Source organism: Panicum virgatum, chromosome 9N, assembly GCF_016808335.1.
Source record: "Panicum virgatum strain AP13 chromosome 9N, P.virgatum_v5, whole genome shotgun sequence".
NCBI lineage: Eukaryota > Viridiplantae > Streptophyta > Magnoliopsida > Poales > Poaceae > Panicum > Panicum virgatum.
Window position 1 is genome coordinate 2,323,655 of NC_053153.1, and position 68,226 is coordinate 2,391,880.

Genomic DNA, 68,226 nt, shown 5'->3' on the forward strand with positions numbered 1-68,226 from the left:
CTTGGAATCAAATGGAAATGATGGATTGGGGATTTAGGGCTTTGGGGAAGGGGAGAGCTCGGGAGGGGCGATCTGAGCACGATAGAGGCGAGTGAGTTGGTGAGGGAGAGAGAGAGTGATTTAAATGCTGTGGGCCCCAACAAAACGGTTGTCTTAGCCCCAACCGGTCGGACCGGTTGCCCAGACCGGTCAGACCGGTTTGGCCCAGCTGACAGGAAGAGTTTTTGATTAGCGATTTGTCGCGGGAGTTAGAACTAATGACCGTAATAAACTTTTAATTACAGGTGATGAATACCTGAAGTGTTACAATCCTACCCCCTAAAAGAAATCTCGTCCCGAGATTTAACAGAGTGCTAAATTGAAAAGATAGGAATTGGTGAGTCCGTTGATAGGCGTGCAGCAATTCAGGACATTTTGACTGGACAAAGTCCTCGGTTTCCCAAGTAGCTTCCCGCTCGGAGCGGTTACTCCATTGCACCTTATAGAAGTTGCTAATGTGATTTCGAGTGACCCGGGTCTTGAAATCAACAATTTTCACTGGGTGCTCGGGATATACAAGATCGGGCTCCAATTGTAGCCCCTCTATATCCAAAATCTTGGTGGGAACACGGAGGCATTTCTGAGCTGAGAGACATGGAATATATTATGAACCGCGGATAAGTGGGCAGGAAGTTCCAGGCGGTATGCCACTGGCCCACATCGCTCAATAATAGGAAAAGGCCCAACATAGCGAGGTGCAAGTTTTCCTTTTACGACGAATCGCTGAACCCCTTTCATGGGAGACACCCGCAAATAGACATGATCTCCCACTTGAAACAGGACGGATCGACGTTTCTTATCCGCGTAACTCTTTTGTCAGAATTTTGCAATCTTTAAATTTTCCTGAATAACCCGGACTTGTTCTTCAGCTTCGCAAACAATATCGGATCCGAAAAAGTTCCTTTCTCCGGCTTCTGACCAGTTCAATGGGGTCCTACTCCTTCGCCCATATAATGCCTCAAAAGGAGCCATTCTGATGCTCTCCTGATAACTATTGTTATAAGCAAACTCGGCTAAGGGTAGACATTCATCCCATTTCTGGCTATAGGTGAGCGTACACGCTCTGAGCATATCCTCCAGAATCTGATTTATTCTCTCGGTCTGGCCATTTGTCTGAGGATGATAGGCTGAACTGCGGATCAGTTGTGTACCAAGAGCGGCGTGAAAGTGTTCCCAGAACCGGGCAATGAATTGAGTACCCCGGTCCGAAATGATTGTCTTTGGAACCCCGTGGAGACTCACAATACGGTCCATATATAATTGGGCATATTGTTTTGATGTATGTGTTGTCTTTACCGGCAGAAAATGCGCCGACTTGGTGAGATGATCCACAATAACCCATATTGAATCATAACCCTTGAAAGTTTTGGGTAAGCCGACAATAAAATCCATACTACTATTCTCCCACTTCCAGGATGGAATACTCAAGGGTTGTAAAAGGCCGACTGATCTCAAATGGCTCGCTTTGACCCTCTGACAAGTGTCGCACTCCGACACATATCTGGCGATTTTCCGCTTCATCCTTATCCACCAGAAGCGCTGCTTCAAATCTTGCTACATTTTATCACTGCCTGGGTGGATTGAATACATCGAGATATGAGCTTCATCAAGAATTCGCTTCCGTAGCTCTAAATCTTTAGGTATGACCAGGCGATTATCAAACCACAAAACACCCTCACTGTCCTGGTGAAAACATGCAGCCCTAGGGTCATTTTCCATAAGCCTTTGTCTGATCTTCTCCATGCCCGCATTATTTTTTTGTGCATCAACAATCTGATCTCGTAGCGTAGGTGTGAGGGTGATATTGGCAAATGTGTCTTCAGGTACAATAGCTAGATTTAATTTCTCCATTTCTTGATATAAAGTTGCACACACTATTGTGGCTGAGATGCAACTGCAACTGGCTTTGCGACTTAAGGCATCGGCTACAACATTAGCCTTGCCCGGGTGATAATGAATTTCCAGATCATAATCCTTAATCAACTCTAACCACCGTCTCTGGCGCAAATTGAGCTCGCTCTGGGTAAAAATATACTTGAGACTCATGTGGTCTGAGTATACATGAACAGGATTGCCCAGAAGGTAATGACGCCAGATTTTCAATGCATGTACCACTGCTGCCAGTTTCAAATCATGAGTGGCATAATTCTCCTCATGTCTCCTGAGGGCTCTGGAAACATAAGCAATCGCCCTCTGATCTTGCATGAGTACACAGTCGAGGCCCGTACCTGATGCATCACAATACACATCAAAAGGCCGGGTAATATCTGGCTGAGCGAGGACAGGGGCAGACGTCAGAAGCTTTCTCAAAGTCTGAAAAGCCTGTTCACATTTGTCGTCCCAAACAAACTTTACCCCTTTCTTAAGCAATTCCGTCATGGGCCTAGCAATTTTAGAGAACTCCGGTACAAACCGGCGATAATAGCCTACTAGCCCAAGGAAACTCCGAATCTCTGAAACAGACTCTAGAGTCTTCCAATTCAATACATCTTGAATTTTGCTGGGGTCCACAGAGATACCCGCCTCAGAGATAATATGGCCCAAGAACTGAACCTCCTTAAGCCAGAAATCACATTTACTGAATTTAGCATATAACTTATGCTCTCTGAGACGCTGGAGAACAATGCGAAGATGCTCAGCATGTTCTTCTTCATTCTTGGAATATATAAGAATGTCGTCAATGAAAACCACGACAAACTTATCCAGTTCAGGCATGAATACCGACTTCATGAGGTACATGAAGTGAGCAGGGGCATTCGTCAGCCCAAATGACATAACCAGATATTCATAGAGCCCGTATCTGGTGGAGAAGACCGTCTTGGGAATATCCTCAGCTCTAATCTTTATCTGATGATAACCAGAGCGGAGGTCGATTTTTGAAAATACCTTGGCCCCAAATAGCTGATCAAACAGAATATCAATTATGGGAAGGGGATATTTGTTCTTGATTGTGACAGCATTCAAAAGCCTATAGTCCACACACAACCTGAGGCTTTGATCTTTCTTCTTAACAAAGAGCGCCGGACAGCCCCAAGGTGAAGTGCTAGGACGAATATATCTCTTATCAAGCAATTCTTGCAATTGCTTCTTTAACTCAGCCAGCTCATTCGGTGGCATCCGATAAGGTCTTCGGGAAATTGGTGCTGTTCCCGGTTGCAATTCAATGGCAAACTCCACCTCACGATCAGGTGGCATCCCAGGCAAATCATCTGGAAAAACATCCAGATATTCACATACCACTGATATGTCCTCTAGTTTCTTGTCCTCGACAAGATTCACCGTATGGGTCAATGGTGTGGGGCTCATAAGACACAATGTCATAGAACCATGAATGGGAGAATTTACGTGCACCGCACGTGATGAGGTGTCCAGAGTAATCCCGTGAAATTTCATCCAATTCATACCGAGGATGATATCCACTTTCTGGGTTGACAACATGATCAAATGGGTCATAAAAAATTTTCCCTGAAGCCGTAGAGGCACTTGCTTGGTAGTCTGATTGGTTATCAATTGACCCCCGAGTGAATGAATATGATACGGCTTCGACATGTTTTCTACACCCAGCCCAAGTCTAGTAACACACTATTTACTGATAAAGGTGTGAGATGCACCCGAGTCGAACAACACAGTAACGAGTTGATCATTTATGGAAAACATACCCGTCATCACTGGAGCTCCCTCAGGAATACCCTCAAGGGTGGTGTAGTGCACTTGTCATGGTTTGAAATGAGCCACTTGCTGCTTCTAACTCTGCTGACCGGACTGCTGGCCCTGCTTCGGTGGCATCGGGCAGTTGCATGCGAAATGTCCAGGCTGCCCACAGTTGTAGCATGGGAATAAATTGGGGCGCATCCCCGACTGCTGTACCCATACCTTCTGCTCACCCTGCTGAGGAACAGGAGGCCTGACGGTCCCCTGTGACTGTGTGTACTGAGGTGCCCGATAGCTCCACTGCTGCTGTGGCTGGTGCTGAAAAGGGGCTCGCTGTGGGCCCGACTGCACCAGACGGAACCTCTGAGGAGCACTGCTAGAAGATCCCCTGCCGGTGCCTTTCTCTTCTTCTCCGCCTTGTGAGCTAGATGGGCATCCTCCTGAATCATAGCCCCATTGACTAGCTCACTGAAAGTGTCAAACTTGATCATGGCCAGGATGGGCATCCTCCTGAATCATAGCCCCATTGACTAGCTCACTGAAAGTGTCAAACTTGATCATGGCCAGGCGATCTTGGAGCTTGCTGCTAAGCCCCTGCCGGAAACACGCCTGTTTCTTTTCATCGATATCCATATGATAACCGGCGTACTGAGACAGTGTGTTGAAGGCCTGGGCATACTGCATCACCCTGTTATTACCCTGCTTCAAGGCTAAGAACTCCGTGAGTTTCCTTCTGATCACCCCTGCAGGGATGTGATGCGCCTTGAATGCTTCTCTAAATTGTGCCCAGGTGAACCGGGTACCTTCAGGGAACATGACCACGTGATTGTCCCACCATTTACGTGCGGGACCCCTGAGCTGCTGGGCTACAAATCCTGCCTTGTCCCCATCATTGTACGGGTGCAAAGTGAACTTGGACTCAATGGTCCGGAACCAGCTATCTGCTTCCAGCGGCTCATCTGCTTTGTGGAACAGTGGCGGTTGAGTGCTCAGAAACTGCTCATATCCGGGGACAGCGGGCTGTTGGTGATGTTCATGCTGCTGCGCTCTGCCCTGCTCCACAATCTCCCGAAGGAGTGCCGTCTGCTCGTCTCGTCCAGTGAGCATGGCCGCAATGGCCTGGGCCAAATCAGGAGGGTTCGGTGGGCCCGCCATTCTGCATTCAACCATGATTGGATTAGTTACATGATTCTTGATTACAAGATAATCCACCATGGAAGAATGCAGAAAGCATAAATTAAACCAAAAGGCCGGAAGTTTTGCAGAGCCAAATCCGGAATGTCCGGATTTTTATCCGAAATATCCGGACACAAGTCCCGGACTATCCGGAACTATATCCGGAGTATCCGGATATTCATGTCGTGTTCACAACGCCCCCACCCTTAAGAAACAGAATTTTTTTAAAACAATAAATGACATGAAACAATGAATGACATGATGCATGATCGTCCTACGCTACCTTCTTACACAAAAACTACAAATAAAAAGATAACTTAACCAATTACTATATAGGCAATAGCGAATAACTATCCCACCCGATTTATTTTAAGCCAGAAATTCACCGTTAACTTAAGAAATCTTAAAATTAGTCATACTCGTACCACCCCCAGTGCGTTTCGGCTCTGATACCAGCTGTGACGGAACTGCTAAATTATAACTCTAAATTAAGTGTAGTGGCCGTCATTTGAACACATCGGGCGCATTAGCTTAATGATTTAATTTGGCTATCCTTTCTCAACCCACGGCCAGATCGAAACATCACCGGAAGTCCCATGCGAAGGCGGCGCAGATGGTATAAGCACGACAAAATACTTGAAAATATACAAGGATGACAACCGATAACAAGAGTTTTACAAATTTAGTTTAAAACACAAGCTCACATAATTTACATAAATTACATAATTTAAAATTTTTACATAGCGTAGCCAAGCTCAAATGGAAAAAAAACATACAACTACATTACTTCACTGGTTCAGTTCTAACACCACCGGTCAGACCGGTGCTACCTGGCATAACCAACCACGTTCAGACCGGTCCACTGACCGGTCAGACCGGTCGAAACAAAACTGAGAGCTGCACACCTTGCCCTCAAGTGTGCAACCCGCCAAATCCCTAATCTAAGGGTCTCTCTCCACTACTTCCTACCCCTCTGCATCTCTACTGATAAATTTGACGCAGCAGGGATAGAAATCGACGTCTGGGTGCCCTGAAATAAAATATGGTGGCAACAAACCCTAAGCAACAAATACTCAGCAAGACTTATCCGACTCGTGGGTATAACTTAGCCCACATACCTAGACACGCAAGGCTTTTGGCTGGTGGTTATTTTGCAAAAAAACAACTAAAGTAATTCCTTACTTTCATTATTTTAGCCCCAAATTCTATATATAAATTAACTCTAATCTAATATTTGCACGAACCAACTATAACAAACATGGTGGTGCAATCAAAATAATTCAATATGTTCAACACTATATACAGATAGCTCACATTCTAACATTTTGCTACGATGCAGCAAAGAGATCAAGGCCCTCATAACCGTGAGACACGGCGAATCGATTCGATTTATCCTTGCAAGGTAGACCTAACCAACACGGCATGCGTATGCCCCGTCGGACCACACGCACCAACCCTTCCCCTCCCCGCCACGAACTACAGAACCACCCCACCTTCATATAGTCAGCCGAGTTCAACATGAGACCACCAAAAGTAAACATATGCATCCCGTTTCTCCGCGACTACTTGACTCGCCCTAAGGGGTGGTGATGCAGTTCTGTACTTTCGAAGCGAGGCAGTACTAGGCTTACCGGTTTCGACTACCTCCTACTCCCGGCATGCGGTTAGTACAGTTCAATCCCCGATCAGCACTGCCGACAACGACAGGTCCTTAATCGACACAGACGGGGCTAAGGCACCCAGAAACCCTGTCCTGCTGCCATCCCTAAATATCCTCATCATTTCCCCGTCCGGTCTCAATTTCCGTATCAAATTCAATAACTCATGTACTGGAATATAAATATATCTTATATCTCGCGAGTAACCGGAAATTACTCGACTTCTAAACACCCCATATCTCGCGAGTGACAAGAGATCACTCGTCTTTTCTACCGAGAACCATTAAGCATAGCACTCCTATCATCCTATGCATTCTAGTATATCTCAGGGAAAAACCTAGGGATCATGCAACTAGGGTTTCAAACAATTCATAAAGCTAATGCACAAGTAATAGAGACATATATATGTGTTATAAGTTGAAATAATAGGATGTGCACCGGGGATTGCCTTGAGTCTGCTGCTCAGAACTGGGGTGAGCTGGGCCGTGGGCCAACTCCCCACGATCCTCCTGCTGCGGGGCTTGCCCCTGCGGCTCCTGTGGCTCCGCAACCACCTCGTATATCACCTTCTCCGCGGCGGCTGCTACATGTATGCATATGCATATGACATGAGAAAGGCATGCATGATTTATAAAAATTACAAGTAACCATTAACCACATTAATTTCTAACCATTTGCACCAACTAACCCCAATTCAACCCTCTCAGCTCTGCTTGCACCGGTCAGACCGGTCTGGCCTGTGCGCGCCTCGATACCAAAAATCCGTAGTATCCGGATGTATTCTCGGAGTATCCGAACTCCCAAGTCCGGAGAATCCGGACCTAACTCTGGAATGTCTAGATCACCACAAACCCGGAGTATCCGATCCAATGGCCGGACTGTCCGGGCCCCTACCGGTCAGACCGGTTCCTCCGACCGGTCAGACCGATCCAACCCAGACCAAAAGCTGGAATCCTTGGCGCGGCGAAAATCGCCCACAAGTCCTTAAACCCTTCTAGGCACTAGTTCAGGGATACATTTAGATGTTTTTGAACAGAGAAAATCACCTAAGATCATCTAGAAAAGGAGATCGATTCATTCCTAGCTAGAGTACCTTGGATGAGTCCTTTTCACGCGAAGAACTTGAATCCACTGCTCCCCAGGGAGGGAATCGCGAAGAAGAAGCTTCCCCACGCCAATTTGATCCTTCCTAGTCCTTGGAATCAAATGGAAATGATGGATTGGGGATTTAGGGCTTTGGGGGTGGGGAGAGCTCGGGAGGGGCGAGCTGAGCACGATAGAGGCGAGTGAGCTGGTGAGGGAGAGAGAGTGATTTAAATACTACGGGCCCCAACAAAACGGTTGTCTCAGCCCCAACCGGTCTGACCGGCAGACCGGTCTGGCCCAGCTGACAGGAAGAGTTTTTGATTAGCGATTTGTCGCATGAGTTAGAACTAATGACTATAATAAACTTTTAATTACAGGTGATTAATACCTGGAGTGTTACAACTTGCAGCCTACAACGAGTCAATTCTTCGATTTGGGGGAAGCGGGAAGGTGGTTAGGTGCTTCGCTGTGCAGTCCGGCAAGGGAAGGGTACTCGGCAGCTTCTTCCGACGCAGAAGAAGAATTGTAGTGTTCAGGATCTTGTTGTAATTCTAGTTTTACTCAGGGTCCTTTACACAAAAAAAGGTTTGTACTGTGCTTGATCTTTAATACTAGTTACAGTCCTTCTCGCAAAAAAAAATTCTTTTTCAGAAGACCGTTCTTTTTTCGAAAGACCGACCGTGCGTGCTAGTCACTAGCACGATCCAAACTTCTCGCGCCGTCGCGCCTCTTCTACAGCTGACCAGTACAGTGGGTCCAGCAGCTGCCCGCCGCTGCACCACCCGCCAGCTGATCGCAAATTCTGGCCCTGTGGGCCGACAACGTTGCATTTTTTTTTTCCAGGGCACAACTTGGGCCGTGAGGGCCTGCAAACATCTGGCTATGTACAACCGACAATCGGCCTTACAAAGGATACACCGTATTTTGCAACACGAGCTTGTACCAACAGAAAGCTAGGATTTCAAGTTGTTTGTGGTATTTCTAGCACAAACTAATAGCACAGTTTCGATAGAGTTATTCAACGTAGCACCAAGGCTTTGCGGCATCTCACCCCCAAAGGGTCAAACATTGCCAGTATGCCACCAGAACAATTGTCCCAGCTCAAGGTAACTGAGTTGCCCTGGTGTGGAGTCGCGCTTTCCTTCTGAAGCACTCATTTCTATCGCAAACCTTCGCAGATCATGTAGGTCTCCCTCGAGCTAGGTCGGGTCGCTTTGGGTCTCAACAATGATACTTTCTGGAACTTCACTTTGCAAAACTTGCCGAACCCTGCACCAACACAAGAAGCCGGGGTGAATGTCAGATGAAACAATAACACTTAGTCCAAGCTTTAGTGAAAGAGCACAGATGCACTTCTCAAATCAGATTATGGTCGCTCTAAAAAAAAGGTAACAGTCACAAATTATATTAACCTGATACATCCTCGTTCTCAAGAAACTTCAATACTAGGTTGCCTCCACGACGAAGAACGCCATCCTCATCAGGATCAGGTTCAGTGGAGCTCAGATACTTCTCTATTGTATCACTGTAGTCAGATTCTTTTACTTTTATCTTCCCTATTGCCAAAGAGAGAGCACGCATGCCCAATTCGCAAGATATAGCTTCATCTCTAGTTTTGATTCCCGAAATTTTTGGACACATGTCCGACAATATCACAGAGAATCCTCGTTCCTGTAGAAGACAAAATCCATGAATCAAAGTATCAAACTATGAAACTGAAACCCTTGATTCGGTCTCTCTAATCATAAGCATAAACCAAAAAGGGAAAGTTTGGCTTTTCGATTGATGAATTCTCCTAAGAACACTAGCGCAGAGTACAAAGATAGAGGTTTGGGTGTACACCACATATAGGCGGCTGAACAAAAAAATGAAATCAGCTTCACTAAAAAATGATAATGATTTCATTTTAACAACTATCTATCATGCTTTTCATTTCAGGACTAAACACTTACTAAGTACATGGTGCCCTTCAAAGTTTGAAGCATCACAGCAATATTCAGACTATAAATTTCTTGCGTCTCTAGACTCTAGTCCCCAGTCGCAATAGTAAATTGCCTATTTGAGTTCTATTCAAAGTCTAGGAATGCTTGCCTTTCCATCTACGAAACATCATACATCTAATCTAAGTGTTAACTTCACTTCAACAAAGTAAAAAGTAGCCAAGGCAAATGCCAGCTTCAGCCCAATCCAAACTTAACTGAGCAATATGCCACCATTCCTTGTTCCAGAGTTCCAGACTAAGAGAAGCAAACAAATGCAAGCAGAAATATTCAATCACAATTCACATGATCACATCACAAAGGCAACGAGCAATCGAACCTGTGGTGACATCGCCCGAGCCTGTTGCTTCATCATAGTCATGACATCTGCACAGACCGTCCTGACCCGTGAGTCGCAGTGCGCAGAGGGGACCTTCACCTTCTGCTCTGCAACAACCGAGTCATCGAATCAGATTAACAGCCCATCCATCAACAGTCAACAGCATTGACGGACGACGATTTCAACCGCCACTGACCTTAACGTCGACGCCAACGACAACGCCGCCCTTCTCGAGGGGACCCAGGTTCTGACATGCTACCTGCACGCAGCAGCCACCGGGCAGGGCAAGTTAATCGCATCTGGAAATGAGGACTGATCACATGCTGAGAGCTGAGGAGGCAGGGAAGAGTAAACGGATCGTCACCTGAAGCCACGCGCCGGGGACGCAGCCGAGGTCGAGCACGGCGGCGCCCGGGGTGATGAGCCTGTGCTGCTTCTGCGTCTGGATCAGCTGCAGCAGCAACGCGACGGGTCAGCGGCATGAAACGGGAAGAGATAGGAACAGGGAGAGCGCGGGTGCGGACCTTAAGCGCGGAGCGGGCGACATAGCCCAGCCGCTGCGACTCGCGGTAGAAGAAGTCGGCGGTGCCCCCCGCGGCGCTCATGGCGAGTGGCGGCCTCGTCCGACGGCGACGGCGACGGCGGGGATTGCTAGGGTTTTAGCCCGTTCTCTTTCCTTTTTTTTTTCTCTCTCCTTTTGCATAGGATTTGGCCCGTTCTACATGGTTGGGCCGGCCCGTGTTGGGTTGGGCCCTTTGGGCATTCGCATGCGCAGCCTTTCAGCACGAACAGAGAGAGGGGTGACGTGGACGCCCTCCGCGCCGCGCGAGCCACAGGATCGGCACGACCTTCTAGACGGTTCTCAAACCCACCGGCCACTGCGGTTATCGACAGCACCAAACGAGAGGGGAATCCTGCACGAACCGAGTCGCCGCGAGCACGAGGTCATGGCGGATTCGACCGCACCCCGTCCAACCGTTCTCGTCACCGGCGCCGGCGGCCGAACAGGTACCTCTACCTTCCCCGTCAACTCCGTTGGTGCAGCGTTTAGGCCCTCGTAGTCGTCGCGCGCGGTGCCTTGCTGAGAGATGATCTGCCAATTCGCCTGTTGTTCAAGGCTGCTGAGACTCTCTGGTGGGGAATTTTGGTTGCTAGCGTGTTATGGGAATTTCGATCGAAATGGAAATGCCTTCGATTTTGGTTATTCACAATTTGACTGCCGTCTTCATAGATTTGGTAGATGCTAGTGAAGCTGCAGTGGCTCTGTAGCAATTCCCGCGACTCCATTCTTCTTTGTGCTCCCTGACACACTGGCATTACTTATGTTAGGCTTAGGCCATATTGTGTACAACAAGCTGAAAGAGAGATCCGAGCAATTCGTAGCAAGAGGTCTGGTGAGGACAGAGGAGAGCAAACAGAAAATTGGGGGAGCAGATGATGTTTACATCGCTGATATAAGGGATGCAGATCGTCTAGCGCCTGCTGTTCAGGGTGCTGATGCTCTCATAATTCTCACAAGTGCCGTCCCCAAGATGAAACCGGGTTTCGACCCTAGCAAAGGCGGGAGACCTGAATTCTACTACGAAGATGGAATGTACCCTGAGCAGGTTGGTTTAGTGAACCCGTTACAGATCATATGTCAATTGTGTTATTGTACAGGTTAAGCTTTGGTTAAAAAAAATGGTTATGGATGTGTGTAGGTGGATTGGATTGGCCAAAAGAATCAGATTGATGCCGGTAAGCTTGCTGTTCGTTCTGCTCAATGGATCAGTTATTATTTTTTTTGTCGAAAGAGCATACTTCAATGTATAAATATTTGAATTGTATTGCATATATTGACACTTGACAGCCAAAGCTGCTGGGGTGAAGCATATAGTGTTGGTGGGATCCATGGGAGGAACAAATCCTAACCATCCACTGAACAGTCTTGGAAATGGCAACATACTAGTAAGTTGGAGTTTGACTATTCCCCAAGACAACTGTGTTTCACGATGCACCTAGAAATCTAGATCACCTTTGTAAATTTGAGATCAAGAATTTTTGCATATGTTGTTTTAGGTATGGAAGCGCAAGGCAGAACAGTATTTGGCAGACAGTGGAGTTCTGTATACAATAATAAGGTACATACTACACAGAACATGTAGAGCCAAACAAAGTTATTCTGCTTATTTTGATTATGCTGTCTAAGAGACATTTATACGAATTGTGCTAATATTATTTTTTGTACATCTTCAAAAATCTTTACATCGTGTAAAGGCTGAAAATTGCATGAAACTAATACAAAAGAAAGTAGCCAATCTAATACAAAAGAAAGTAGCCAATCTTACTTTCTTCTCTGATATGTAATCCGATGCTCTTTCCTTCTGCCCCTTAAATTTTAGGCCTGGAGGTTTGCAAGACAAAGATGGGGGGGTGAGGGAGTTAATTGTTGGGAAGGATGATGAACTTCTCCAGACTGACACAAAGTCAATTCCTAGAGCTGATGTGGCTGAAGTTTGTGTACAGGTATGCATACTCATCCTGCTAAAATATATGCACTGAACCATCATATGTACAGATATGTCTACAAGAACCAAGTTCAAAATGAGTGTGGCCATGAGCCCATTGAACAGGCATGGTAACGCAGCCACTCTGATTTTGGACCTTTTTTCGTGACAGGCTCTGCAGTATGAAGAGGCAAAGTTCAAGGCATTTGATTTGGCATCAAAGCCTGAAGGTGTGGGCACACCAACAAAGGATTTCAGGGCGCTGTTCGCCCAGATTACTGCTCGGTTTTGAGCTATCACCTAAGAAACCTACGGCATGCCCACATTCTAGGTTTCCATGGTGTTCCATTCCATTGCTTGTGGACTTGTACTGCATATATAAAACTAGTAGCTTGTGAATGATGGAGCTTTAGTTTAGTGTGATTGTTACAAATCGCAATATCAGAACTGCTGAAAGAAACCAGTGTGTTTGGGGCTGAAGACCTGAAGTTAAAGAACACTTTCTGGTTGAAACTTTGAGCACTGTTAAATACCAATCAGCCAACTTACCTGGGCACAACTGGTGACCTGCTTCGGTTATTCAGATGTTACATCATGGTCCGAATGACATATCCTGGTTACCTTAGGCCTTTTAGTTCGCGAAAAATTTTGAATTTTGGTATCGTAGCACTTTCATTGTTATTTGGCAATTAATATCTAATCATGGACTAATTAGGTTTAAAAGATTTATCTCGTCGTTTATAGTTAAACTGTGTAATTAATTATTTTTTAACTACATTTAATGTTTCATACATATGTCCGAAAATTCGATGTGATGGGTACTATAGGAAAAATTTTTGTTGGAACTAAACATGGTCCTAGTGCAGTTTCTTGTCTGCAACTGGGTGCCTATTCTTTTTTCCCGTGAACCATGGTCGTCCTGCTGATTCTTTGAACAAGACATCTATTGATTGATCTTTCTATTTCATTGCTTTCGAGGCCTCATAATCCTGTCCCAGAACTCGGCTTCTTCAGATAATTATTACTCCTTCCATCCCAAATTATTAGTCATTTTAGTTTTTCTAGATACATTGATTTTTACTATGCACTTAGAAATTGCTGTTGACTATCTCATCACTCTTTTTTTTTCCAAGAAGTAACGAGAGCAAACAATAAACATCAAAATTTTATTGGTGATACTGATTATTAGTGACTTCAGTGATATAAGAGATAATCTGGTGCTACCCTATTGCACAAATATGTTGGGCAGGAACCTACAGGCTGCAATTTTCCCTGTAAAAGTTGACTTCAACTTTAAAAGGTAAATCTTAATATATTTGTAAAAGGCACAGCTTAGCCTAAACATTTTTTTTTACTGAAGCGATGATAGTTGTCAATGAATCAAAACAGCAGAAAAAAAAATTGGTGCTACTGATTCAATGAACAATATTAGTGTCTGCAATTCTATGATAGAAGAAACAAAGTAACCGAAACACCTGTTGCTCTATTACACCTAATATGTTTGGGAACTCCTGCAAGCAGGAAGCATATTATATTGCAGACGATTTGAACTTCAAAATTTTGTCACACGCACAAAGGGCTAATTCATAAACATTAAGATCATACAACAAAATGAATTGATAAATAAATGATAAATTCATGAAAGATGTCATAGCTGAGCCTAGCAGTATTAACATGTCTAACTAGTCCATGCAGAAAGAGCAAAGATGACACGGCCCTTCCAACCCTGTAGCATCCACTTGTTATCTTCGTCAACGAGGAAGTCCCTGTGATAGCTCTTGCTCACCTTGTATCTTGCTCTCTTCATTACCTCCTTGTTAAGAGGTAGGGGCCTGAAACCTGCTCTGAGGTTCCTCATGTGCCATTGCTTGTACGTCTCCGGCCTTTCGATCCTCTCCATACCCTCACAGGCAATCACATTCAGAGCTTCCCGTCCAACGTATTCTCTTTCAATAAGCAGCCTATGTTCATCCATCCGTGAGGCATTTGCTTCAAGCATATCAAAATGTGAAGAGAAAAAAAACATAGCCTCCTTGAATCGTGTCACGAAGAAGGGTGCATTGTAAGTACCATTGATAACCCCATGAACAAACAAATGGGGATTTAACTTTCTGATTGTGTTCAAAACCCTTGTCCTCGGGCTGTCATCTGTCACCGTCTCATCCATTATGTTCCTCATTCGGTAAAGGCAATTGACAACAAGAAGCTCATCGCTATTTATGTTGAGATCTTCAACCTGGATGGTATCCCACTTGCCAACAATGGCGTGATATTCAAAGGGGACATTGAACATACGGGCATACTCATGTAGTCGTCGCCCTGTTGCCTCTATACGCTCTGCAGGGCGGAATCCTGGCTGGGGAAAGTCAACACCAGTGATTCGAAGGCTTGGGGATCCACCACATCTCTTTGAGAACCGTTGCATGAGTACGGGATACTGGAAACCATACCGTATCCCGTAATCAATAATGTGCAACCTTGACGCACTCTTAGAAACATTCAAGATGTTCGAATTTGCGAAATAGTGAGATATTGTCATAAATGGGCATGCTTTAGCATACAAACCGAATGCTTTCAGTATATCACCAGTACAAGTTCTCGTTGCAGCAATTTGATGGTAGATGGTGCTACCAGAGCCAGCCAGACGAGCCTCAAGCCCATTAGCAAAGTAGTGAGCCAGCCTCTGGCCTGCACCTCCAGTAGCAGAAGAATGCTTCCTAATCTGTTTCAGCAACTCATTTGAATTCCGGTGATCATCAATAGCTGCAGCCTGAGCACAATGTATAAGTAGGGTCGTGAGATCAACTGCCTCCTCCTCCGGGCCAGCACCAGATCTTCCCTTCCTTCGTCCTCTTCTATTTCCTGATCCTTTCACATATCCACTGCTAATTTGTGCGTCAACTGGCAGTGGTGACCGGAACTCACAATTCTCATCAGTACACAAAAGTACTTCGTCAAACATCTCTCGGACCGTCTCCTCCTCACACAGTGCGGATTGTTTGCTCTTCCGCTCCTCCATCTCCAATCCATCATCATGCGGGTTCTTCCGACCTTTATGAGCAGCACAAACTGAACCCTCCTTCACCATTTCACAAGGTGATTGGCAAGATTTCTGAGTACGTCTGACCACATCATCCAAACCTCCCATTCCTGGAATTTCACAATGACCAGTCATCCAAGATTTCCCTTCATATGCCTGTGCAGGCTTAGCAGACTTAAGGATGTCAATGAAGGGCTTCTCAACGGCGAGGAGGGCCGAATCCTCCACAGATGCACTGGTAACAGGAAAAGACTCATAATCCTCGTCTTCAAGAAGGAACTGATTGATGTATGCAAGGACCGCATCATCTGTGATGGTTTCAGATAAGTCCTCGGAGTTGTCCAGCTCGGTTGTGGTGGTTGATGCTGGACTTGGCGTGATGCCACCAGGCATGACCAGGGATGGAGATGCAGATGGATGTGGTTTGGCAGGAGGATTATGGCTATGGAGTCCATATGAAGGGAAAAATTGAACTTGTGATTGTTGCTGGAGGGAGAAATTAATCATGCCACCGGTGGGTGGATTGGAGTTAGAGAACATATCACCAAAGTCAAGCTCATTACGAGAACCAGGATGCATTGCCATTCGAGCTTGTAATGACAAGATTTATGGTTCTGACTTTCTATGTTGCAATCCCTTACAGGTTCATCAATCGCACCACTCCATACTCCTTCTCGTTCCCAATAACACAATGATTCCGTTCAGAGAACTACAAATGACAAGAAAAGCTGATGGCGGAGCAAGTATTAGCATTCCATGTTTATTGCGGGCAAGTAAATTAACAGGAGAAAGAAGATAAGGTTACCCTTGAATCCAACTGAAGAGCATACGACAACAACTCTGCATCAAGATCTGTGATCCACGCTCCTAGGGAAGACTGAGAGAGGAGGGCAAGCAAACGTCGCTTACGTGCTTAGCTGCGGCTATGAAGCGGCGATACCCCCCACCCGAAGTCCGGACGGCGCCGCCGCCCCTGATGCGAGGAACCTTTGAGAGAGAAAGCAGACCCTGGTGTGAACCGGACGATATGCCGCTGGAGCAGACCCGAGCAGTTGACCACAAACGTAGAACAGACGAAAATCAGCTCGAAGACTTGTTCGTGGGTCGCCACTATCGATCCAAGAATGTGACCTTCTATCACCGGCGGCCCACAAACACATCCCATTGCCCCGAGGCCCGATCCTTGGGCCCACAAACCGAACCGAGCACAGCCCACTCGGCCACTCCGCTCCGTTCGCTTGCTGCGGCGCAAGCGCACCACCTGTCCTCCGAAGCCCGACCTGACGCGGGGGCAGAGCCGGACACCGACGCGTTGCGACGTGTGCGGCAGGCGGCGCTTGCGCTTGTCCAGGCCGGGCAGAGCTCGGGACCCCGCCACCGGCTAGCGACTGGCTCGAGCCGCGTGCTGTGTTGTGGGACCTGTGGCCTGTGGGGGCCCGGCGGCTGGCGCGTGGCCCGTGGCAGCAGCAGCTCATCGGGTCAATGCACACACTCTATGCGATATCCGGGTGTGGTCACGGCGGCGATCCGATCATCATCATTCGTTACCGGTCAATTCCTACGTCCCGCGAGGCCGCGACACGCAGCACAAGGCGATGCCAAAGGCCATGGCCAGGCCCCCCTGCTGGGCGCTGGCCGGCTCCGCCAAGTCCAAGTCCCAACCGAACAAGGGGGTGGCGCCAAATGCCTAGTCCATCCGGCGATTTCGAACTTCTAGGTGTAGTAGGACTCGCCGCTGCGTCCGCCAACTTGCAAGCGGCCAGCTGATCTACTCCTACCGAGAGAGCAATGGGACTCCCTGACGGCGGCAAGCTTTACTGAACTCGGGCGGGGAAACTTGCCGACAGAAAGAAACACAAGGGAAACACAAGTAATCTGACGAAGCCATGTTCTGAAAGCTGAAGTTGTGAACTCGACCTGAAAGTATCTGAAACTATGACTTGAGCGTCAAATGTTCAGATTTGAACTTTGAACCCCATGCGTTTTCATTTCATGTGTTCCAAACCAAGCATGTGCTCTTGAGAAACAAAACGAACCACAAGCATATAACCCTTGTTTTCAGGGGAAAGAAGAAAAGGCGTAAGCATCTAGTACTGCCGAAAAAGAGCGAGGGCGATCAGGTCAAACCCTTATCAACTTGTCCAGACTCCGGTCAGTTGGAACGGTGGCCCAACGCAATCTTCTTAATGGATACAAAAACGACAGGCCCTGACGCGCAACCAACCCGGCGCACCCGCGAACACAGAGAAGAAAATAAAAATAGGAACAGCCAAGGACAAGCACATGGCCACCTGCGCCAAGATCTCAAAGAGAGACAACGCTTCATGCTCCGGCACATGTATGACACTACCTGCATGCAGATCTCAGTGACCGAAGCATTATCCGTTTGCCTTTGGGTTCCACCTCCACACAGACACCAGAACAAGCAAGCTGGATTTATTCAGGCCATAGCCATTCAGCAAAAAATGCTCACAAAACCTTTTTCCAGCAACAGCAGCAATCCATTAATGTGGACTGAATTCTGCATTCAGATGCTGCATGAAGGTTCAGTATGGACTGAACTTAGGAGTAACTGACAGCAAGCAATCAGAAGAGGACACAGCAGCGTGTGAACGTCTGAAAACTTTGGCCACGCTGGGGGCGCATCCAAATAACCAATCCATGTGCCGCTGTACCCGTATGTCAATGTGCTAGCAATGCTGTAGCACAGGCGCGCAACGGATCGGCGCCGTCGGTGAGGCCGCAGTTGTCAACTTCACCTCGCATAGGAATAGTAGTACACAAGCGTGCTAGAATTCCACTACGGGGGTACGGGTACTACTACTAGCAGAGAGTAGCTTGAGGCGCCACGAAAGTCTCGGAAAAGCCGGGGTCTTTTTTTCAGACCCGCCGTGATTGATTGGGGGAATGAGAATTCCCATCGCGGATGGCCACAGCAGACGAGACGAACCGCATCCGCCGAGTGCAGAGAAACGAGAGCATGCAGCTCTTGTGCTCTTTCCCCTTGTCTGAACTCTGAAGATGATCATCTCGCGCCCTTCTGCTTGTGCTCTTGTGTCGCTGTGAGTTTTGGGGGCAGTACAGATACTCTTCTCGATCTGGCCACGGGTGTGTCCAAGTCCAACGGGGCACGGATCCATCCAACACGTACATCCACAACCACCGAGAAGTTAAAAAGATGAGGCGAGCGCCGTGCGCGATCCGGTGCCCAGCGGCTGCCGCGCGTACGGCATGGGGTCGTGCCGCAGCGCTAGGTCCGTAGCGCAGTCCGTAGTAGGAGGAGTAGTTGAGGTGGTACGCCGCCGCCGTACGGCTAGATAGGAGCCTACACCGCCGGCCGCCCCCCAGGTCAGATCGTTACAGCTGCGCAGGGAGGCTCCAAGGTGCTGCGGCGAGCCGTGTGACTCTTGCTTGGCTTCTGCCTGCTGCTAGTGCATGTGCTATGCTAGGCAACGCCGAAATGTCATGTGGCTAAGCTAGTTTAGGCTTGGAGGATAGTACGAGGGGGTTGCAACTGCAACAACCCTGCGGGTAACCAAGAGCGAGCCTGCTAGAGCTGACCAACCGCGCCAATGATTAGGATCCATCGGTAACCTCAGAGTTGACTTGTACCCGTACCGCCAGTGAATGTCTGATGTGTGTGCATGTCAGTGTGTGGACGGGAGCACGCAGCGTTTGACCTCTCACCGCCACCAGCCGGAGACGTGGAACCGAAGATTAGCCACGCTGGAGAGAGAGTTCACGCGCGGCTCGCGCGTCCAAGAAAACCGTTACGCGATGGCGTACGTGCCTGCCGCTGGAACGAGACAGCTAGGCGCACCCACCGCCACCGCAACGTAGTACCGCATCGGGGACCGCGCGCGGCGAGCAAGGCCGTCGCCGTCGTATTCACGACGCCGGGGCACGTACGGCCGCGTCCACCAAACCAGACCAACAAGGAAACCAAGGCCGCTCTAGCGAAGCGAGTTCTCCTCCGGAAAAGCCGGAGGTTCCGTTGGGGCGGGGCACTGGCCTGTGGCCTCTCGCGTCGCGTCGCCCCGCCCGTCTCGCCGGGGGTAGTCTGGGTGTGGTGCCCTGGTGGTGGGCGCCCTCGCCTCGCCGGTGGCCGCGGCGCTTTCGTTTGACCCGTGGCGCCGCGCGCGCCGACCAACAGAGCCTCGCGTTGGCCCCCGGTCATTTTTTGAACTAAACCGTCGTCCTGCAACTGCCGACCGGTAAATCTCTCGTACGTTCGCCGCGCGATCTGACGCCTGACCGACACTGGCTCGGGGCGCGCGTCCGTCCGGCACTAGCTCGTGCGACCATGCACCGGCCCGTGCGTCGCAGGCGCGCGGGCAGCGCAGTGAAGAGGGATGGGGGAGCCTGCTGGAGGAGGCGGCGGCGGCGGCTTCAATTCAATTCCGGCGCCTTGAAGCGCGGGGCGCGGCGGGACCAGCCGACGGCGAGCCCGAGCCCGACCGGAGCGTGTGAACGACGCCAGACGGCGCGTGTGCCGCGCGCGATCAATTCGGTGGTGGCGAGAGGCTCCGAGGCGATCGGCGGCGAGGATGGCCCGTGGGCGGGCGCACGGGGAGTAATGGGGAGGCGCGCCATGGTGGTGGCGTGGCCGTGGCGCGCAGGGATCCGAGGCCTCGTTGTTCGGTGGGGGCGTAGGGCCGGGCCACCCACCGAACATTGGCTCGGGTGACAAAATCCACGCGCGTTCTTCATTGCTGCCGTTGCGAACGAACCGAAACCGGGGTCATGTCGTGTGGGGTCGCTCGCTCGCCCGGCGGCAGAGCCGAAAACGATGCGGATCCGGCCGTACCAGCTGGGACGGAGCCAGGGTTGGGGGCTCGATCCCCCCCCCCCCAACCCAAGGCTGAAGCCCCGTTGATTTCTGCAGTGAGATGCTCTGCTAGAGGTTGAAGAAGACAGTAAATCGAGTAGGTAGGCCTTCAGGATGCATGAAACTGGCCCACAGCACTGGCTAGTTACCTGTTGGGCTTCACTTTATTTCCAGGCTTCGCGCCTGCGTACCAGCACGTCCCGCGGCGTAAAACTGGCGGCACCTACCGGTGAACGTTAAAACCACAGTGGAAACGAAGCCGGTGCTATTGCTATCGCGCGAGCGGGACGGCTGGTGATCGGCGCGTACGTACGTGCGTGCACCCAACAAGCACGTGACGTGTCACGCGCATTAGCATGAAACCGTACGTCGAGTTTAGTTCACGAGCCGGATCGCATCTACCACGAACAAGAACAAGATGGATCGCATCGCAGCTACCACTATTTTTTTACTTTTCTCCATGGCCCGGCTGCATGGTCGAATTTGGTCACACACCAACCCTATGTCCGGGGGACCAGCAGGTCCCCTCTACGTTGCTCAAGGTCGAACGAAGGCATGTGTTGCAATTGCAGTTTGCAGCAGCGCAGGTTCCAACCCCAATCATTTTCGATGGCTATGCATGTAGGACACGGCATCCTAGCAGCGATGCTCCGCAGTGTTCAGCCTCAGCAAAAGCAGTGACAATACTAGCATGATGGAGGCTGATGGTTTTGGCAAACCAGTGGCTCCAGACGGCCATTGCTTCCCTCCCTCCACATTTTCCGGCGCCTTTTGTTCAAACCTGCATGGCATTGGCATCGAAAGTTGGAAACTTTGACACCGTAGCCGCCGCGGGTAGCGCGCGAAGCACAGGAGCGGCCGGGCCGGGCAAAAGCGCCGTCGGCAGACCGCAGGCACAGGAACGAGGGGACCCCACAAGAACAGTGTGGAAAAAGCAACACGGACGTTCCAAAAGCCGATCCGTCCAATTCACTCGCGCCGTCAGAGGCGGTAGCAGCAGCGAGCGAAAGGCCCAGAGGAGAGGGGGTAGGCCACCGGCGCGGAGGGAGAGAGAAAGGGCAGGTCGGGTCGAGGCGAGCGGCACACAACTTGCGATGGACGCAAAGCACGCGCGCGGCGGGGGGGCACGGGCACCCAGCCAAGCAGCCAACCGTCCGCCGCGGCGAGCCAGCGTGTGACGGCGTGCGGGTGATGGAGGATTGAGTTGAGGCGCGGGGCGGGCGGGCGTGCTCGGCGACCGCGTTATCCCAGGGCCGTCCGGTTGCCTCCTCGGCCGGAGCCCGGAATCATGGCGCCACCGCCGTTGGGATCATGGAGCCCGGACCGGAGCACGGCAGCGTGGGAAGGAAAAAAAAAAGGGCACGACCAAATGATTCGCCGAATCATCGCTCGATCGGGGGGCAGCAGCGCAGCGTCGCAGTGAGAGGAGGTCAACTGTCAACAGCTGATACTACTACCCGCAAGGGAAACGTGACGCCACGCCACGTCTTTCTTTTAACCCAAACGACTCCTGATTCTCGCGTAAGTTAAAAGAAGGGATCAAGAAAAGAAAACTCTCCGTCAGTTGACCAGGGTTATCTGCGGGCCCACGCTGATGAATGAGGATGACGCCAACACAATTACTACTGTAACCCGGCGGATTTTGACTGGTGAAATGCAAGCGATCCGCCTATTTGAACAGTGGTGTGTACCATAAGAAGAATCTGAGCAATCAGCCACGTAGTAAATGTTCAGTTAACTCGCCATCAGGCAGGCAGCTCACCTCCCCCGGCATCAGCTGCTAAACCGGGCAATCAATCGCGCCTTCTCCTCCGCGCTCGCTCGTTTCTCCTTTCCTTTCCTTTTCACACCGCTATACCAACAGAGTCACAGTCTCAGGAGAGAGAGAGAGCGCGCCATTACCTGGTCTGCCTTCATAAATACCACCCGCCCTTGGGCCTTGGCAATTTGGCATTGGCCTCCCACCACTTGACCACCCCGCCCGTCCTCTTCTGCGCCGCAAGCGCTTCGGCTGCTGCTGCTGACGGCGGCCGCCGTCCCGTAGCGAGTGCAGACGCCGAGTCGCCAGGAAGGAAAGCAGCAAGGCAGGTGAGGAAGAAGAAGAACAGGAGGGGATGGCGGCAATGCCGGCGGTTCTGCTGCTCCTCCTGGTGGCCGCGCTGGTCGCCCCCGCCGCCGCCCGCATTCCCGGCGTGTACGGCGGCGGCGACTGGCAGAGCGCGCACGCCACGTTCTACGGCGGCAGCGACGCCTCGGGCACCATGGGTACGTTTGCTTGGGTCCGGCTGCCGGTGGTTCTTCTTCTTCTTCTTCTTCTTCGGGGACGCAGCTGGTGATCGACACAACGGCGGTCGGTGTGGGCTTTGCTTTGCAGGCGGCGCGTGCGGGTACGGCAACCTGTACAGCCAGGGGTACGGCGTGAACAACGCGGCGCTGAGCACGGCGCTGTTCAACGAGGGCCTGAGCTGCGGCGCCTGCTTCGAGATCAAGTGCGAGAACCAGCCCGGGTGGCGGTGGTGCCGCCCCGGGAGCCCCTCCATCCTGGTGACGGCCACCAACTTCTGCCCGCCCAACTACGCGCTCCCCTCCGACAACGGCGGCTGGTGCAACCCGCCCCGCCCCCACTTCGACCTCGCCATGCCCATGTTCCTCCACATCGCCGAGTACCGCGCCGGCATCGTCCCCGTCTCATACCGCCGGTAACGCTCATTGCTACTCCTTCAGTCCTTCCTCCAATCCTAAAATCTTACAAGTTTTATTTACTTTTAAGTGCTGCGTTTTAAATATTTCGATAGACGATAACAATGGCCGTAAATTCTGTAAAATAAAAAGGTCACATCAAATATCTGGACATATGCATGGAATACTAAATGAAGTCTATTTATAAATTTTTTTGCATGTATGGGCTGTAAATCGCAAAACAAATCTAATGAGTCTATTTAATTTATGATTTGCAACAGTGATGCTACAATAACCATCTGCTAATTATAGATTAATTATCATTATTAGATTTGTCTCGCGATTTACAACTCATCTGTGTAAAAATTTTTATAAATGAAGTTCATTTAATATTTTAAATTAGTAAAATTTCTTTGCAAAATTTTTACAATTAAACAACTAAACACGGCCAATGTTTTGTGTCTTGGTCCCGTCGTTGGGGACGGCGCAAGTAGGAATAGACATTCGCCTTGGTCCGAGCACCGGGGTTTTTGTTTACTCCATTCGCCTCTGGTCGTCTGCATTCAAGATTCCTCCTTCCTCTCCCTCCCCACACACGTCTTTTGAGGCGGCTCCGGCCTGCACTTTTTTTTTCTGGTGGGGGGAAGAAAAGCCTCCGTTCCGTCGCGGCCGCAGTCACTCACAGGCGTCCGGTGGTAACGCCCACCGGCCGACCCGCGTCCGTTGCTAGCTTTCTGGCTGGCGGCTGCCGTTTCGTCCACCCCGTTTGCCGGTTCCGTTGCACGGACCGGCACGGCATGGCGGTTTGATTCCTGCCCGGGTCGCCGTGATCATCATCACGGCCAGGGCTCGTGGAGGGTAATTACTGCCCCGGCGGGGGCACGGGAATATGCACCGGATCCGGGTGTAAAAGCGGGGGTAGGTACTAAAACTTGGGAGTTGGTGAGCAGCCACATGAGGAAAGGAAATCATCTATCCTGGACCTGGAGTATACTACGTGGTAAAGTTGATTTGGTCCAGAGCTAGAAATGGACGGGAGGGATAACTTCATCCTGCCCTGTGTGAGATAGTGCTCCTCTTTCTGTGATCAAGGAGTTTCCTAGCTCATGCTAGTCCATTTCTCCGTGCAGTTCTTGGCAGCTTTGGTAGGAGTAGATCTGGGATTTGGACATTATTGCCAGTAGTAGTCTAGCAGTAAGCAAAGCTTTGTTGTTACTTGTTACTCCTACTTTTGTTAGCATTCTGACGAGCCACCATTTTGGAAGGCGACTTTCTTGACATTCTGTCCCGGTCTATAAGCAGGCACTTGCTGTGTCCTGTGCCTGGTGTCAGTGGTAATAACACTGGGAGAGAAGACCACCACCGGAGTCGGCTACAGCAAAAGGCCCAGAGAAGCCTCCAAAACAACATGGGCGCTGTAGTGGGAACAGTATACAACACTCCGGCAGGGCACGCCACACCACAGGCTTTGACCTTTTTCACTTTGGCCGGCGGAGGGGGACACGCCCGTGATTCCAGCCTCCGTTCGTTCAGGCCTCGCTGCCTTTCCGGTTGGGTTCTCCCGTCCCACATCTCCATGCCCTGCCGGCGGCCTACCCCCTGAAATAGTGAAATGGCCCGTTTGCCCTTGGTTCCTCCGGACCCCGTGACCTGTAAAGCCCAGGGGCCATCTCGTCCTTCCGTCCTGCAGCTCCGCCATTACGCGTGAACCCGTGGTCCTGCTCTGCTCCGCCTCTGCACCCTCCCGACTGCGCTGCACCTCCTGACCGTGGCCGGTGGTTGGCCCGTCCTTTCTTTTCTACAGCTGCAAGTTCTTGCATTCACAGTTCTGCCCCTGGGGAAGCTTTCAATGTAGCTCTGTAATAGTCTTGCTAATTGTTATTACCTGCTGATCAACAAAAGTTGTTTACTGTTTTTTACTGAACAAGAAGAAATGTGCGCATGATCGTCTTTGCAGGGTGCCGTGCCGGAAGTCCGGCGGCGTGCGGTTCACCATCAACGGCTTCCGCTACTTCAACCTGGTGCTCATCACCAACGTTGCCGGCGCCGGCGACATCGTGCGCGCGAGCGTGAAGAGCTCCAGCACCGGGTGGCTGCCCATGTCCCGGAACTGGGGCCAGAACTGGCAGTCTAACGCCATCCTCGTCGGCGACGCGCTCTCCTTCCGCGTCACCGGCAGCGACCGCCGCACCTCCACCTCCTGGAACGTCGCCCCGCGCAACTGGCAGTTCGGCCAGACCTTCGAGGGCAAGAACTTCAGGGTCTGATGCCCGTGAACATCATCATCTTCCTCCTCGCCGCCGGCGTGTGATTCGGATTCAGCTACAAGTGAGAAAAAAAAGAAGCTAATGTCTTCTCATACGTAATTAGTATAGTCATTAAGCGTGTGTCAGGGTGGGAATGTCCGTTCAAGTTCGCGCCTTCTCGCCTTAATCCGTGGTCCAGGTCCTCTCTGAAAGGAAGCTTTTTCTTCTGAGCAAGGGGGCAAAAGGAGGGTAAAGTCTAGAGTCAGTTAGGGTAAATTTGTCGTCACAAGTCACAACTACTCTACTGCAATAGTGTGCTTGTGACTACCAAGTGTGGTTATGGATCTTGTTTGTGGTTAAGCCTTGCTTTTGGGGTGATTTCTGTCGGAACACTGGCTGAAGTGGCTGCCAAGCTGCAGAGCTCAAAGCTATGTGCGGTGAGTGTAGCCCGCAGCTGCTTGTTCCTCCTCCATCCCGTGTCATCTATCTCCATGACACGACGTGTTGGTATCTCTTATCATGAGCCTGAATTTAAGTAAGGTGATTAGACTGGTAACAAGGTTGCTACTACTGTTTGCTTTTCTTTTTCTTTCTTTGTGATGCTCTTACCTGCTTAAGAAACTGATGTGATCTTGGCATGATGGCGACGGCGATGATTCGTTGCCGGCTCCTTTTGCGTCAATGCTGGCAAGACTCTCGCTTGCGCCGAAATGAAAATGTTTGGCCCTGTTTAGTTTCTAAAAAATTTCCTACAGTACACGTCACATTAAATCTTCAAACACATGTATGAAGCATTAAATGCATTCGAAAAAATAATTAATTACATAGTTCAACTATAAATGACGAGACAAATTTTTTAAGCTTAATTAGTCCATGATTAGATATTAATTATCAAATAACAATAAAAATACTACAATATTCGAATCCAAAAAATTTCACGAACTAAACATGGCCAACATGGCCTCAAAGGGATAAAGAGGAAAGCGAAAGCCAGGGTCTCTCTGCTTTGACTTTGGGGATGGTTGGGCATGGCGTGGCGCGCAGCATGATTAGGCGTGGTAATGGGCTATGGCCCTAGTGACTTCTTCATAGTCCAATAAGGCTCTTAATTTTTTTTAGCTCACAATTTTATAAAATTAAAGCCCGGCCCTTTTCTAATTCAAAATATTGGGCCATTTACCACCTCTAGGCATAGGCATGATGCTACCGGTGTCGAACAGACTTGGGCAAGTTCCTTGGAAAAGATGGGAGGTTGGGAGTTAGGCGTCGACGTCGTTCGTGAGAGCCAAATGCGACTTCCGTAACAGGTGAGGTTGCTGTCGTCAGGTTCTGTGATGATGGGGCCGAAATCAGTGGCACGATCAGCGATCACGAAGGGGGAAGAAACGGGGATCGCAATGGTAGGTGCCAGTGCAATCCCAACGATCTTCTCGCCGGAGATTTCGATCGGCAAAGGGGCCGTCAGCATCATACCATTGAATGTGTCTCGGCGGCAGCACAGCAGTCAACTAAGATCTGACAGAATGATGAACACTGCAGGGTACAGAACCTCAAGAATGATCAATAGCATGCAAAACATTAGCTGATGCCATGAGTTTCGACATAGAAATCCATTCACGGTCAGCTGTAACGGAACAGCTCAGGAGAAGAGAAACGACTTGTAGCCAAACCCCAAAAGCCTGATTACCCTCAATATACAAATCATATTCACAAGCTACAATCTAGCTAAACAACTGGATCAAGCTACCCTTCGCTAACGAGAATGAGCCAATGGTTTTGGATTCGGGCCAACGGTCTCCTTCGTGCCTCCCAAGCTTTTCCGGCGAGGCTTGCGGCTGCTCTTGCTTGCACTCACAGCAGCAGGAGTCTGTTTGGTTCCAGTCTTGGGTTCCTGACGCTTCTCTGCTTCACTGGAGTCCTGAAGCTCTTCTAGAATAGTGACCACAGCATCCATAGACGGCCTCATTTTAGCTTCGTAGGACAGGCATTCAAGAGCAAGGGTGGCAATTGTTTGCGCACCATTGAGAGAGTATTGACCTTCCAGCCTGGCATCAAGGACCCGGAATATCTTGCGCTTATGTGTGAGGTAAGGTCGAGCCCATTCGACGAGATTGTGCTCCCCTTGGGGCCGGTTTTTGTCGATGGCGCGGCGGCCTGACAACATCTCCAGAAGCACTACTCCAAAGCTATAGATGTCACTCTTTGCAGTTAGGTGACCTGAAAGTGTAGCATTGTTCAAAGATCAGGATCCATATCAGATACTGAATGAGATGTTGATTCAAGGTTATCAAAATAAGATGGTGCTCTTGGCCTACAAGACAGCATTGCAATATTTTTGCACTGAAGAGCAAAGTGCAGTGAGATGAATTCAGAAAAAGGCATCTAACATGATTTCAGCAAACTGTTCCTGACATACAAGAAAGCCACAAAAATAAGCACCAACATTAATGAGCTTATGTTATGTTCTCACTCCGCTGCTGCACTGCAAATAAGCGAAGACAGCCAAAACTTCACATAATTTGTCCATTTATAGCACATGCTAGCTGATTTGTTTTTGTCATTCTAAATCAGGAAAGCCAAATCTACAGAAATTTGATGGAATGGAACTACCAAGACCTGCACTTCAAAGGTTACCTGTTGAAAGATATTCGGGAGCTGCATAACCATATGTCCCCATTACTCTTGTGGACACATGGCTCTTCTCACCAACAGGACCATCCTTTGCCAATCCGAAATCAGAAAGTTTTGCAGAATAGTCCTACACATTCATATGATGCATCTTCAGTAGAGCATACAAAAGTTGAAGTGAAGTATACAGCAAAGAAGATTTACTATCACTTACTGTGTCAAGGAGAATATTGGAAGTCTTAAAATCTCGATAAATGACTTTTGCCTCTGCACTGTGAAGGTAAGCTAGTCCCTTGGCAGCTCCAAGTGCAACCTTCATTCTAAGGTTCCATGAAAGAGGTTGAAAGTACGAGCCTCCTACAACAAGGATTCGTACAGCAATTTACAAATCAGAAGACATACTATCAGTACAGCATTATAAATTTATAATATGAACAAAAAATATGAGAACAGTAACACTAGATCCAGAGTAATCTTACTCCTAAAGAGATGATTTTCCAAGCTCCCACGGGGCATGAACTCATACACTAGCAGTCGGTGTTCATCCTCTAAACAGTACCCAATTAGCTTGACAAGGTTGGGATGACAGAACTGACCTAGGTAATTAACTTCCGCCTATGAACGGAATATTAATCCATGTTAGTAATCAAACCCAGCACAGAAAGGCAGGGTACAAGAGGAAACTTCAAACAAATCTGAATCGATCATGAATTCACAGGACAGTAGCATAAAGTTGAGCAGCATTATACTCACCAACCACTCTCGGTGTCCTTGCAAACCCTCCTGATTGAGTCTTTTCACAGCAACAGCAATTCCAGTGCCAGGCCTGCAGGGTGCCAATGTATTTTCATCGACCCATCCTTTATAGACCGATCCAAACCCTCCTTCACCTAGCACACTATCAGGACGGAAGTTCCTTGTGGCTGCTTTGAGATTATTGACGCTGAAGATCTTAACATTCGCAGATTGCAGGATCTCGCATTCAGTCTTTGCATTTGGAGGCATGGAAGCCGAAGATGCTCGACTACTGCAGCCGCTAAGCCTACTCCCATCCTTGCCACCACTCTTTGAGAACATACCTGCAGATCATGTATTTGATAAATATTCTACAAAAGATATAAGAAAGACCAAATTGAAGGCTCATATTCCCACAAAAGTGTGCACTGATATATCCCAGGCATGATCATCACTATCCAGAACGAACAGCCACTTAAAATGGAAACTAGGCACCATATAAGGAATTGGACATTGCAATCATTGCTTGGTTATCTCTAAAGATTGATACAAGAACCTAGAGTTACACTATATCAAATAGCAGTTAACATTTTTGGCAAAAATTGCAGCACTAATAATAGATTAATTAGTGTCCAAGAATCTGCTCCAGAAACCATTTTGCCTACAGGAGCATAAAACATTGATGGCTCTTACTAAGGTACTCCCAAATAATCATCAACTTTAGCCTGCCCATTTGATGAATACAGTTATTATATTTTTTATTTTGGGAAATGGAATAAATAGGGAAACAGATTAGATCTAACTTCCTAACTTGACGTCCGACCAATATCGATAGACCTAACTTCCCTAATGTGGCATCCATGTTTTTTTTATTGCATGTATGTAACAGATATAATAGCTCTGCTGGCAATGCTCTATATGGCCTTCCTGGCCATGGTCATCACCAGCAAAAACTGCCGGCACTTTGGACTCGGGGCAACAGCACGTAACCTATGGTGAGTTCAATAGCTGTTAGTGAGATATTGGGCCTTGCCCTTTTCAGCGTCACTGCTCTCCTCATGTGCATGAAACATCATGCATGCCGGATCTACAATGGCACTGCCCGACAATAACGGACAAAAGCTGCACATCCGGATTGGCTCTCTCCCATACAGTGCAATAACGGGATATTTCCACCCCTTTAATAAATTTGTCTGTTTCGTTCCGGTTGTAACTCATGTACGCTACATTTGTAGATCCTGCCAATAGAATCATCATTGCATGATTACAATCCGCTTTCAAGAGCCATTCCTTCAGCACTCTCAACAAACTCTCAACAAGTTGACCAGTTTCTAAATTATGGCAACATCTAATTGTACTTTTAAGTCCAATATTAAAGTCAACTGAGGTAAAGCAAAAGGACAAAGATATAAGAGGTGGAGAAGATCATGCATACATGCAAGCGGCCATGCAAAACCATGGACGTGCTCAGAGAATGACAATATTTTAAAGGCGACAAGGTGACCAAGGCGAGCTGGGTACGCCTGGACGCCTAGGCGGCACCTAGGCGACAAGGCGTGGCTGTTTCCCAAGGCGAGCTTGGTTTGCCTGGACGCCTTTATAACTATGGAGAATGAACTAACAGCATGCATTATTTGGGCACTGGTAGTGGGGATAGCTGAGCCTTTTAGCCTTTATTAATTGTTTTATTTCTCCTAAAATTCAATGGCTTAGACTTATTTGACCTCTTCACCTCCTAGGAGGTAATCAGGGCACCGTAACAGTGCCCAATTTTGACTGCATGGTTAAGCGCTGTGGCCAACTTTAGCTGTATCACTGTATGGGAATGGTGATATACTGATATCGTCCAGACTAGAATCAAAGTGATGACTGGGAGTGTCCAAAATGAGCAGGGAGGGAGGAAACACATGTGGTTTTCCTACATAAAGTGGTTACATACATGCATAAATAACATTACCAATTATCTAAAAATTAATAAGCCTATCAGCTAACCTAAGAAGATATTAGACCAGCTAGCAACAGCAATAAATGAGGCTTTATTTGATAAGATGATATCTACAAAACAAGTTCCTGCTATAGAGAAGAGAACCATAGTTTACAATCAACAAACTTTCTAACAGTGCATACATCAAGATCTTTATATACTCAAGTTACTTATGCCTCGCAATTGAATTTGATCAGTACATCATGGACATTTAAACTCATGAACAGTACATACTGTAACACAATAAACATACACGCCGTGAAAGATAATAAAAGCCGCCATTGATACAACTTCACTAACTGTTCAAAATATGGAATCAACAGTTTACAAGAGCTGACTATCTGATTGAACTGGTTGATGCTACTGGCTTTGTTATGTCACTTGCCAAAATGAACCAGGGTAGAACTTGGGCGTTTTTCCTAATCTCATATCAATGATGTAAATTAAGAAGATAAATAAAAATATAGTAGCAATAGATAAACAACTAGAACACCCATAAAATACTCTTTTCCTTGGTCCATGAGAATTATTCTGCGAAGTGGAAAATGTGAATAGCAATAGTCAATGGCATACACATGTCAACAGTGGCCAAGCATACTAAGTACTCTACCACAGTATTAGTCTCACTCGGCCATGTATTACCTCGGTCAACAACATAATCCAGGGTGATTGCAATTAGACATGTAGGTAGTCAACACAAAGTACTGTTTATAATAAGATACTACTAGAACCATTTGCGATAAAGTCAACCTCATGTCGCTTACTAATGTCCATCTCAGGAGGACAAGTGCTACCAAGCAGATAACGAAAGAACCACTACACATGAGGCTCCGGTGGGGCATCATGTAATGAATGGAGCATCTATGTATGTCCCCGATCCATTACCATACGAAATAAGGTAATACCTATCATCTAATAAAGTTTAAGCCCCTTTTGCACAAGTGCAGAACCACCTGCAAAGGACAAAACCTCGATTCAAGCTTGCTTTAGAAAAACCACTTGAAGTGATCGCGATGACTTACTTTAGAGCCTTAAACACATCGAAGTTGGCAAGACAGCTGAAACGTTGAGATCATCCAACAGAACAAGACCAGACCACTGGAACAACCCAAAAGCCTAATTAAACTAGGGGAAAAAACACTGTAGTATACCATTACATACATATTCTGATGACCATTCCCTCCACTGCAAAGAAACCTACATCATTAAATCTCCCCAAAACTATACCACTATCATGCAAGTAAGTTAATGATATTGCAGTAAGTTTCCGGTGCAACGAATCAGGTCTCGCATCCCATAACCTCCAGCCTGATCGGAGTGCACAACTAGCAAGCCCGGATCATCCAAATTCCCCTCGGACCATCCCCCATAAATTAACAGCAGCAAACAAAAGCGAGGAGGACGAACCTGAGGCGCCAGGTTGAGGGCTCCCATCCTTGATCCGCGCACCCCAGCAGTTCCCCATTCCCGAGCTCCCCGCGCCACGCCGCCGAACCGAAGAGCAACAGCAAGGGCGCGGGGCCCAATCAACCAATCGGATCAAAGGAGCCGAGCGCCACCCTGCTCGTCACGCCTCAATCCCGCAGCGAGCCGCGTCGATGGCACCAACCGGAGGCGCCCCCGCCACCCCCACGGGGCTAGGGTTTCGGGGAGGGAGCGCGCGAGCAGCGAGGCGGTGTGCGGATAGGTTCAGAGGGATGGAGTGGACTGGAGGGAGGGGGGTGGCGTGGTGGAGTGCCGAGTGCGTGAGGCTTTGAGAAGGGAGGAGGGAGGGTGGGGAGTGAGCCGAAGCCGGGCGAGAGGAGTTAATGGCGGGCAAGGGAAGCGTGTGACACCGGGGCAAGGCCGCAAGGCACCGCGGGTTCCGCTTCCGGTGCTGCCCTCCTGGGAAAAAGCCTGGGAGGTTGGTGAGCGCGGCCGTAGAGGTACGGTGCCCGGCGAGACGCTGGCGCGTGGGCCCCCGTTGGGCCCGTTGATTTTACCGTTCGCCGTTTTCACCTTTGGGTAACTGACGAGTGTTTTCACTCCCGAGACTGGCGAGCTCAAAAAAGCCGGACTGGTATGTTCGGGCCTCGGCCTAGGAAGTTGTTTTTTAGTGCCTCTCATCTTCATACAGATGTAGGCCCACTCCACATACACTATATATACCATTTGTGTACAAACAGTTCTATAAATATACAGATCTAACACCGCGTCCTTTTTGAGATCACCAGAATCTTCTGTTCCGTAGGCGACGGACGCATCGCATTCTCTTTGTGGCTCCACGCGCGAGAGGCAGATACTTGAAATTATTTAGGAAACCACCGTTTCCGATGGAAAAACCCCGTCCGAGCCGGCGCTCGAACGCGAGGTGGTGGGCGCTGCAGCCAGCCGCTCCACCAACCGAGCTACCCCTCGTTCCCGCCCAGGAAGTTGTTGACGTAAGTAAGCTCCGACCTGGGTTGATTGTTGGGCTTCATTTCACTTGTTAAACCTGGCTCCTTGATATATGGCCCATGAGTGGAACATCAAACTGTCAACCACACCACTGGGGCAACGTTGTTTGTAGACTTGTAGAACCTGTAAGCAAAACTAATTTCGTATTTCGTATGATTTACCTAAAGGATTTAGTAGCTTGAGGAGTTGTTTTCAGATATCATTACTGAGTATATCTTTGGGTGGGGCATTAGGATTGTGGGTGATAAGATACAATTGTGGGGAGTAAAATTAGGAAAAGTGGTACAACTTTTAGGCACACCAAAGTGAACAACTTAGATACTCTATACTCCCCCGTCCCAAAAAAGAATACAACCCTCGTATCCCGAGGAGTTAAATAAATTCAAGCTTGACCAATTTTATATGAAAATTAATAATATTGCATCTCCAAATATATTGAGTATGAGAATATGTTAAATGATCAACGTAATACTATTTATTTTATAACATAAGTATTAATACTATTGAAACTGTTTTACTTCTTGGAAAGTGAGAATTGTATTTTTTTTTGGACGGGAGAAGTATAATAATCTAGTGATACAAGGAGAATGCAAAGCGATAGCCATAAAGGTAAATAGATTGACAAACTCTCTGATTGTGTTCTCTTTTTTTTTTGCAAGGTCTTTATATATGTTCCTAATTAAATTGTTTGAGTGCATCCAACAACGCAAAACATGTACGCGGAATTGATGGAAAGAAGTCAAATTTTTAAAGTTGAACATTGATTCTTTTTAAAATAATTTTGGAGATTTGTTAAATGCTAGTAACCCAGTAAACCTAAAAGCCATTTTTGTGCAAAAAAGTGTAAAATCACCAAAAATCCTGCAAGGTTGGCCCGGCGGCGTCTACCGTCTAACCTACGGCTCGTCGGCTCCGGCCTGCAGATCTCCCCGTCCTCCGGACCAGAAAACGCACGCGAGCAGCATAGCAGCGGGTGGACTCGGCACGGCCGCCGGGACGCCATGGTGGCCGCCGTCTGGTCCCTCTCCGCCGTCGCCGGCTGCATCCCGGCCTCCCTCTCGCTGACCCTCCTCATCGCCACCCTCGTATACCCCTCCCCTTTCCCTCAAACACTGCTCCTCCGCCCCCTCTTCCTCCTCCTCGCCGCGACGCTCACCCCATCTCCCTCCCGTGCGCAGGTGTCCATCCTGGTGCTGGGCGCCGCGGCCGTCTTCTTCGAGCACATCCGCAAGATCGGTTGCATGCACTCGTAAGTCGATTCTTCGCTCCCGTCTCATCATCTTCGTTTCTCGCGCGATCTGCGCGACGAGTTGACTGGTTCGTCGTTCTGGATCTCCGCCGCAGGCTGGAGAGGTCGGCCATTTCAGACGCCTTCTTCGAGGACCCAAATTCACTGAACAAGGTAGTGCTGATTGCTTGAGCTGAGTTCAACTCGAGCTGCGGCATGGTGTGCACGATAGATGTTTGCTGATATGCCTGTGTACACTGTTATAGGTTCCGTGCCCGTCGGTTTTTGATCCTCCTGAGAAGTACATTTCGTTGATAGTTCCTGCCTACAACGAGGAGTATCGACTCCCTGAGGCTCTTACAGAAACACTCAAGTAAGGCTCTGATATGACCATTTGCTACACTTGATGCTCAATGCTCTATTTAGTACAATTATAATTGAATTGTGAACTGCGCCATGCAATCTATGCTGATAATTTTCCTTGTGCAGCTTGTGTTAGTGGCTTGCTTGGTTGGTTATGCTAATGTTTTGTTGTTTCCTGTCTTTAATAGCTACCTGAAACAACGTTCAGCTGCTGATAAGTCATTTTCTTACGAGGTAAGTGGAAATATTGCATGTTATTGGCATTTACATTTCCCTTGGCATTTGCAAACTTTGAGCAGTTTAGTACCAAAGCTTTTGTATATTTGAACATGTATAACTCAAACTGATTTTGGAGTTCAATCTTTTCTGTCAAGGTCTTGATTGTTGATGATGGGAGCACTGACCAAACCTCTAAAGTTGCCTTCAAATTTGTAAAGCAACACAAGATTGACAATGTTAGAGTTCTTCTACTTGGGAGAAATCATGGGAAAGGTGAAGCGGTCCGAAAAGTGAGTGTTGAACTTCCTGCATAACCTTTTGGTTTCAAATAATAACTAATTGGTGTGGAAAGCATGGTCTAATAGGGGATGCTCCATTCGCGTGGTGAACTATTACTCATGCTTGATGCTGATGGGGCAACTAAAGTGACTGATTTGGAAAAGCTTGAAGCTCAGGTCTGTCATAAACTTAATCTTTGAGAATTTAATTAGTTGTTTGCGATTCCTGGAATTTACCTTTCTGCTCTTAGGTTCATGCATTGGCTCAGAAAGTTAAGTCCACCCCTGGAACATCTTCTGGTTCACCTCAGAAAGCATCTGATGTTGAAATTGCTGTCTTCGGTTCCCGTGCTCATTTGGAGAAGCAGGCTCTTGCAACTGTAAATCTCTTGACTGGCACCCATTACCCTCATTTGCATGATGTTTCTTTACTTGACGCTGTTTTTTCAGCTTATGTTTTTGAATTTTCTTTTCTAACTTATTGCAGAGGAAGTGGTATCGGAACTTTCTTATGAAAGGTTTCCATTTGGTAGTTTTGTTGACTGCTGGTCCTGGAATCAGAGATACACAGGTATGTTTTTTCAACCTTGATCCTCTAATAAACGAGTGCAGTTGATTTTTCATGTACTTTCTTCATGACTACACTGTTCACTATCCACAATTTGTTCAATTGTCACAAATTCCAGTGTGGGTTTAAGATGTTCACACGAGCTGCTGCAAGGAAACTTTTCACAAATATCAGATTGAAGAGGTATGGTTTCCTTGCTTTGAAGTTTCAGTGATGCTTCTACATACCAATTCCTCTTCCAAGCTGTGTAGATTAATGCTATGGATGATTGTTACAGTTTTCCTTTTGTTGCTTGGGCAGGTGGTGTTTTGATGTTGAGCTTGTATACCTGTGCAAGCACCTCAGGATCCCAATGGTGGAAGTATCTGTTAATTGGATTGAGATGCCTGGATCCAAAGTGCGCATGACAAGCATCATGCACATGGTATTTGAGCTCCTGCTGATCAAAGTAGGCTATGGACTGGGTATATGGAAAATATACACATAAACCCTGACATCCCTTGTTGACAACTGCAACTTAGTTCATCATTGTAGCTTATACCAATCCTAGTTCGTCAATATGCAAATCCATTTGAAGGATCACTGTAAAATTTTCTGATATTTTCACCTGGAGAGAATCCATGCCTCCTGTACTTTAGTGTTTGAATCATAGAGTGACAAATATACGCCCAACGTGTTCCTACTGATGACTTCTATCATTTTACTGATTTGTTACACAGCATCAAAATGTAACTGGCCTTCTTTTTATCAAGTTAAAAGGAGACTTCTCATCTTCTTTTGAATCTTTGACAGATGCAGTGCTGAAACGGAATCTGTTATGCTGATTTGTATATGCCATATGACGACTTAAACTTGACAGGCAATGAGCACCCAGGACCGTTGAACGAAACAAATTTACTCACAAGGAATATGGCAATTCTAGCAACGATTCATACAATTCTTTTGTTTCATACGGACTCTCGACTTTTCGAAGCTCATCAGCCATTCTGTTTGCTTAGGAACAGGAACAGACTTCGCTTGGACGCTCGCCAATGCGCATTGCCGCGTCTGAAATGGCGCAGCCTGAAACTCCGAATGATCAAAACCGCAGGGCCCCGCAACCGGGCGCCATGCGCTCGACCAAATGCCGCCCCCGCTTCCACCTTCTCTTCCGCCACATCTGCGCCGCCGCCGTTTCTCCACCGCGCCAGCCTCGCACCACCCGCCATCCGCGGCGCGGGCGGCGGAGCAGAACTGCCTCCGCCTTCTAGTGCGCTCCTCCACGCCGGCCGCCGTCCTCCAGTCCCTCGCCTTCCTCCTCAAGTCCGGCCTGCACTCCAATCCGCTTGTTCTTACAAGGCTCTTCGCGTCCACCGCCTCCGCGGCTCCCGCGCTGCTCGAGCCCCTCGTCGCCGCGCTCCTCGGTCCCTCCGTCCCGATCGACGCCTTCCTCGTCAACACTCTCATCCGCGCGCACGCCACCTCCCCGCTCCATTCTGCCCGCCTCCGCGCCGCCGCCTTCTTCCCGCTCATGCTCCGCAGCGCTGTGGTTCCGAACAAATTCACCTTCCCCTTCCTCCTCAAGGCGTGCGCCGCTCTCCCGGGCTCCCCGGGCGTTGGGCTCCAGGCCCACGCCGCCGCTCTCAAGTTCGGGTTCGCCACCGATCAGTACGTATCCAACACTCTCATACATATGTACTCGTGCTTCGGCGGCGGGTTCCTCGGGGACGCGCGGAATGTGTTCGACAGAATGCCGAAGTCAAGCGCCGTTACCTGGAGCGCTATGATTGGTGGGTATGTGCGTGGGGGGCTGTCGAGTGATGCAGTTGGGTTGTTCAGGGAGATGCAGGCCAGTGGGGTGCGGCCGGATGAGGTCACAGTGCTTGGTGTTCTGGCAGCTGCTGCAGATTTGGGTGCACTCGAGCTTGCTCGGTGGGTTGGGCGGTTTGTGGAGAGGGAGGCGGTTGGGAAGTCTGTAACTCTGTGCAATGCGCTGATTGATGCACTCGCCAAGTGTGGTGATGTGGATGGGGCTGTGGCAGTGTTCCAGGGGATGGAGGAGCGGACTGTTGTGTCATGGACCTCAGTGATTGACGCTCTTGCAATGGAGGGTCGTGGGAAGGAGGCTGTGGGGTTGTTTGAGGAGATGAAGACTGTTGGCGTGCCGCCTGATGATGTTGCGTTCATTGGGGTGCTCACTGCATGTAGCCATGCTGGAATGGTCGATGAAGGCCGTGGCTACTTTGATTCAATGAAGATGGAGTATAGCATTGAGCCTAAGATCGAGCATTATGGTTGCATGATTGACATGCTTGGTCGTGCTGGCATGGTTGAGCAAGCAATGGAGTTTGTTCGGACGATGCCTATGAAACCAAACCCAATAATATGGCGGACACTTGTTGCTGCCTGCCGTGCCCATGGTAGGCTTGAACTTGGTGAAAACATCACCAGAAACCTTCTAAATGAGTACCCTGCTCATGAGGCCAACTATGTTATGCTCTCCAATGTCTACGCGCTGACTCAGAGGTGGAAGGAGAAATCAGAGATTAGGAGGGAAATGAGCAAGAGAGGAATCAAGAAGGTGCCAGGTTGCAGCGTTGTTGAGCTTGATGGGGAGGTTCATGAATTCATAGCTGGAGATGAGTCACACCTGCAGTGGAAGAAGATATACATGATGGTCCAGGAGATGGCAAGTGAGCTAAGGCGCATTGGGCACATCTCAGCTACATCAGAGGTCCTCCTTGATCTTGATGAGGAGGATAAAGAGGGTGCGCTTCAGTGGCACAGCGAGAAGCTGGCGATTGCATTTGCGCTACTGAGGACTCCTCCTGGTACACAGGTCCGTGTGGTTAAGAATCTCCGAGTATGCTTGGATTGTCATGCAGCAATAAAGTGCATCTCACAGGTTTATAACCGAGAGATCGTAGTGCGTGATCGCAGCCGGTTCCATCGCTTTAAGAATGGGTCCTGCTCGTGCAATGATTTCTGGTGATGCATTGTTTTTCACCAGGTTGTCCTGTTTCTGAAGTTTTTAAAGAGTGAATCACAGAAGTTCATGGTAACGATAATTTATTTCCAGGGAGCTTTGGCATATCTTTTAAGGTCCGTCCATTTATGTGCAAATTGAAAGCTTTCATACTCCCTCCATTTTTATTTACATGTCATATTAGGTTTGTCCCAAGTCAAATTTGGTTAACTTTGACCAAATCTATAAATCAATCTAATTGAAATAGAAACAGAAAGAGAACTTGCAGGACAACTAAATGGAATATATCGACTGGCACGGTATATTATTTGTTTGTATTATCAGACTTATGGTATGTTTGGAGTTCTGATCATCTGGTGTGTTGTAGTCTGGGAATTTAAACTTTTGTTATACATACATAGGTAGATCAAATATTCATGCTATTGTTGCATTGTCTTTCCCCAATTCCAAGCAACAGAGTTCCATTCCATGTGTTGAACTTCAATCCTAGGGAGCAAAATGCATGAAAGTTGGCACTTATATTATCTTCTTGACCATTTTGCAGGAATGTTGTCAGCTTGAAGGATGTTTCCTGTGGAAAAGCTTTCAGATGATGGATCCACACTTCAGCATGCTGTTGCCAATCAACAACGGTGCCACAATGCTTTGACAGATGAATATGACATGTGTAGTGTTGCGGCCTTGTGGGGATGAGATTGGGAGCATCTTATAGAAACATATGCTTCGGGAAACAAAAGAGTTGACGAAGGCACGGTGGGCACTGGTCAGAAACGAGATGGAAGGAGAACTACATTTATTTCAGAAGTATTTTTGAAAGCTTGGGGAGTGACGGTGTTGTGGATTGATCTATAGTGGTACATATGAGCTCACTTCATTCAGAGATAGACAGACTTGGTGGTAGAAGTTACAGCCTAGAGGTTAATGCCCATACATTTGGCTTGATACAGGAAAGGATCAAAGGAAGTTACTCGGGCAGCAGAATGAAATCAAACCTGTTGAAACCTAGCTACCTAGTCCTCAGCTAAGGTTGATGGTATGGACAAAGCTACGAAGCTCATCTCGTCCAAGATCTGGCTTTAACGGTGTTAAGTACAATGCTGCCTTGATGCCTCTCTCTCCTGAGAATGTCAGCACTGTGCGAGCCACTACTGGCCTTCAACACGTACAGTCATCAATTGAATTCAAATTGAAGATCTTGGACAGGCTTTCTGGAGCCTCTCTGCAAGCAGTCACTTCCTGGAAAACACGACCATCTGGTTTATCTTCCCTCTCATGTTGACAGCGAGCATTTTCTCAGTCTTGCTTGACACCTCCACATCTGTTTCGGCGAATCCTCAAGCTCGAGACACTATGATCTCACTGAGAGGTATCTTACACACCGAACCGAGTATATATGATGAGAATATTTGGTGAGAATTGGAAATATAAAGCAGGCAATGATAAACAACGAGTGTGTGTCACAATTGTCAACGATGCAAACACTTAAGATGAATATGCCCACATTATCATTGAAACAGAAGCCATGCACCATTTGTTGTTATGGTTCTTCGAATTGTACCAAAATTATAACTTGATATTGGTGTACATCAAGCACTGAAACTTGGGTACTAAAGATCCTAAGCTACTGGTGGTGCCACCTCCCACCTCTCCCACCTCTCCCGTAAGAGGAAAAAGCTGGAAAATCACAGAATGTAGTGATTAGCCGGTTGAAGAATTTCAAGTCCCCGGCAATGCTCTCAATGGTAAGCACAAAGCTGCGAAGTTGGTGCTCTTCACGGTCATGTTCTGGGTTCTCCTTACTGAGTTCTGCTCTGAGGGCGTGGAGGACGGTGCGGCCTTGTTGCCTAGCTTCTCGCAGAAAGATAACCCACTGTGCTAGCCATTCCAGTTCCATTCCTTCGACGTCCCGGATTTCCGCCGTATGAACTGCCGTGCTGATCTTGGCCAAGGCTTCCTCGAGCCTTCCCACGAGCACTGTCACTTCCTGGAGCCCCCATTCACCTCGTGTATCATGTAGCTCAAGGACACCGCCATACCACGTGACGTGTCCCCGCCGCCGCTTCAGCCTCGGCGAGACCTCAAGCCGGAGCAACCCTATGAACTCCTCCAGGTTCTCCGACTCCTTCTCCAGCGCCTCCACCGCGCTTTCCAGCTTCTTGGCGTCCTCGTCGCTCGAGAAGTACGCCGTGGCTATGCCGCTGATGCGCCGCGCCATGCTCGACAGGGCTTTTCTTGTGAATGACAGCAGAACTACCGGTGCCGCCTGTACTGGGGCCCTGGGCGTCGTCCGCTGGCGCCGCCCCTGCAGCTGCAGCTGCTGCTGGAAGCTGAGGAGCACCTCGTCGCCGAGGGGCGACGGCCTTCTTGAGCTTCTCCCGCCACTCGAGCAGCGAGGCGCTCTCGATGTCGTGCTTCTCCGACACCTCGACCGTGCTCCGGACCCTCATGCACAGCCGCTCCAGCCGCTGCAGTTTGTCGCCGACGGGCGTCTGCCTGCCGAGGCTGTCGACGATCTTGGACACCGCCTTGTCCGCGACCGCACCGGCTATGGAACCGACCACTTCTTTTGCCATGGCGCCTAGCAGTAGCAGGAACGAAGGTGCGTCACTGGAGGTATCCCCTCCCGGATATAAAGAGTTGCATGAACGATCAGATTAGGAACCTTACAAATTGGAGAGTTGTCATGTCTGGCATGAACGAATTTCTCAGGGGGCTCGTGCCCCGTGGTGATGCTTGCATAGTTGGTGTCGTCCTAAAAAGGTCGGCCTGCATAAGGAAAAAAGAACACGGCATTTCGTTGTTGTCGAGGAACTTGGGATCAGCGAAGATTCTCTCTTTGTATCTGCGCCGCAATAGACATGCGCCTTGTTCGGCTGGATGGCTGGCTGATTTGGCGTGAGAGAAAAATACTGCTGGTTGGCTGGCTGGCTGACTGATTTGGCGTGAGAGAAAAATACTGTTGTGGCTGGCTGAATCTCCCAGCCGAACAAGGCGATGGTTTTCATCGTCCTTGGTACCTTAATTCTGTCCTTACTTGCGTACGTGTATATTCAAGTTCCAGCTATTCCCCTAAAAAAAAAAAGACGTTCAGCTATTCATGCCTGCTGCATCCACTTGAGACGAACGCCAGGGCAGCGGCGTGGATGTGTCCTGCCACGGTCGATGGGGCATTCCTTGTGAAATAAAGACACAGCGTTACTCGATGCCGTGTTGATGGTCCTTGCGGTTGCATTGAGCGGCGTCCGGTCCCTGCTGCCGGAACCTGGGTGCTGAGAAAGCGAGAAGCACAAGCACCTCGTCGCCGTGTGAATATAGTCACCGGGAACACCAGGTTCCGGAAACGCGGGAACATTTTTAGAGGCTTGTTACGGTGCTGGTGCTGGCAGACGGGTGCAGGTGAGGCGAGCAGACGCGGGCCATCTCCGGCTCTCTGCTATTCGCGGCGACCTTGCCGCTGGACTGGGCCGAACTGGGCCGTACTAGCTATCTCGGCCTAGTTAAGCCCGACGACATGTAGCTGCCTGCACGGTTGAACTCCCCAGTCCTCAACCCCTAGCGCCGCCGCCCAAAGCCCCAAACCCTCCGCCCCCGAGCGCGCCGCCGCCATGAGGCCGCTCGACGAGAAGGAGACGACGCAGGTTTTCGAGAAGCTCTTCAAGTTCACGGGCCCCAACCTGAAGCACCTCCTGGAGCGGCCCGCCGTGGAGGGGCCCGACCCGGAGCCGGGCCGCTACTGCCTCCGCCTCCACAAGAACCGCGTCTACTACGCCTCCGAGGCGCTCGTGCGCCGCGCCACCGCCGTCGCCCGCCCGCGCCTCGCCGCCGTGGGCACCCCCATCGGCAAGTTCACCCACCACGGCGCGTTCCACCTCACCGTCCACGCGCTCGACCTCCTGGCGGCGCACGCGCGCCGCCGCGTCTGGCTCAAGCCCGACAGCGAGCGCTCCTTCCTCTTCGGGAACTCCGTGCCCAAGTCCTCCCTCGCCCGCATCACCGAGAACACCAAGGCAGGCGACGGCGTCGTCGTCATGTCCATGGCCGACGTGCCTCTCGGCTTCGGCATCGCCGCGAGGTCCGCGCAGGACTGCAGGAAAGCCGACACCAACGCCGTCGTCGTGCTGCACCAGGCTGACGCCGGGGAGTACCTCCGCAAGGAGGAGGAGCTCATGTGAGGTGAGGGCACAACGCCACAACCTTTGCTTCGATCATTTTGTGATTGCGAGTCAAATTGGGAAGATTTATACCTTACTGTAGACTGTAGTGTTCCAAGGCTTCAACGTTTCATTCAACATTTGCAATATGCAATTAAGATGTACCGAATGGTTAATTGATATTGAGATATGATGATTGTGGTCACAAATGTTCATGTCTGTCAGTGGGTTAATGCAAATTGAGCGTCTTCATACTTATTTCGGGATTTGGTTCGGACTGAATTATCAGTCAAGGTAGTCTCCGATATAAAAAAAAAAGTTTAATAGATGCTTCATCATTGGACAGCGTTCTGTGTATATGTAAGTGAAGAATTTGGAGAGCCGAGATAATCCAGCTAATTGAAGAACAGTGGCCAGGTGGATGTGGTACTAGAGTACTAGACTAGAATGTTTGGTTGGAAGTTTTTTTTAATTCCTTCTTAACTTCAGTCCACCATGTGTCCATGTTAGATGTCATTGCTGTTTGGTTGCCATAGCTGTTATAATCACTTGTCATCGGGCTGCTATCTAGTTTCTACCATAGAAGTTTGCTTTTACAACCTTGCTAGCACTGGTATCCCTAGCAATCCCCTGCATCAAATATTGTTGGCGGAAGCTCCCTAAGCTGGTTGAGGCTTGACATCCTCTTATTAAGATGAACCAGAGTGCTGTATAACTGATTATGCACTACATAGATGATCTATTAGGCTTTTCCTGAACATGTCACTTGTATACATCTGTTTTGAGCTCTGTGATCCTGTTCTAAGTTTTAACAGCTTTCATCTTGCCTGCAGGTGATATGTCTGGTGAGCCTTATTCAGAATTTGAGGTCTCCTGTAAGTTTTGGAGCTTTTCAACTAGTTCAACGAAAAGTGGAGATGAATATCTTAGGTGGTCAAGTCTTGTCCTGAGGCGGACCTGGGCTCATAAATTTTGTCATTCTGTAATCTATCAGTATGCTTATGGAAGTTTTCATGTACAACTTTGTCATCCTGTAATCTATCAGTATGCTTTTCAGATTAGATATCAATGTTATAGTATGGTCCATGGACCACTTGTCTATGCATGAATCAAACTGTGTTCGGCTGTGGAGTTACAACGCTGATTGATTTGTCTGCGCTATTGAAATATCGCTAGCAATTGCCTTGACGGTTCAGTGCTACTATGTTGTTCGAAGAGCGCTGCTTTTACATAGTGAAATTGTTCAAGATGAATTTGATTTTGATATAGGCCATGGCTGTTTTGTAGACGTACTGAATGTGTTCTTCGTATTTGCTTGGAGAGATTAGCGATTAGCTTGGATTACCGTCTTTTTTGTGGAAGAATAAATTGGCAACGCGATTAGTAAATGATCATGGCATGCATCCATTGGTACAGGGAGAAGCATGAAGCATGGTAAACTGAGGTTCCCCGGGAGGCGAGACTGAATTGATTCGAATAAAATCACTAATATACGAGTAACGCAGAATTGTTTTTTTAAGAACACGTGCACCATGACCGCAGCAGTTAAATTGGATAGTGATACCATCTAGGGATGCAAGTTAGATAATTTGTGGATTATTGGATCGATCTAAAAATTAATAAAATGAACTAGAGTGACATGCCAATTAATTAACTGACCCAAAAAATACCATTGGGTAGTCACTTGCATCCTTAGCACCAACAATAGCGAGGTTTCAACTTGGCAGACAATGGCTGTGAACTCACTGCACACAATGCAAAAGCAGAAGCGCTGACTACCTATTTCTCCTCGATACTGGGCACACCAACCGCGGCAGTTTGGCACTTCAACTTGGCAGACATCTACAGTGGCACTCCCACACCAGACTTGAGCGACCTGGCAGCACCAATCATTGAGAGTGAAGCAAGAGCCGCAGTGCAGCATATGAAGTGCCCCTGGGCCCGACGGTTTTGGACCTGGTTTTTTCTCGGCTACCTGGGACACTGTCTCACCCAAAGTCATGAAGTTTGTGGAAGCTTTCGCACAAGGTACTGTGGATCTGGAACGAGTCAACCGGGCTTTCGTGGTACTCATACCCAAAAAACCTGGAGCCACGGCGCCGGGTGACCACCGCCCCATCTGCCTATAGAACTGTCCAATGAAGATCATAGGCAAAATCCTCACCTCGCGCCTCCAAGCCCACATTCCCAAACTGATTGATCTTGACCAAACAGGTTTCATCAAAGGCCGCTCTATCTCAAAGAATTTCATTTATGCAATGGAGCTCGTGCAACACTGCCACAAGCAGCGCTTACCGACATTGGTCCTGAAGCTTGATTTTGCCAAGGCATTTGATTCGGTCAACTGGGACAGCCTGCTGCATATACTCCAGTGCAGAGGTTTCCCCACAACGTGGTGCTCCTGGATTCAACACATTCTCACCACCTCCAAGTCTGCCATCCTCCTAAACGGCTGCTCCTGCAATTGGTTCATCTGTAAAAGAGGACTCCGGCAAGGGGACCCCTTCTCCCCGTATCTGTTCCTGCTGGTGGCTGATGTGCTGCAGCGACTTATCAAGTTTGATGGAGGTGTTAGACACCCTGCTTCAGATGAACACCCCTGTCTCGTGATCCAATACGCAGATGGCACTCTCATTGTACTCCGAGCAGATGAGCAGGATGTGCAACGACTCAAGCAGTTGCTGGATCAATTCGCTGACGCTACTGGTTTGGCAATCAATTTCCACAAAAGCACAGTGGTCCCGATGCACATCCCCGATCGGGATATGCCGAGTTTCCTAGCCACTCTTGGATGTCGCCGAGATCAGTTCCCACAGACCTATTTGGGGATGCTGCTGTCCAATGTTAAACTGAATTTGAATGCTTTTGCTCCGCTCATCGACCGAACAGACAGGTACCTGGGAGGTTGGCAAGCTACTCTCCTTAACAGCATGGGCCGTGCAGTCCTCGTCAACTCCGTGCTGGATAGTGCACTTATATACATCCTCTCTGCTATGCAACTTCCCCCAAGGCACTCTTGATGCAATCAACAAGAAACGGCACGCCTTCCTCTGGTCTGGAGAATCCACTACCACGGGTGCACAATGCCTTGTCGCCTGGGAGCAAACTTGTTTGCCCAAAGAACAAGGCAGGCTGGGCATCAAGGACCTACGCACACTCAACCAGTGCCTGCTACTGAAACGCTTGCACCGATTACACCATCCTGGTGAATCGGCTTGGGCAAATTGGATGCACAACAACACAAACGTTGCCTCTCTTGAGGGCGCCTGTGAGGGGACACACTGGAAAACCCTCCGGGGCCTGCTGCCTGTATACATAGCAATCACGACCACCTCCATTGGTAATGGCCTCAACACATCCTTCTGGCATGACAATTGGCTGCCTTCTGGTCCACTTGCTGAAACCTTCCCCGCCCTGTTCAGCCACGCCAAGGAGCCCAATGCTTCAGTGGGTAAAGTCTGCTCTGAACCGCTGCGTTCTCACTTCGAGCACAGACTCTCCCAGGTGGCGGCCGCGGAACTGTCAACCCTGGAAGAACTAACTGAAGAAGTGCTGCTGCAAACGGAACCGGATGATCGAACCAGCCCTCTCGTGGATAAAGATGGAGTGTTACGTGCTGGCCCTATATATACTGCCTTGATGAACCTGCAGGCAGAGGAACAATGCCCATTCTACAAATTTGTCTGGATCAACCATGCGCCGCCCCGGGTTCGTTTTTTCGCTTGGCTGCTGGTCCAAGGGAAAATACAGTGCAGAACAAATCTCCTGGTGAAGACCATCGTAGAGGACTCTACATGTGAGTTGTGCAAAGCAGACGCTGAAAGCCCGGACCATCTCATCTTTCATTGCCAAACTGCCTCCCAGTTCTGGGCACACCTTGGCATTGCAGTACGCCACGCGTCCGTGTCGCAACTCTGGCTGCTTGAGAGGCCGCCGAGGATACCCACACAACACTACCATACCTTCCTGCTGCTTTGTGCCTGGCAAATATGGAAACACAGACATGATGTGGTGTTCAGAAGCAAAGAACCATCACTACTGCGCTTGTTGCTGAACTGCAAAGAGGAAGCTCGCCTATGGAGACCGACTGCCACAAGAAGACAGGAGCGTTGCTGAGACCTGGTGTTCAATATTTTGTTCCAATATGTAGTCCCCTGTAAAATACTTTGTTTTTCAACTCCCATGTAAAATTGCGCAATACATTGGTGGGGATCCCCCGTTACCCCTCAAAAAAAAATAGCGAGGTTTCTGTGGGACTCTTCCCTTCGTTGTATGAGCAGCATTCATTCTCAAGTCAAATTATCAAAAGTTTAACGAGTTCATAGAGAAAAATATCAAAATTTATGACACAAAAAATACCCTACGAAAGATATTTAAAAGAAAATTTATCTAGCTTATTAGGGCAAATCTAGAATGACACTACTTTTTAGAACCGAAGATCGTGTCACGTAACTGAAACCTTTTTTTTTTGTGTGTCCCACGAAAAAAAAAGAGGAAACGTTCCAACGAACCGAAGAAAAATATTCCGGGCTCACTCCAAGCCCAACACGATGCGCTTGAATACTTCGTCCACGCCCGAATCGCACAGTTCGTGCGTGCGGCGCGGAAAAGAAAAAGGAGGGGAGGGGGGCACTGGTAACTGGCTCCTAGTCGGGCTGCCAAAATTAGTACCGCATCGCTTAGCCGTCCAGACCCAGCCTCGTGTAAAAGGCCGAGCGGGCTCGAACCGATCGCCTCCCGGCAAGGGAGGCACCCATGTATGTAAATTTAAATTAAAAAACGAATGCCCACGCTGGCCCAATTAAATTAAAAAACGCAAGACCCAGGGAGGAAGCTACGGTGGACCTGCTGGTCAACCATGACGTATTATGGTATACATAATACATGTACATATACAAAATGTATGTATGTATGTGTATAGATAGAAATGTAGAAAATAGGTACACAAATGATGTAGCAAATTAGGGTACGGTGCTATACACATTAGCACCTAGCTTTTTTGTTTGTTTGTTTTGGGAACAGAACATTCGTAGAGTTTCCGGCGCCATGTTCGACGACGACAGAGCGTTCCACGTGAAAGATAGAAGAGCTGCACGAGACGAAGCGTCACCTGGCTCGTTGGACTCGCTGCTGCCTGCTGGTGGCTCGTGCGTCCATGGCTCGCTGTCTGAAGAAGGCATCAAGCGCCTCGTCGACCGCGGCGTGGATCTTGACGAGCAGCATCTCCTGCCGCAGCTTCTCGTGCGCGGACACCGCCTGGTCGTCGCCTGTCAGTCTGTCACGGTGGCGAGGCCCAACCTGGAGCGCCCCGCCGTGGAGGGACCTGATCCGGAGACGGGCTCCTACTGCCTCCGCCTCCACAAGAGCCGCGTCCACTACGCCTCCGAGGCGCTCGTGCGCCGCGCCACCGCCGTCGTCCGCCCGCGCCTCGCCGCCGTGCACGTGGGCACCCCCATTGGCCGAAGTTCACCCAACCACGGCGCGTTCCACCTCACCGTCGACGCGCTCGACCTCCACGTATCTGGTTGGATCATATTGAGTGAAATTGGAAACGTTTATGCCTGATTATGGTGTTCAAGGCTTCACCCTTTGCAACTCTTATCCACTGAATGATTTATTGGTTCTGAGATGTATGATCGTGGTTGCCAATTTTTATGTTTGTCAATCAATAGTTCAATGCTAATTGTGCATTTTTGTACTTTTTCTAGGGTGTGGATCAAACTGAATTATCAAGCAACGTAATCTCTGATAAGAAAGTTGACAGGACTCCACATATATGTAAATATAAGTGAAGAAATTTAATTGCACATAGATAATCCGGAAGGATAGACTTTTAATGAATAATGAACGTTATGTTTACTTTTGTGGTCTACCATTCAGCCATTTGAATTTGAATGCATTGAACACGCACGATGTGATTATATGTCAACATTGCTTTCTGAATTCCACATAATTAATCAAGCAATGTAGTTTGTGACATTTGTTGGTTGCACTTCATCATCTAAAATATTTTTAGAGCACTTATAACCATGATGCAAGAGATAGCTTGCTAAATCAAATAAATATGTTATGTCGATAATTAGCACAAAACCCCAATGGGATATCTCAAATCTAGATTTTCTTTTAACTAAGCACAGCACATTGCTTATCCATTTTGGACTTGAGCTATTATAAACACCTGCCAAGGGTAGCTATCTAGTATCTACCACAGAGTCTGGTGCCTTTTACAATCTCACTAGCATTGATATTGCCTAAGGCCCTGTTTAGTTCCCAAAAAAATTAAAAATTTTGCACAATACCCATCACATCGAATCTTCGGACACATGCATGAAACATTAAATGTAGTTGAAAAAAATAAGTAATTACACAGTCTAACTAATTAGCACGAGCTGAATCTTTTAAGTCTAATTAGTCTATAATTAGATATTATTTATCAAGTAACAACGAAATGTGCTACAGTACCAAAACCCAAACTTTTTCACCAACTAAACACACCCTAAGTATCACCAGTAGCAAACATTGTGTCATGGTGTATTGGTCCCTGTTGTTGTATCACTTGATAGGGTAAATAATCACGAAAGGTTTTTTTGCTTGTTGAGAGTCAACTGGTTGTTTTAAGGGCTAACCTGTAACATTTTGTACTAGAGTTTTTTTTCCCTCTCTTCCTCTTAATATATTGATACGCAACTCTCCTATTCGAGAAAAAAAGTTTTTTTTTCCTTCTTGCCCGCACCTTTAGGGTCCACATCACAACCTGCATAATGACTCACGGATGTTGCCAATTAGCTTGTCGACCGGTCGACCCGCTTCGAAGATGACTCCAGTGTCTCATATCAGCCTGATGCCTCAACCCTATCAAGATACATCAGCCAGATGTCTCAACTCTGCAATATCTAGATACATTAAAGGCTCTGTCTCGACGACATCTGCAAAAACTGTCCTCGACTCCCCAAATCCAATCAGTTCTTCGTTGGTTAATGAGTGTTTTCCACAAGCCATATCCTCAAAATCCTTTTCTTGCCCATGATATGACCTCAAAGATGGATGCACGATTTTGGTCCCAGCACGCTCACAATGAAAGCAGCGACCTTCTCAAAAGAAAAACATATGGAAGGTCATCAATCTGACATAATGATCATATTAACTGGAAAATCAACAACATATGGAAGGTGGTTGATGGTAGCAAGATAAGATTCTGGCAGGATATCTGGTTTGGTACCTCCCCTTATTTATAGCTGTTCAATTTTGGGATTTATAATGCGCAGTAATGGGAAAAAGAGAACCTTGGCTAGCGTATGGGATGGTCAGAAAGTAAAGTTTTAGGAGAACATTTTCTGTAGAATTGAAAGAGCCTAAAGAACCCTTCGGTCACATGCCGTAAGAAATTGATGTGGATGTAGGGTAGGCAATCTGTTGTTATTCATAGCAAAGGAACTGATGCTATAGTTTATCCCTATATCAAGAGAACTATTTTCTTTGTGGTACTTGTGTGAACCATCTGGAGGCTTGTCTCAGACTCTTGATCCAATCATAACTTATGTGCAGAATGGACAGCCAAATCACAAGTAAGAACTGTCACTTGAGGAGGAAACAGAAAATTGGAATTTAATGCAGATAAGGGTACCGAGAGCATACCGGCATCTTCTGATGACTCTGATACAACACAGCACAGAAATGGCGCACCCTTCATGTCCTTGTTATTGCTACACTCGATGAACAAGAGTATGGGAACTGCGTCAGTGCGATGTGAGTCTCTCCGTGTCACCCAGGCGTTGATATGAGAGTACGGGTATCCATTGCGGTTAAGAAAGTAATCATATTTGCCATCTTGGGGTATTTTCCCATTCACCCCACAGATAGAATGAAGCTCATAATCATCACCCTGCAGTTAGTTGAAACATAGGATCAGGAAGGTTAATTCTGACACATAGTAAGCAACAACAGAATGAAAGAAGAGAAGAGGAAACTTGCCTGTCTCCGTGCATGTTCCTGCAAAGCAGCTTCAACCCTTCGGCAAATATATCTCTGATGAGCCTTAAATTTCTTACAGCTGTCTGAGATGCTCTTGGAATCAAGCTTAGACCACTCAAGCTCACTCACAGACCCAATACGTGGATGATTACCCGACACAGACTTAGAGATGGCCTCGACATCGTCAACGGAGAGGGTATTCTTAGCCTTGAGCAATGGCATCACGATCACCTCTACCTCCTGTGGTAACTCTGCTACAAAGCTTACTAGTGCATCAGGGTGAGGGTGGCATGCTCCGGTAGCGGCAGCAAGGTAGGCAGAAGGAGACACAAGGATGGGGGCAGGGAAGGTTTCTCCTACATTCTTGATCATTCCATAAAGGGAGCCAAATTTCAGGAGGTACCACAAAATACCTCTCATTGTTAATGTAGGAAAGGTGCTGACCACGGAGGCGACAAGGCCATTGAGACAACGGGACTCGACAAGGGCAAGGTTCTCCATGAGGACGACGTCCACCTTGAACTCGTGCTGTGTGGGGAACATGGTGTCATACCAGATTGTGTTGAGAAGGATGTTGGAGACAGCATCGAATGGGCCGTAGCAGTGGCCAGCCTTCAGGAGGGGCCGGTGGAGGCGGGAGCGCAGAAGAGTCGTCGGGAGGCGGGAGATTGCCTCGAGGTAGAACCCATGGATCCTATCCAGAAGCAACCTCTTCATGGAGAGCTCATGGTCGATCCCGAGCTCATGGCTAATCTCATCAGGGAAAGGCATCCTCACTCCAGATCTTTGGAACCTTTTTACGGCATCACGCATGGGTTCGTGCGGGTCTGCTCCAAAATGCTCGCCTTCTGCAGATATCTTGGAGAGGTTCATAGTGTCGTGTGTCTGCAGGAGGGCGTGAACCTCTTTCAGACGAGACGCCAGCACGAGTGAGGTGGACACGAATTCACCGGGCTGGGGATGCTTGGCAGACAGGGCAGCACAAGAGAGAGCATTCTTGCTGGTGCGGTGGTTGGCCGTGAAGGCGCAACCGGCACAACGATCCGTCTCGATGAGGTGCACAGCGACGAGGAGATCAGCATTGGAAACAGTCAGGTAGTAGAGGGCTTCTCGGGTGCGAAGGTAGCGGAAGTAGCTGGTAAGAAAAGTGACGAGGCCTTGAAGCGATCGAGCTGCAATGCTGCTGAAATCCGAGATGCAGACCGCCTTGCTGCTGCTGCTGCTGCCTGTGCTGCAAGTGCCGGGCTATGATATCTTCCTCTTGATCTCCCGACGCCTTCCTTGCTCCTCCTGGTTGGCCTCTACCATCGCATCCGGCGAGGCCTTGTGCAAGACGGTGTTGGCGATGATGTTCGAGACGGGGTCGAGGAAGCCGAAGCCGAAGCCGGCCTCATGGACGCGCGGGATCAGCGAGGTCGGGAGCCGATCACACGCCGATTTGTAGTACTCAAGGATAGCATTGCAAAGGCTTCGCCGTTGTTCAGCCATCGAGGACACCATTTGTCCTGGGGCCTGAGGCCGCGGACGGTGGCCGGGCGGCGGCGGCGGCGACGTCGTCGGACGGCGGAGTTCTCTAGGGTTCGTTGTCTCTGACAGGAAGGGGGCGAGGAGGGGATCGGGATTGGGATTAGGATCGGGATCTTTCCCTTTTCTCTTTTTTATTATGAGATTTAAAAGCATCTCCAAGAGCTCTTGTATTATGTTAGATAAATTTAAAAATTATATCTCCTTTGCAAAAATAGAAAACCACCTAATTCCATAGGGTAATTCAAAAAATTAGGTAAAATATAATTGCTACTCCCTCCTTCCCCGTTTATAAGGCATGGTGGAACATGACACGGTCTTCTAAACAACACTTTGACCATTTATTTATCATATATTATATCACTTTTGATTATAAACTTATAATCATTGTAAAATATATTTGATTATGAATCCAATCATATGAAATTTGCATTATAAAAATAAAAATTTAATAGTCAAATTATTGGTCAAAGATGACAAGTTTTGAATCTTGATATACGTGTATGCCTTATAAACAGGGAAGGAGGGAGTATATTCAAAACTGGTTCCACGTCATACTATTCCGTCCGATCGTTTCTTTTCCACGCTCGCCGCCGCGCCCATCGGGACGCCGCCACCGCGATCCTCTTATACGCCGCGCCGCCGGTGCCTTGCCTCATCGCGTCCACGTGACCGGCAAGGACGCACGACGCCACATCCATCGCGCCGCCTCCGTCGCGATCCATCGATCCCTATCGCCGCCGTGCTGACTACCATCGATCCCTCATCCCTGGCACGTGGATGATCAGAGAAGCAAGCAGCGACCGCCTGCTGGTGGACGTTCCATCAAATTGAATTCAGGTACGTGCTTACTACCATATAGTGCATTCAATCCGTACTGCATTGAAGCCGTTTTTTTTATGAGCCATGTTTTGATCCAGACTGAAATCTTGCGTGGTTGATTGGTATTGGAGAACAACGTCCTAGAGTATGGATTCAGACGATAAATTCAATCAATTTGTAATGGATGAAATCATTGATTCCTCCTCTTCGGATGATGAGGTCACTGAAATATGACCCTGAACCCATATCACCTGCCATAAGAAGACCATAAACAATAAACAAGATCACATGATGGGGGGAAACTAACAGCAAGGGAAACTCATATAATAGGTTACTGAATTCTGAGTAATGCCATAGAACATTATTTTACTAGTTTGAAAACCAGTAATGCATAGATCATTACTAGCCAGAATCAAACATGACAACTAGTAATCAAAGGTTCAGAAATCAGAATGAACAACAACACACCAAGGCTCAGAGTAACACTAGTAATATTTTTTTTGAGTTTCCAGCTCATACAAAGTGCAAAATAAACTCTGAATGCATAAACAGATGTATCATGGACTCCAATACAAGTTCTTTTCATACTGTCACAGAAACACTAAGTGAATATCATGGTATATTGTAGCATGGAGAGAAAGAACAATCAAAAGAGGGACAGCTAGTGCAAGACCTATGAATTTGCTAACCTGGACATCAATGTCACTTTTGTGAAATCCATAGGATCCAAATTCATAGGGCATCAATGTCACTTTTGTTTTACAGACTCTTATGAACAAAACAAAATGGGACTCAAGAATTTGTGTGATGCAAATGCAGCATGACCAGGAAGGGCAGTGTAGGTTTGCTAAACATTGGTGTGAGCCGAACTGAAGGAACAACCAAAACCCTGAATTGAGCTATTCAGATAGCTCACTGAAACCAGACTTATTCCAATTCCCCAATGGTTAGGTGTTTTTATTAAGGGTCAGTTGGATCTATGCCAGTACAATTTCACGAAGTTGGATTTCATGTTGAAATCCATGCCATTGAGTGGCATGATTTTCAACGTGAAACCCAATTTCACGGAGTTGTGGTGGCATGAATCGAATTTTCCCTTTTATTAACATTTATCAAATTAAATCTGAAACAGGGAGGTGAACTCTGAAACTGGCTAGTAAATCTCTTAAATCTGAAATGTGGCTGTTGCTATCGTCTATTTTGTGCAAGGAGTTTTAGGTCTTTCCAGGCTTGCTGTCAGCTTCTACTTAAAAGATGATCTTCATCTCGATCCAGCAGAGGTATGTTGGTGACGATCCTTATTTGCTTCGTCCAGATACTAGTCCATTTCAGCTTTCAATCTCCGGGCATGTGTGCCTTTCTTTCACTGGAGCATAAGCAGTATGAGAACAAAATGTGTATTCACTTAGAACTCTTTTGTGAGAACATTTTATCTTTAAGTGATATGCCTGGATACAGAGATTTAGCATCATTTCTGTTTTCTAGACTGCAGTTATATCTGGTTTCTCAGCCTTGCTATGGTTGGTCAAGCCCCTCTATGGCTTTATCAGGTTTCACCAAAATACCAAATCTCCTTCCTGCATTCCTTTCTAGTTATTTATATTCACTTAATTGCTCACTAGCTCGAATCTCTTCTCTTGCTAGTCTCTCACTTGAATCCCTCAAGAAATCTCTCAAGAATCAAAGGGAGGGAGTGAGAGAGCTTGTTCTAGGGTTAGCACTTGGTCCGATTCGAAATGGGCAAGAGAGAGGGTGAGAGAGGGGGTAAAAGGGGTATTTATACCCCTCACTCTGAAAAATAGCCGTTGGCTGAAAGGTACCCGGATACTCCGGGAAAGATGTCCGGATACTCCGGACACCCGGACTATCCGGGCTGAAGTCCGGACAATCCGGACTCAGCTCACAAACTCACTAACGACTGCTTCTTTTTGGATTTTGTGTGACAGAGATCTCTCAAAGGTTTTGTTTAGGTTCCTTGAGCACTAGAACTTGGTCACAACCTTTGAATCAACGTCCCCCTTGATAGTACAACGTCCCTAAACTCAATTCAAAAATCAAAAATCTAATTCTAGAATTTATATCCAACACCGCTTTTTTATTTCCTTTTTGAGGGGCGTACTTCATCATTCTCAAACGTTTATCCAACCTTACCTCCTGTACACATGCTCAATCAACACATTAAGCGAACATGGTTTTGTCGTCAAACACCAAAACCCACTTAGGGGCTGTAACATCCCTAAAATTCACTAACCAAATTTACTCGCTAAAAATTGTTTTCAAAACCTATTGCAAGATCTTGAGCTCAGTTTCTTATCATCTAAACTTCATCTTCCACCTAACCACCACCTAATCATTTTCTCTCTTACAATCTACCATTGCAGCCTAGTCCTTCCTTCTCCAAGTTCCTCTTTTCTGTCTATCTTCATCTAGCTCACAAGCAAGTGGTGCACGAGAGCAAACAAGCAGCACATATGCACAAGCAATCCTAGCGCCATCTTCATGCTCGAGCAGCAGCTAGCTGCTGCATTGTAACGACCCGGCCCGGAATAACGGCTAAGATCTACTCTGCAAGTTGAGTAAACCACATCTACTAATTAATCCTCTTGCGCTTTCGTCCTCACTTCGCGCAAAAAGGATCGATCCGAAATTAATTAGCTTCCCGCGACCGGCTATTTAAGCTGGTCTGCTCCTTCCTCCGATTCCGGATCATCGGTCCGGCGCTACAGTGTCCCGCGGTGAACAGTACCCCCGATGCTACAGTGTCAGACGTGCTACAGTACTCGAGCTACAGTACCCGTTATTGGGCCCAGCACATTTCTGCTACAGTCTCGAGCTACAGTACCTCGTCTGCTACTGTACCACCGGCCCAACACTGTTTAACTCGGCCCACTGGCCCACTTAAAGGCTGGGATGTCACATACACCCCCCTTAGAACTCGACGTCCTCATCGAGGCATCGAACCAGCTTACCCATACGGGACAGGAACAGGATCTCCTCTCTTGGCCACGACTGTATGTCCTAGTGCCAATCAACACACGTACACGTCTGTGCGTCCAGTGCTAACGGCGCATCCTCGATGCCCGCGCACTGACCCGCACACGCCCGTGTACATGCTGGGCCCGTGACCCACACCTACCCGTGAAACCGCGAGAGTCGGCTCTGATACCACTGTAACGACCCGGCCCGGGATAACGGCTAAGATCTAATCTGCAAGTTGAGTAAACCACACCTACTAATTAATCCTCTTGCGTTTTCGTCCTCGCTTCGCGCAAAAAAAATCGATCCGGAATTAATTAACTTCCCGCGACCGGCTATTTAAGCTGGTCTGCTCCTTCCTCCGATTCCAGTATGGGATCATCGGTCCGGCGCTACAGCGTCCCGCGATGAACAGTAGCCGATGCTACAGTGCCAGACGTGCTACAGTACTCGAGCTACAGTACCCGTTATTGGGCCCAGCCCAGTTCTACTACAGTGCTCGAGCTACAGTACCTCGTTTGCTGCAGTACCACCGGCCCAACACTGTTCAACTCGGCCCACTGGCCCACTTAAGGCTGGGATGTCACATGCATCCATGCCGTGCTGCATGCCACATGCAAGCTCGTCGGACCAGACCCCCCTACCCGGTTTCCTCCACGCGACGCACGCGCGACAGCCCGGCCCCGCGATGAGACCGCACGCTGCGCTCGGCACCACACCGTGCCGCCCTCGCTCAGTGCGACCCCACGCATGCACACAGCAGCAGCATAGCCATAGCACGCGCTCCACGCGCCCCGGATGCCCGGCGCGCCGCTCGGCCTCTGCCCGAGCCGTCCCGTCGCCTGTACCGCCGCCGCGAATCGCGCCGCCGCTCCACGACGCCGCGCCGACTCCAAAGCGCCATTAATGGCCGACCTCGGAGCTCACCAGCCGGCCACCTGCCCCGCCCTCTCCACCGCCTCTCCCGGCCTATAAATAGGGCCTCTGCGCAGCCCTCGGCCACCACAACCGCCCTCCCCACCGCGTGACCTCTCCCCAGCCTCGCAGCGACGCCGCCATAGCCGCCGTCGCCCACCTCCGCCCGCCGCCGTGGACAGCCCTCCACAGACTGCCTCCGCTCGAGGTGAGTAGGGGAATCGGACCCCCTCAGCCTCCTCTCCGTTTTCCCCCACATCCCGGCCTCCATCACGCCCCGAGGGCCGCCGGCCCATGACCGCCCCCACCTGCGCCCTCCTCTGTTCCACGGGAGAGGGGAGGAGGGCCGCCGGCCCATGACCGCCCCCACCTGCGCCCTCCTCTGTTCCACGGGAGAGGGGAGGAGGAAGAAAGGGCTATTTTGCCCAAAGCCCCCTCCCTTTTCTCATTTTCTGTTAAGAAACCTCCCACCTCTCTCTAGTCCTTTTCCAAAGAAACCCTCCCTGTCCTCCCTATTTAAAGAGATGACCCTCCACTTTACAAAACATTTACACCTAGGCCCCTGCCCTTCTAATATGGCCCGGATATTTTCAGAAATTCCAATAATGACCTTTCCTCTCCCAAAAGTATTTGCAAATAGGCCCTTGAAACCCGGTTTAGCCCATAACCACTCCTTTAACATATCATTTCATGCGCCAAACATCCTCCGATTCCCCCAAAATTAGACCACGCCATTTCTAACATAATTTTGGTCGTGCCATTAGAAAATCACCCAAAAATATCACTCCTATCTCTATATCTTAATTTTTCCTGATTCGAGCTCAATGGTAAAATCTTTATTTTCTTTTTTTCGATTGTGTGCTTGTTTGTGTGCACTGTAGACCACGGTGTGAATGAGGAAGAACCCGTCGACGAGCAGTACCGCGAGCAAGTGTGCGAGGACCAGTACCGCGACTCCGAACCCGAAGGACAGTACCTCGATCAGGACTTCCCGGAAGGCTTTGTGAACGGCAAGTTCAATCTCATCCTTTGATGCATATTTTGTCCCAGTTTCATAAACACAACCTATTGGCCTATTTTCAAAATTGCATATTGTTTTGCTGCTAAAACCTGGTTGGATAGCCACTCCTTGATTGCTTTGACCATTCCTTGATGACCTAGATTTGTCTCTGAATATGAGTTACTCTGTTTGGATGATAAACCTTGCTAAAACGCTTAGGACCCGGTTACTCATTGCACTCCAAATATTATTATTAAATATTTTCAAAACAAAGAAATGTGTGAGTATCAAAAAGGGAAAGGTGGGATGTTTGGAAAACAAAAGAAAGACATGCTTAGATGAGATGGATGGTGATTCCTGTGTGGGACGCCAAATGGTGTGCTTGTATCTGTGTGGTTGAGAAAGGTTGGGAGATATCCATCTTGTCACAATTAAGGACCGAGTTGATGTGTCATCTTGCCTAACTCAACTATCGTGCAAACCACTCGATCGTTGTATGTGGCAACGACTTAGCACAAACCCCACTAGTTAGTCTAATAGCCATCAGGAGAGCTGAGAGCAACGGGTGATCAAGGAGAAGGGATAAGATTGCGGTGACTTATGCCCCGATTAAACCTCGGTGATAGGTCGATGACCCCTTGGTGGATCCCGTGGTGGCTAGTCAGGTCTAGCTAAGGTGGGTAATGGCTTTATTGGGATCTGCACCGACACTAAGGTATTCGTGCTATGGTACCCCGCTTGTGGGTAAAGTTGCACACCTCTGCAGAGTATAAAATCTATTCGAATAGCCGTGCCCATGGTACTGGGCGAGTTAAGGTTTGGTCACACAACTAGTGTTTCTTCTGGGAATGGATAGGTTGTTGTGAGTTGTTTTGGAAAAGTGTCTGGTAGCTGTGCCGTGTGCTACGGCGGATGAGGAGTCCGGTAGCAACTTATAAACTTGGATCCTGTGTGGGTCAACCCTACGTGTCAAAATAATTGTTCTAAAAACCCTTTTCTTTCAAATAAACCTATGCATAAAGATCAGCTTTCCGTAAATTAAACCCTAGCCTTATCCTTGATTTACCCTGTGCATATATTCTGTTTATACCCCCTCCGTGGGTGTGGTTGGACTTGCTGGGTACGTTCGTACTCACCCTTGCTTAATTTTTATAGAGGAAGATCCAGACTTTATTCCCGAGGATGTTGAGTAGGGGTTCCGTTCTGCACCTAACCTTGCCTGTGGATAGGGTCACCCGCAGGAAGCTTCATATGGTGCAAGACTCTGATGACCTCTTCGTGCTTCACGTTCTTGTTTGGGTTATAGTTGTTGTCCTCGCGATAGTGGCGCTTCACTGCCCATTACTGTGTAGAGTTGTACGGTGATGTACCATCTGATGTAATAAATGTGTATCAGCCTTCTCGGACTGATATTTGTATCACATTTAAGTCACCTCTTATGAGGGGACGCTTCAGGGGCCTAGATTCCTTTCAATCTCCCCCTTTTTGGTGATTGATGACAACACCATGTACTTCATTTGATAATCAAAACAAATGTAACTCACTAATATAAAGAGCTCCCCCTAGAAGTATGCCATGAATTTGAATTTCAAATTTGACTTCTCAAACGTCAAATAATGGCAAATGGATACAACTCAAGTAGCTCTTTATATGAATTACAGTGGGGTGAGTGTGTGTGCACTAAAGAATCGAATGTGAATGCATATGACGTTTTCCCGTTGCCGAGGAATGGTTGTTGTAGTTATCTTCGAACCTAGTTTTCCCGTGTATCTTTTCTTTTACCTTTTCTTTTATTCTTTTCCATGGATTCCCTTTCTATCAACCAATTCTCTGCTCCCAAGGGCGAGTTCGCAGAGCCACCACAATCTTCGAAGCCAATCACAGCTTCCAGCTTTGAACTCCTCCCTGGCTTCATAGCCATGGTTCGGGAACAATCCTTCTCGGGTTTTGATGATGAAAACCCCTACCACCACCTACGAGAGTTCGAGCAACTGTGCTCATGTCTGTCAATCGCAGGCATGGCACAAGAAACACTTCGTTGGAAGTTGTTTCCTTTCTCCCTTGCTGAGAGAGCGAAACAATGGTACGACCATAACGTAGGGAAGGTAAACGAAGAATGGGAAGAGCTAAGAGATAGGTTCTGTCTTGCGTTCCTCCCGATTGCTCGCATTGCTTCCCTACGAAAAGAGATCCTCGACTTTCGTCAGGATGAGAAGGAGTCCATAGGTGCAGCCTGGGCCAGGTTTTCCAAGCTAACTCATGTTGGCCCAAACTTGTCTATCCCTGACCATGTGCTGCTTCAACACTTTTGGTTAGGGCTTAGCAAGGAATCTGCCCTACAGCTTGATATGACCGCAGGAGGGTCGTTCGCACATAAAACCACAGCCGAAGGAGAAGCTCTCTTGGATCGTATTCTAGAGAACACATCCATCACCGAAACCCTTCCAGCAGCGGGATCCTCAAGACATGAGGAAGTTATGTTGGTTGATTCTACATCCCGATCTCCCACTCACCTAGAGCCAACCACTGAACCTTCCCCCGAACCAGAAACAACAGAGGAAGAAGAAATTCAACCTCCAGAGTTTCCTTTCAACATCGAGGAGGACGTTTTTCAAAACTTTGAAAACACCTCAATGTATCCTCATGAGAAGAGACCACCAGTTCCTAAAGAACCCATACCCCCTCCGGATATAGCCTCCCTGAAAGAGGCAGTCAAAGGGGTAATGGCTGTTATGAACAGTGATTGGGAACACGAAGGGGAAATGTCACCCGAAGCAATTCGGATCCAAAACCCATCGTACTCCCTTCCCTGTTTCATCCAAGGAACTACTATCTCAGTTCTCTATAGTCCTACGGTTGGAGCAAACATCATGTATGTATCTTTTGTGCTTAGCCATCTGAGCGACGATCCTTTGCTCCCAACCTTGAGATCCCTATGGGTTGGACCTCGTTCCACCATTGAAGGGATCGGAATCTTGCACAACGTACCTGTTTGGTACGAAAAAGCAGAAATTGCCCTGGATTTCCACGGCTTTGAAGTCCAAGACTTCGATGTTTTAATCGGGCAACCCATCGAGAAGTTGTTCCAAATCATCTCCTCATCAGGAACCCTGGACGTAACTCTTGGGGGTAGAGATTTTAGCTCACCAATCCTTCGGTCTAAGGATTCTTTCGCCGAATCTATGCCCCAAGAAGAACAAGTTGACGAAGTGCAAGTCATTTTCCCAGCCAAAACTCCTGAGTCTTCTTTAGAAAAAGATGCTAAACCTTTCATTCAAAAAGAAGACGATCAGGAAGAAACCTTTGAGTTACCAACATTTCTTCAAAAATCTTCACAAAGGAGCTTCAATGATGAATTTAGGGAAAATGCTTTTGCCACTCCAAACCCTTGCTTAGAAACTCCAATGGAGGAGCTTCATGTTAACCACGATCTGCTCGAGGAAGTGAAGTTCGTATCCCTGTTCGTTTCATCTAACCCTATCTCTCATCTTTATGAAACTGAACAACCTCCATCACCCTCGAGTAAGATTAAGCCTTGTCCCTCTGGCCCAATGTTTCACTTAGTATCTCTTGAAAAGGAGAACTTTTGTGCCATGGACATCCCTCAGACTTTGGAATCCAAGACAGAAGAGTCCACAAATTGGCAAGAAAACTTTGAATTTCCTCAAGATTCATGCCCACATAAGGAATCACCAGAGTCCATCTCTCCTAGTGCCACGTGCTCCCACCAGGATTCCAACCACCTCTTGATCTCTCCTAGTAAAATGTATAGAAGGATGGCTGTAGATGCTTTCGTTTATCGTAAGCATAGCAGGTTTCGTGGAAGCACTATGGCACTAACCTTGCAACTCGAACGCAATCAACAAATGGTGGTGAAGGTGGGAACTACATCACCAATATTAGCTGCAGGAAGAAGCCCCATGGTCAAGCTTATGACCTTAAACAAAGCACTACCGGGAGATAACCCAACTATTTATATTAAAAAAATCCATCTCTAAAAAAAGTAAGAGCATGTTTGTAAGACAGTATGCACCTTCGAGTATTTTTGGTCGCTAACCCTTTCAGGTTAAGATTAAAAAGAACGAAGGACATGAGACGCCCAAGAACATGGGAACTGCTCCAACTAGATGCTGGGGATTACTCTGAAGGAAACACCAACACCACACACTTGACTCTTGGTGTCCCGACACACAAAAGTTCAAGTGTGGGGGAAGTTGGTGGGCAAATCACTTCAAGTTCTATTCAAGGAGTATCCTAGTTTACAGAAGGATCAGCTCTCACTTTCTTAAAAAAAGAGAAAAAATGAAATGATGAAAAGAAGAAGAAAAAAAAGAAAACAAAAAAGAAGTGAGCTAGGAAGGGAGTGAGATGAGCCAGCAAGATCCACGCAAGTCAAAAGGCCGTCATGTGCACATACCTTCAAGCTGTGGCCTTACACATCAGCAAGAAAAACATTCTGCCGCCTAGCTCCACCCATCCTTGCTCTCGCACACGCTTGCAAAGCCTCACCAGAGTCCTCATCCGCTCTAAGTAGCCCAAGCTCACACACCAAAGGAATGCCTCTCTTCTGGTCCGAGGCTTTGACCCCTCCACTCCATTTTAGCACCCACTCGCACATGCGAAAGGAGATGTATTTTGCGCCTCCAATCATCGTGCCAATGGAGCATGCCACCAAGGCCTAGGGTTCCTGCACACTAGTCGTGTGTGTGACCCAGCCTTGCTGTCACCTGAGTCAGCATGGTCTATGCGTCCTCCTTCACTTCAGCTCGCATAAAAAATGGAGGAGTCATCGACAACCAAGTATGACCATGCCGCCACTGCAAGCAATATCAATATCGAGACATCCATCCTACATGCAGGTGGTAAGTGCACCCAGGTATGTAACTCCGAGTTCACCAGTCTCCTTTTGAACATAACTTGATCTTCGAAATTCATGCTTCCTTTATTTTTGCTCATATGCTCTGGTTTGGATGTCTTCTAGCTAGATGCATCCATAGGCTTTTTAAATTAAGCATGGTGCTTAGGTTAAAACAACCTTCTTTTATCAAATTAGATATGGTGTCGAGTTTGGTTAATGAACCGTTGAGTTAATACTATCATGAACTTTGGATGCATATCTTTTTGTGGACTAACCCCTGTAGGAAATTTTCAAAATTTGACAGGTAAGTCCTCAAGTTCATGATGGAGATAAACAAAGGCGCGGGAGGCAAGCCAATAAAAGTTGCACAACATGCAAGGGAAGCACAGATCACCATCCCAGGGTGCACTATGAGTCTAGTGTCAAAATGCTCCTTTACGTTTGTGCAAGTTTTATCCCAGCCTTATTTAAAAATACAAATTTGGTGAACAACAAAAAAAAGAAGAGATAAATATCTGTTGATAACCAAAAAGAGGAAATATCTCTCTTTAGAAAAAATGAAATAAAATAATGGCAAGCAACCTGGGATCCATGCAATTTGAACTTTGGAATATGATCTTAATTAACCATGGATGTGAACAACAAATAAAAAAAAATGATGGAATACTTTCAAAGAAAAAAAATAGGCATTTCTTGAATATTTGTTGTCCACTAACCTTTTGTAGGGAATGAAAAGAATGCAACCAAGGAGCAGCGTGAACACCCTAACACTCATACAGCCCTCCTTTGTCCAAGAGGGAGACAGACGCACAAGGAGCCAAGCAGAATGAAGTGCAAAGTTTGGCTTTATGAATATAGAGCTTAACTCTTGCATCTTTGTTCAGCGATTGATAAGTTCCATCAGGTAAAGATTCCACATACCTTGTGCATCCTCATTCATTTCTTCACCCTGCAAAGTTACCTTTGATGCCTAGTTTGCCATAATACAAAGAAAATAAAAAAAATACAAATACAAATAATGAAAATAATAATAAAAAGAAACTTAGGCACTTAAGCATTTCATGCACCTTGCCTCAATAAAAATTTGACTCCCCGGTAATTCAAAACCAGTAGAGTCCTTGTTTGTATTGTCTTCCTTTTGAATAAAAGCAGGTACAAGAATAAGTGTGGGGGAGATCTTTCAAAGACGCCATTTGCAAACTCATTTAAGATCTCTCCCCCAACATGTTGCACAACATCGCCGTTCCTGCACGGTGAAGAACAGGACAGATGGGATCCAGAGAGGGATGACCGAACCTCTGGTTCGATCAAACCAACTCTGATTTCCCTCAGTCACCTCTTCTTCCTCTTCAAATGATGGTTTGTGCAAACACACTCCTCATACTCCCTAAGTCTTTGGGTTTAATTGATTTTAATGCTAATCACTAAAATTGAACTCAATAAACCTGGCCAATCATCTCATGCACTCCATGCGCTTTATGATAAACTTACATACTCTTTATTCCTCGAATTTCACCTTGTTCTTGTAAACTAAAACATGATAGGGAACCCATGCTATCTAATAATTGACTTTTGAGATATGGTTAAAACGAATGGAACCTAGTTCTTCCTTGCAAAGTACTTAGGATTTCTTTTATAAAATTTAAAAATTCAACAGCATGGCTCCTCATTTGTTTATGAAATTCCTATCCAAGGTCATATGTTGTTCGAAATTGAAAACCCTCTACATATGCAACTTGTTATCTCATTGAGCTTTGTCAAATTGTTGTGACCCTTGGTGAGATACATTTCATACTCCCATGATCAAGATCACGTACACCCCACATATATTCTGCCAACTTTTACACTGGAAGTTGCGCGATAACATTTCACCCATCCATCCATTTTCATCCCAGTAAATAAAACTCCATTTTATTCATGACTACTCTCTCCAAGTTATCATTTCAAGACGAAGGACATGGGCTGTGCAAAAAGAAATAAATGCCATGCTCAAGAAAGCATGATGAAAAAAAAGTGTTGGACACATGAAGGTCCAAAGTATATATAAAAAAAAGAGAGAAAGAGAGTTGGACACATGAAGGTCCAAGTATTCAAAAAAAGAGAGAGAGAGAAAGATAGCCCATGTCCAAAGAAAGAAAGAGAGAGATAGTTCATGAAAGGAGTCCACACACCATCCATACAAAAATATTCACACACATGCACATCTTGATCAAGGTTTATGACTTGTTTCTCCTTCGGATCCAGTTTTTGACTTAGCAACATATGAGGAACAAGTATACCTTCAACTTTCTCCCTACCCCGAGCTCCACATAAGCCTTTTTAGAGGTAGGAGAAAAAGAAGGCAACACTTTGCCTTGGTGAGGAATTCAAAAAAAAAGCAAAAAAAAGAGAGATTTGAGAGAACAAACTGAGGAGCTAAGCTATGTTTGATTTTAAAAATTCATAAAACCCAAGTATCTGAGTACGGGAGACTAAGGAACCTGAAGTTTAAACCATTCCAAGTTTCAATTATCAAGATAAGTATGGTAGACACTTAAAAAGTTCACAAGTCTGGGAGAAAAACTTGGAATAACTTGTATACATGATTCTTCAAAGGAGTTGCATCCACCTTAGTCTTCGCCTCTTTACTCAAGGACAAGCAAAGGTAAGTGTGGGGGTGTTGTTGACGGTCCTTAAGTCAGAAATAAAGTCGTCAACTCCTACAGTTTTTCATAACATTTAAACACCAAAAGTAGTAATAGGGCTTATCGCTAACCATTTCCACGAGTTTTGGTGATTCTTGGATTGCAGGCACCCATACGCGGAATAAGGCAAAAACATACAAAAGACGCAACACGAATGCATAGAATATCCAATCCTGCATCACACTTACAAAGAGGGCCCACAAGACAGAGCAAACCGACGAATGAAGCCCCCGGCACCGACATATACTGAAGAGGGCCCACCTACCAGTGACCTTGCAAAGGACGGTGGCTAGAGGCGGCAGTGGGGTGTCGGCCGAACCCCAGGTTCGGCCGAACCTAGACGGGCTCCCGGCCCCCTCATCTTTGGAAGGAAAGTCTCCACCGCCATCCCAACGTCGGTTACCAGCGTTCCGCCCTTTTCTCACCCGGGAACCGACCTCTCCAAGCTATAAAAGGGCCTCCACTCACCCCTCTCAAGTCAATTCACCATTCCCATTTCATTTTCATACACTTCAAGGAGGAGAAGTAGTAGTAGTGTTCCACTTGTATCTTTAGAGTAGGGAGTGTGCGAGGAGGAGGGTCGGAGAAGAGCCGGACTTGTCGGCCTCTCTTTGTCTTGTACCTCGACGGGTACGAATCACTTAAGTATTCGGAGTATCTTCTGTTAAGTTCTTGGTTTAGTATTCTTAAGTTATTTATTCGTTTACAGGTTCATCGTACGTTCTTGTAACGTATGCTCTGGTAGAGGGCCCCTGATAAAGATGGGTAACCCTATACGCCGCTAGAGTAGTAATCGAAGGATTAGACATGTTATATAGGCCCTAGATTGCCTTTGTTTGCCTCGTACTCTACAATATTGCGGGGTAGACCGCAGGTGGTGACAGCCCTGTCGGTCCGCTACGAACCTGCTTCATGGTTAGTGCACTCCCCCCTGTCCGGGTACGGCGTAGAGCAACAAGCCGGAGGTCCCTAACAGTACCTGGGTCAGACTGGTGCCCAAAGTAAACGAGTGAAAGCCTAAGTCTACCTTACCTTGATCCTTATCTTTAGATAAACCACGCTACCCAAAGCTCTCCTACTTCTTGTTCTCCTGGGTTAAACTAGCTTGAAGGTCGTTACACATTCATTCCCTGTGGAAATTACGATACCCTGAATACTTCCGGGTGAAGTGCTACAACAGTATCTTCTGTGTGCTTGCCAATTATTCTGTGAACATTAAGAAATACCAATAGTCCTTATCGTCCTCACCCGTCAGATTGATGGGACAATCGGGAGAGTGTTCGCCCGACATCTTCTTTTGTTCTCCAAGCGGTTAAGCTCAAACATGGAGAACCTTGCTCTGATACCAATTGAGAGGATTTGATGATGCCTAGATTGGGGGTGAATAGGCTAAATCTGAAATTAAAACACTTAAAATCTGATCAGTAACAGGTGACCCAGACTGTCCGGGGTTTGGGTCCGGATACTCCGGACTATCCGGGTGAGAAACCCGGACTATTCGGGTCATAGTGCAACGTGCTCAAAAATAGATAAATGAAGTGTGTAACTTGAATCGAATGAACTAGAGGTTACCAGTATGTGCTTTTAAGACAGTTCTACCAGGCAAACTAGACAAGAACCTTGTAAACAAGTAGATCGACCTCAAACCCTAACAAAGTTGACTTGCAAACAAATATCAAGTAAATAAGTAAAGAGATAACAAATGACACACAATTTATTTCCCGAAGTTCACACCCGAAGGTGCTACGTCTCCGTTGAGGATGAGTTCAAGAGACGGTGCTCAAGAACCTCTATGCTCCTCACTCAAGGGCGAGACCAACGCTCAAGCCCGAGGTCACTTACTATGGATTCCTCAGAAAGGAATGAAGCTTACAAACTTCCCGTGGAGCTCACAATGCAGCTTGAGCACTCACGAGCACGCCTAGCCGTCTAGGAGCTCAAAGCTCCAAGAGTAATAGACTTGAATCCGCGGACTCGATGAAGAACTAGTGCTCAAGGGATGGAATGGATGCTCACTAGCTCGAATCTCTTCTCTTGCTAGTCTCTCACTTGAATCCCTCAAGAAATCTCTCAAGAATCAAAGGGAGGGAGTGAGAGAGCTTGTTCTAGGGTTAGCACTTGGTCTGATACGAAATGAGCAAGAGAGAGGGTGAGAGAGGGAGTAAGAGGGGTATTTATACCCCTCACTCTGAAAAATAGCCGTTGGCTGAAAGGTACCCGGATACTCCGAGAAAGATGTCCGGATACTCCGGACACCTGGACTATCTGGGCTAAAGTCCGGACAATCCGGACTCAGCTCACAAACTCACTAACGACTACTTCTTTTTGGATTTTGTGTGATAGAGATCTCTCATAGGATTTGTTTAGGTTCCTTGAGCACTAGAACATAGTCACAACCTTTGAATCAACGTCCCCCTTGATAGTACGGCGTCCCTATACTCAATTCATAAATCAAAAATCTAATTCTAGAGTTTATATCCACACCGCTTTTTCATTTCCTTTTTGAGGGGGCGTACTTCATCATTCTCAAACGTTTATCCAACCGTAACTCCTGCACACATGCTCAATCAACACATTAAGCGTACATGGTTTTGTCGTCAAACACCAAAACCCACTTAGGGGCCTAGATTCCTTTCAATATGTAATCCTCATAATTTGTGTTGTAAACGTTGCAAAAAATCTTTGCCCAAAATATTTTTGGGAACTAAACGCG

General features: G+C 47.7%; 9 protein-coding genes across 10 annotated transcripts; 5 read left to right on the top strand and 4 right to left on the bottom strand.

The window, feature by feature from the left end:
• Nucleotides 1-8,487: 8,487 nt before the first annotated feature.
• Nucleotides 8,488-10,608, bottom strand: LOC120690420 (ribosomal RNA large subunit methyltransferase E-like). Its single transcript, XM_039973059.1, has 6 exons — nt 10,454-10,608; nt 10,294-10,380; nt 10,126-10,188; nt 9,930-10,031; nt 9,023-9,281; nt 8,488-8,879 (listed from the first exon to the last, which is right to left on the bottom strand). The coding sequence occupies exons 1-6, from the start codon at nt 10,532-10,534 to the stop codon at nt 8,770-8,772; spliced, it is 702 nt and encodes a 233-aa protein (XP_039828993.1). The 5' UTR covers nt 10,535-10,608; the 3' UTR covers nt 8,488-8,769.
• Nucleotides 10,609-10,765: 157 nt separating this feature from the next.
• Nucleotides 10,766-12,974, top strand: LOC120690419 (uncharacterized protein At5g02240-like). The gene is made up of 7 exons (XM_039973058.1): nt 10,766-10,937; nt 11,265-11,536; nt 11,630-11,666; nt 11,779-11,876; nt 11,988-12,049; nt 12,311-12,434; nt 12,588-12,974. The coding sequence occupies exons 1-7, from the start codon at nt 10,877-10,879 to the stop codon at nt 12,705-12,707; spliced, it is 774 nt and encodes a 257-aa protein (XP_039828992.1). The 5' UTR covers nt 10,766-10,876; the 3' UTR covers nt 12,708-12,974.
• A 939-nt stretch (nt 12,975-13,913) lies between these two features.
• LOC120691160 (scarecrow-like protein 30) lies at nt 13,914-16,551 on the bottom strand. The gene is made up of 2 exons (XM_039974160.1): nt 16,261-16,551; nt 13,914-16,183 (listed from the first exon to the last, which is right to left on the bottom strand). The coding sequence occupies exon 2, from the start codon at nt 16,038-16,040 to the stop codon at nt 14,094-14,096; it is 1,947 nt and encodes a 648-aa protein (XP_039830094.1). The 5' UTR covers nt 16,041-16,183; nt 16,261-16,551; the 3' UTR covers nt 13,914-14,093.
• Nucleotides 16,552-22,225: 5,674 nt separating this feature from the next.
• Nucleotides 22,226-25,794, top strand: LOC120691766 (expansin-A7). Its single transcript, XM_039974954.1, has 3 exons — nt 22,226-22,548; nt 22,658-22,982; nt 24,920-25,794. Exons 1-3 carry the CDS (start codon nt 22,398-22,400, stop codon nt 25,227-25,229), a joined length of 786 nt encoding a protein of 261 aa, XP_039830888.1. The 5' UTR covers nt 22,226-22,397; the 3' UTR covers nt 25,230-25,794.
• A 955-nt stretch (nt 25,795-26,749) lies between these two features.
• LOC120690663 (receptor-like cytoplasmic kinase 176) lies at nt 26,750-32,411 on the bottom strand. Its single transcript, XM_039973402.1, has 6 exons — nt 31,963-32,411; nt 28,590-28,915; nt 28,316-28,451; nt 28,051-28,193; nt 27,843-27,966; nt 26,750-27,425 (listed from the first exon to the last, which is right to left on the bottom strand). The coding sequence occupies exons 1-6, from the start codon at nt 32,018-32,020 to the stop codon at nt 26,962-26,964; spliced, it is 1,251 nt and encodes a 416-aa protein (XP_039829336.1). The 5' UTR covers nt 32,021-32,411; the 3' UTR covers nt 26,750-26,961.
• Nucleotides 32,412-33,909: 1,498 nt separating this feature from the next.
• Nucleotides 33,910-36,399, top strand: LOC120690848 (dolichyl-phosphate beta-glucosyltransferase-like). Its single transcript, XM_039973694.1, has 11 exons — nt 33,910-34,076; nt 34,170-34,240; nt 34,336-34,393; nt 34,486-34,592; nt 34,771-34,816; nt 34,957-35,091; nt 35,167-35,256; nt 35,331-35,459; nt 35,567-35,650; nt 35,766-35,830; nt 35,948-36,399. The coding sequence occupies exons 1-11, from the start codon at nt 33,993-33,995 to the stop codon at nt 36,132-36,134; spliced, it is 1,056 nt and encodes a 351-aa protein (XP_039829628.1). The 5' UTR covers nt 33,910-33,992; the 3' UTR covers nt 36,135-36,399.
• Nucleotides 36,400-36,554: 155 nt separating this feature from the next.
• LOC120690846 (pentatricopeptide repeat-containing protein At4g21065-like) lies at nt 36,555-40,152 on the top strand. Of its 2 annotated transcripts, none has more exons than XM_039973692.1 (2): nt 36,555-38,728; nt 39,157-40,152. In XM_039973692.1, exon 1 carries the CDS (start codon nt 36,771-36,773, stop codon nt 38,616-38,618), a length of 1,848 nt encoding a protein of 615 aa, XP_039829626.1. In that variant the 5' UTR covers nt 36,555-36,770; the 3' UTR covers nt 38,619-38,728; nt 39,157-40,152. The 2 variants fall into 2 exon arrangements, with proteins under 2 accessions (XP_039829626.1, XP_039829627.1); XM_039973693.1 differs by having other exon boundaries at nt 36,555-38,465.
• A 1,980-nt stretch (nt 40,153-42,132) lies between these two features.
• On the top strand, nt 42,133-43,958 carry LOC120692948 (60S ribosome subunit biogenesis protein NIP7 homolog). Its single transcript, XM_039976336.1, has 2 exons — nt 42,133-42,785; nt 43,597-43,958. Exon 1 carries the CDS (start codon nt 42,218-42,220, stop codon nt 42,782-42,784), a length of 567 nt encoding a protein of 188 aa, XP_039832270.1. The 5' UTR covers nt 42,133-42,217; the 3' UTR covers nt 42,785; nt 43,597-43,958.
• Nucleotides 43,959-49,310: 5,352 nt separating this feature from the next.
• On the bottom strand, nt 49,311-52,318 carry LOC120691902. Its single transcript, XM_039975106.1, has 3 exons — nt 50,735-52,318; nt 50,399-50,645; nt 49,311-49,851 (listed from the first exon to the last, which is right to left on the bottom strand). The coding sequence occupies exons 1-3, from the start codon at nt 51,605-51,607 to the stop codon at nt 49,619-49,621; spliced, it is 1,353 nt and encodes a 450-aa protein (XP_039831040.1). The 5' UTR covers nt 51,608-52,318; the 3' UTR covers nt 49,311-49,618.
• Between the last annotated feature and the right edge of the window lie 15,908 nt (nt 52,319-68,226).

Excerpts from the sequence above, each read along its gene's own strand:
- LOC120690420 (XM_039973059.1), bottom strand. The coding sequence starts at position 10,534 with ATGAGCGCCGCGGGGGGCACCGCCGACTTCTTCTACCGCGAGTCGCAG. Across the intron at positions 10,189-10,293 it reads TCCCCGGCGCGTGGCTTCAG|GTAGCATGTCAGAACCTGGG; the intron begins GTGACGATCCGT and ends TGCTGCGTGCAG. Across the intron at positions 9,282-9,929 it reads CTCGGGCGATGTCACCACAG|GAACGAGGATTCTCTGTGAT; the intron begins GTTCGATTGCTC and ends TGTCTTCTACAG.
- LOC120690419 (XM_039973058.1), top strand. The coding sequence starts at position 10,877 with ATGGCGGATTCGACCGCACCCCGTCCAACCGTTCTCGTCACCGGCGCC. Across the intron at positions 11,537-11,629 it reads ATGGAATGTACCCTGAGCAG|GTGGATTGGATTGGCCAAAA; the intron begins GTTGGTTTAGTG and ends GGATGTGTGTAG. Across the intron at positions 11,667-11,778 it reads AAAGAATCAGATTGATGCCG|CCAAAGCTGCTGGGGTGAAG; the intron begins GTAAGCTTGCTG and ends GACACTTGACAG.
- LOC120691160 (XM_039974160.1), bottom strand. The coding sequence starts at position 16,040 with ATGGCAATGCATCCTGGTTCTCGTAATGAGCTTGACTTTGGTGATATG.
- LOC120691766 (XM_039974954.1), top strand. The coding sequence starts at position 22,398 with ATGGCGGCAATGCCGGCGGTTCTGCTGCTCCTCCTGGTGGCCGCGCTG. Across the intron at positions 22,549-22,657 it reads CGACGCCTCGGGCACCATGG|GCGGCGCGTGCGGGTACGGC; the intron begins GTACGTTTGCTT and ends TTTGCTTTGCAG. Across the intron at positions 22,983-24,919 it reads GTCCCCGTCTCATACCGCCG|GGTGCCGTGCCGGAAGTCCG; the intron begins GTAACGCTCATT and ends TCGTCTTTGCAG.
- LOC120690663 (XM_039973402.1), bottom strand. The coding sequence starts at position 32,020 with ATGGGGAACTGCTGGGGTGCGCGGATCAAGGATGGGAGCCCTCAACCT. Across the intron at positions 28,916-31,962 it reads CCCTCAACCTGGCGCCTCAG|GTATGTTCTCAAAGAGTGGT; the intron begins GTTCGTCCTCCT and ends CATGATCTGCAG. Across the intron at positions 27,426-27,842 it reads TCCCGAATATCTTTCAACAG|GTCACCTAACTGCAAAGAGT; the intron begins GTAACCTTTGAA and ends CTACACTTTCAG.
- LOC120690848 (XM_039973694.1), top strand. The coding sequence starts at position 33,993 with ATGGTGGCCGCCGTCTGGTCCCTCTCCGCCGTCGCCGGCTGCATCCCG. Across the intron at positions 34,241-34,335 it reads AAGATCGGTTGCATGCACTC|GCTGGAGAGGTCGGCCATTT; the intron begins GTAAGTCGATTC and ends TCTCCGCCGCAG. Across the intron at positions 35,651-35,765 it reads CTGGAATCAGAGATACACAG|TGTGGGTTTAAGATGTTCAC; the intron begins GTATGTTTTTTC and ends CACAAATTCCAG.
- LOC120690846 (XM_039973692.1), top strand. The coding sequence starts at position 36,771 with ATGCCGCCCCCGCTTCCACCTTCTCTTCCGCCACATCTGCGCCGCCGC.
- LOC120692948 (XM_039976336.1), top strand. The coding sequence starts at position 42,218 with ATGAGGCCGCTCGACGAGAAGGAGACGACGCAGGTTTTCGAGAAGCTC.
- LOC120691902 (XM_039975106.1), bottom strand. The coding sequence starts at position 51,607 with ATGAACCTCTCCAAGATATCTGCAGAAGGCGAGCATTTTGGAGCAGAC. Across the intron at positions 50,646-50,734 it reads AGGAACATGCACGGAGACAG|GGTGATGATTATGAGCTTCA; the intron begins GCAAGTTTCCTC and ends AACTAACTGCAG. Across the intron at positions 49,852-50,398 it reads AGAGTCATCAGAAGATGCCG|GTCGCTGCTTTCATTGTGAG; the intron begins GTATGCTCTCGG and ends TCTTTTGAGAAG.